This window comes from Pteropus medius, unplaced genomic scaffold (assembly GCF_902729225.1).
Source record: "Pteropus medius unplaced genomic scaffold, Ma_sr-lr_union100, whole genome shotgun sequence".
Classification (NCBI taxonomy): domain Eukaryota; kingdom Metazoa; phylum Chordata; class Mammalia; order Chiroptera; family Pteropodidae; genus Pteropus; species Pteropus medius.
In genome coordinates this window covers 244,604-313,544 of record NW_024348532.1, presented here as the reverse complement: position 1 = coordinate 313,544, position 68,941 = coordinate 244,604, and the positions used below count along the sequence as shown (strand labels likewise).

The 68,941-nt window shown below is 48.0% G+C and overlaps 5 protein-coding genes and 1 pseudogene across 8 annotated transcripts; 2 read left to right on the top strand and 4 right to left on the bottom strand.

The window, feature by feature from the left end:
• Positions 1-10,637: 10,637 nt before the first annotated feature.
• Positions 10,638-10,756, bottom strand: LOC120616500 (uncharacterized; annotated as a pseudogene).
• A 9,375-nt stretch (positions 10,757-20,131) lies between these two features.
• On the bottom strand, positions 20,132-30,890 carry TARM1 (T cell-interacting, activating receptor on myeloid cells 1). The gene is given in 6 exon segments (XM_039879879.1): positions 20,132-21,256; positions 21,365-21,394; positions 21,669-21,852; positions 28,014-28,251; positions 28,253-28,311; positions 28,624-30,890. Coding segments are annotated over 6 exon segments (876 nt in total). The 5' UTR covers positions 28,976-30,890; the 3' UTR covers positions 20,132-21,243.
• Positions 30,891-40,020: 9,130 nt separating this feature from the next.
• OSCAR (osteoclast associated Ig-like receptor) lies at positions 40,021-45,137 on the bottom strand. Of its 3 annotated transcripts, none has more exons than XM_039879881.1 (5): positions 45,040-45,137; positions 44,168-44,200; positions 41,863-42,162; positions 41,014-41,295; positions 40,021-40,792 (listed from the first exon to the last, which is right to left on the bottom strand). In XM_039879881.1, the coding sequence occupies exons 1-5, from the start codon at positions 45,074-45,076 to the stop codon at positions 40,680-40,682; spliced, it is 765 nt and encodes a 254-aa protein (XP_039735815.1). In that variant the 5' UTR covers positions 45,077-45,137; the 3' UTR covers positions 40,021-40,679. The 3 variants fall into 3 exon arrangements, with proteins under 3 accessions (XP_039735815.1, XP_039735817.1, XP_039735816.1); XM_039879883.1 differs by having other exon boundaries at positions 44,168-44,301; positions 45,040-45,103; XM_039879882.1 differs by having other exon boundaries at positions 44,168-44,263; positions 45,040-45,103.
• Positions 45,138-46,175: 1,038 nt separating this feature from the next.
• NDUFA3 (NADH:ubiquinone oxidoreductase subunit A3) lies at positions 46,176-48,674 on the top strand. The gene is made up of 4 exons (XM_039879891.1): positions 46,176-46,303; positions 46,491-46,565; positions 47,923-48,000; positions 48,514-48,674. The coding sequence occupies exons 1-4, from the start codon at positions 46,294-46,296 to the stop codon at positions 48,603-48,605; spliced, it is 255 nt and encodes an 84-aa protein (XP_039735825.1). The 5' UTR covers positions 46,176-46,293; the 3' UTR covers positions 48,606-48,674.
• A 54-nt stretch (positions 48,675-48,728) lies between these two features.
• Positions 48,729-54,375, bottom strand: TFPT (TCF3 fusion partner). Its single transcript, XM_039879884.1, has 6 exons — positions 54,198-54,375; positions 53,601-53,859; positions 50,996-51,066; positions 49,524-49,593; positions 49,221-49,436; positions 48,729-48,873 (listed from the first exon to the last, which is right to left on the bottom strand). The coding sequence occupies exons 1-6, from the start codon at positions 54,218-54,220 to the stop codon at positions 48,760-48,762; spliced, it is 753 nt and encodes a 250-aa protein (XP_039735818.1). The 5' UTR covers positions 54,221-54,375; the 3' UTR covers positions 48,729-48,759.
• Positions 54,376-54,617: 242 nt separating this feature from the next.
• Positions 54,618-67,556, top strand: PRPF31 (pre-mRNA processing factor 31). 2 transcript variants are annotated; one of them, XM_039879871.1, is made up of 14 exons: positions 54,618-54,749; positions 57,138-57,322; positions 57,421-57,481; positions 59,368-59,451; positions 59,993-60,090; positions 60,939-61,045; positions 61,768-61,937; positions 63,533-63,690; positions 64,828-64,917; positions 65,758-65,885; positions 65,979-66,051; positions 66,721-66,849; positions 66,934-67,032; positions 67,156-67,556. In XM_039879871.1, the coding sequence occupies exons 2-14, from the start codon at positions 57,146-57,148 to the stop codon at positions 67,279-67,281; spliced, it is 1,500 nt and encodes a 499-aa protein (XP_039735805.1). In that variant the 5' UTR covers positions 54,618-54,749; positions 57,138-57,145; the 3' UTR covers positions 67,282-67,556. The 2 variants fall into 2 exon arrangements, with proteins under 2 accessions (XP_039735805.1, XP_039735806.1); XM_039879872.1 differs by lacking the exon at positions 54,618-54,749 and adding an exon at positions 56,490-56,611.
• The last annotated feature ends 1,385 nt before the right edge of the window (positions 67,557-68,941 follow it).

Here is a 68,941-nt window from a genome sequence, read left to right as displayed (position 1 = left end):
GTAAACTTGTCCCCCAGTAAACTGACAAATGGGTCACACAATAGTCAGATTTTTAACTTGCTTTCCTTCACAGAAGAGAAAGTAATCAAGGGACATTAGAAAGCTTTCATTCAATTATTTCTTTAAATGGGGAGAACATAATCCCATTTTCTAAGGAGCTAAGGAGGAAACATTGATGAATTAAGGGATTTCTTCCTCCCTAGAAGTACAAGATTCATTCATCTTTCATGCCTGGCTTTCTAAGTGTTACCCTAAAAATAAAAGGCCTTTCAAAGTGAAAGACAACAAGCATTTATTTGAGATCAATGAGAATAGCTATTTGGAATGCACTGATTATGCAGAAGCCAAAATTGTGTTCCAATTAGAAGACAAAGGCAATGGGTATTTATGAAAAAGAGTTAAGGAACAATTGTATCAATAGAAGGAAGGAATTTCTATAGGTGCAGAGACGTGAACACAGCTAATTCTATACAATGTTTTTAATTTTCAGTGCAGTAGTCATCAGTCCAATAGTCATAATATCTGCTTTCTTGCTATTTTTGCAAACAGTTCTTTGGGATATAAAGTTGCTTAAGGCCTGTCCAAAGGTTATTTTGCCCTGTTTTAACATCCCAAAGGTTTGAAGTATAAGACTGTGCAAGACAGGTCCTTTGAGATGGCAGCTCTGGCTCCATTTTAAAGTGGCTCCATGTATATTATTGTTTATATAAGTCAGTTAAGACTTCTATGGACTAACAATTGCCTTACATAACTGAAAACACTAGGGTTATAATGGGTTCAAGCATGGGTAGATCCAGATACTCAAATTATGGCTTTGGGAATCTGTCTTTCTCCAGGTTGAGGTGCCACTTTCTATTTGTATAGACTTGGTTCTCTTTATGTGCTAGAGAGATACCCACCAGCATCTTTAGGCTGAAACAGTGTGCTTGCACTGATCCTTGCAACAAAAATCCTTAGACGGACTCACGTTGCTTGGTCTTGGTTTACATGTCCATTCCTAAATCGATAGATGTAGCCAGGGTGATGCAGTACGTTAATTGGCCTTTCTGGGGAACACGAGCACACCAGGAGCTAGGAAGATGGACCACAGAGAGTGGGCGAGAAATAGTTGGCCAGTGGACCAATCAAGATGGTCTTACCAGAATACATAGGAGATTAGTAGCTGGCCATGTAAAAATCAATAGTGTTCACTATGTGACTTCATTTGCCCATGTCAGTGTGTGCCCCAGGCAAGAGTTATGCCTCCTTCTAAGAACTTATCTAATCTATGGTTCTGGTCTCCTTTAACCATGAGGTCACTGAAATAACATGCAGGTGCTATTATAATAACTACACGTCAATTTTCTAGAATTATTAGGTCCCAGGCCTATGGGCGTGAGGGGTGGGAAAGAAACATAATGTTGTAAAGACTGAAAACTCTTACATTACCTCTCAAAGTAGATGCCAGCTCTTCAGATACACAATACCCTAGCACAAGCAACAAACGGCAGAGAGAGAAACCAGGAGTAGATGCTCATACATTTTCCAAGAGGCAAAATGGATCAAGTCTTCCAAACTGGACTAAAATTATTGGAGGAATTAAGATTGGAAGAGAAGACAGAGTAAGTGGAGGAAAGCTCCAACCCTGGGCCCTTCTACGTCTTTAAAAGACACATTGTTTGAAGCTCATAGAGGCTCATTGCCCTCTGATTCAACCTCGACCCTGTGCTGCAATCGACTTTTATTTAAGAACAATTTCTCAGGATTATGTTTCCAACAAATCACCAATGGAAAAAGAGTTATGATTTTTATTAAGATTTGAAATCACATAAGGTCAGTCCTAACTAATAATAGAAGTGTGCGTGTGAATGCACATATGCAGGCATGTTTCTCCATATCCCTCAGATCACTTTATTTCTGTCCAGTTTTATCTATATCCAGATCAGGTTCACTTTCTAAAAGTGAGGCCAAAAGACTCTTGTGTCCAATTCCCACCTAAGCCCTACTCACCACGCCCCTACGGAAACCTGCGACTATCACCAGATCGATCTCTTCTTTTTACTCCCAGCCACTTCCATCCTTTGATTTTTGCGACTTCCCCGTAATCTAGAGCATTCCACGTTTCAAATGCTGATTCAAACCCAACATCTTCCAGGAAGTTTTCCTGACTCCGGCCCTTCCGTGACCTCCAATAGCACTCATAATTCGTGATTTCAGTTCATTACATGCTACCTTGCAAGTTCGTCTTTCTGCGTTAGCTAAAGTGAGAACGAGGGCCGGGGCATGAGCTCATCTATCCTCCGCCAATCTTAGCAAGGTATTCCGTACACAGTAGGCACTGCATAAGTAAAATGGACACGGGCTGGATGCAAATCAAGCATTGCTCTCAAATGCTGTAAAATGGAGTGGTCTTCAACCCTATTAAGTGCCAAAGGGGATGACAAACGGATAGGCTGGCCCCGGAGACCACAAGTCCCAGCAGCACATGGGGGTCTGGCTTTGGTTGGTGGTGGGAAGTGGGCGGTCGGGGAGGTGGGGAAAAGATGGTTTTGTGTACAGCGCAAGGGTCCAAGCACACAAGAGACTGGAGTGCCTCACGGGGCGAGGCGGGAGGTGATTTAACAGACAATAGAACATTCACTTGGATGGACAATGCAATTTGGCTATGTCTGGACAGCAAAAGGAACACACCTTCTCCCGCAGACCAGCAGAGGTCAGCAAGCCGCTGTCCTGCTCTGTGTGTGCGCACCCATTCACCCACACGACGCCCCCTCGCACGCTGCACCCTTTGTGCTTGCTCCAGAAGCCAGACAGCCAGGTGGTCCAGGAGTATGCCCAGAATGCCGTTCCTGAGCATGTGTGCAGCGTGTGCCTTCTGGAATCTTCCCTGCACTCCATCTGCAGCACGCGCCATCTAGCATGTGATTTGTGGCAGCTGCTGACCTAGCATCCGTTCTGGGAGAGGTCTGAGATGGGGTCCCTGGGTTGGGCGACCACTGCACTGCATTGTCCTAGTGAGAAAGCACTGCATCTCCACTGGTGAGTACCTGTTGGCACTGGCCCACGACTACAACTGGAGTCACTAGCTGAGTGGACGCTGGAAAGCGGTTGACTGTGCGGTCTTGGTGCCTGAGACCCCTGGTGGTTATGGACAGCGGCCCACGTGCAGGGCAGCAGGTGAGGGAGGTGGATGATGGGGTAAGGGGGTGTGGGAGGCCACCGCTGGTGGAGTACCTGCTTGGGCTCTCCTACCACCTCTGCCGAGAGGACATGGGTTCTTTGATTTGAGGTGCTTTGGGTGTGTCTGAGAGGAATTTTTCACTCAAATGGTTAACTTTGTAAACAGCTCTTTGTTCTGCTTCTGTAGATATATTTGCCACATAGGCCAAAGGGTAGGGTGACCTCGAGAGTAGCTAAAGACTCATCCTCTCCTTTTGCTTGTTCTGTCTAGATAACAGATGTATTGCCTAAGTTCCTGTTTGAAAATCTCCTGTAACTGCCTGTAGCCCATGGCAATTCCCCCCACCTGCTGTAACCCATAGCAACTCTGGCACCCAGTAGCCCGTAGCAACTCCCATGCTCTGTAACCGCCTGAGGGCAAATTAACCAATCAGCCCATGCCAACTGTAAAACTAACTGCACAGATAAGCCCTATAAAAGTAAGTTTACCCCGAGCTTGTGGCCCAAATCTTCAGAGCACTAGCTCTTCTGGGACCTCCGGCATAATAAACTTGAGTTCTCCAACTCTCCGGGTGCTTGGCTTCTCTCTGGTCTGAATATTCTGCAACATGTCAACTAAAAAATAATATCAACTAGGTGTTTTCCTCACCAAAAAGGATTTATTTGGGGAAAAAGAAAAGGGTTGCAACCCAGTGCATGTGGACGTGGCAAGCCAGGCTCACACTCAGCTTGCAGGCCAAGTGGGAGGGCTATATACAGAAGGGCAAAGGAAGCTAAGGGGAGGGGAAGTTAGAGCCATGGAGCTTTATTATGAATAGCCCTTCCTGTGGGGTTCTCACCATTCCATACAGCGCGAGACCATCTGTCAGCCCCAGCTCCTTATCCATTCGCCTGGTGATGTGCACAATGTGAATGATGCCCCTAAGTGAGAAAGATGGCTGCAGTCAGGCTCCCTCCGGACACCCTTAGCAACTTCCTAGTGGAAGTGAGTCAGCACTTCTCCCCTTATGTAACCATGTGCCTGGTAGGCAGGTGAAGGCTTCTATAACTTGGCAGTGTGCCACTATTGTTTAACCTGTGTATGTAAAGATGCCGCCACCTTGCAAGTTGGGTTGTGCCCTTGCTGGAATAAAGAGCTATGTCGCAGTTGCCTACAGCTCCTTGCATTTAATTCCAACTGTCCAAGCCTTACCTCGGTATCTCGAACCTGCAGCAACACTCGCAATAAGCATGAAATGTCTGTAGCTCATTAAAATCCTGTTTCCATGTCCTTTAGGTATACCCAGCAGTGGGATTACTGGATCGTATGGTAATTTAATTTTTAATTTTTAATTTGAGAACCCTTATATAGTTTTCCAAAGTGGCTGCCCCAATTTACATTCCTACCAATCATGTACGAGATTTCCCTTTTCTCCACATCCTCTCACTTCTTTTTTGTCATCTTGTTAATAGTCATTCCAGTGGGTGTGAGGTGATAGCTCATTGTGGTTTTTGATTTGCATTTCCTGATGGTTAACGATGTTGATTATCTCTTTATGTGCCTATTGGCTATTTTTGATGTCCTCTTTGAAAAAAATGTCTATTTAGTTCAGCCCATTTTTGAATCAGATTGCTCATGGGATTTTTTTGTTTTATTAAGTCTTATGAGTTCTTTATATATGTTGGATAGTAACTCCTTATCTGATATACGGTTTGCAAAAATTTCCTCTAATTCTGTAGGTTGTCTTTTCATTTTGTTGTTTCTTTTGCCATGCAGAAGCTTTTGAGTTTGATTTGCATTTCCTGATGGGTAACGATGTAGTCCCATCTGTTCATTTTTTCTTTTGTTCTTCGTGCTTTGGCGTCATGTCCAAAAAATCATTGGCGTGACCAGTATCAACAAGGTTCTTCTCTGTGTTTCCTTCAAGTTTTATGTTATCAGGGCTTACATTTAAGTCATTGACCCACGACTCTGGGACACAACAGCTCCCTTGGCACCACAGCCTCCTCCAAGGTCCTTTGGATGCACAGATGGATGGATCACTCAGGTTTCCAGGTGTGCTCCGTGCAGAGGTGCTTTTGTTTGGTGATGGATGGTCAGTTAGTTGTAAATCAGTTAATTGAAGGTGAGAGAAAAAAGGAACAATTTGTGCCACAATGATGCTGACGTCACTCTCGTAAAATGTTAATAGCGGTTATATAAGTATATGTACCTCTGGTCATGGGAGACACAGATGTCACTAATGTGGAAAGCAGGGGCTCTGTGCTATTTGCCTCAGTATCCCATGTCCACACAGGTCCTGGCCTATAGTAGGACCTCAGCAAATGCGTGCTGAGTGATGAAGTGCTGCAGTTTGAGCATGACTTACAAAGAATTTACAAGAGCATGAAAGGTTATAACCTCACAATAACTTCCCATCTTCCTCCCACCAAGTAAACTTCACTTACAGCCTCACACTAAAGTCACTCCCATCCATTGGTGGGATAAGCATTAGCTCAAAGAGGGAGAAAGCCCTGTCATGGGAAAGACCTACATGTGACAACCTTAGCTTTGGTCTTGGAAGTTTTCTGAACCAGTTGTGTCTCATTCCTTGATCCTCTAAATAAGATAAGGTTCACTGATGCCCTAAAATCTCAAAATCAAGATGGATATTACAGAAAAGGAAAAACATATGTTCCTTCCCTGTCCCATATACAGCTGCATATGTAATGTTTTCATCAGCTCCAGCTGCTATAGCAGAATACTGTAGACTGGTGGCTTCACCAATCTCTGTGTCTCACAGTTCTGGAGGTTGGAAATCTGAGAGTAGGGTGCCAACATGATTGGAGTCTTAGTGAGGATGTTCTTCCTGGTATACAGACAGCTGCTTCCTCTCTGTATTCCATGGCCAAGAGACATGTCTCATGTTTCTTCTTATAAGGGCACTAATCCCATTTGTAGGGGGTCCACCCTTATGACCTAATTGTCTCCCAAAGGCCCCACCTCCTGATAACCATCACAAGGATTTAGGGCTCCACACTCCAGCTCAGCTGTGTTTATTCTTGTCTGCTCATCAGGCCCCTGGAGGTAAAAATAGTAAAAATTCCTGTGCATGGAATTGACAAATCTGACTCTGAGGGTTTTCTTTCTTTCTTTCTTTCTTTTTTTCAGAATTTTTTAAATTATGAATTTAAAAGCTAGTCAGGTTATTTCACATTGGATAGGTTTTGGTTGGTTGTAGATTTCAAGGAATTAGTTCATTTCATCTAATTTGTTGAATTCATGTGTATAGAGTTGTAGCAGTCCATTGTTATCTGTTGACTGCCTGTGGGATCTACAGGTATAGCCCGAGTTTTATGCCTAACATGGGTAGTTTGTGACTTCTGTTTACTTTTGTACGTCTTGCTAGAGGTTTTTCAATTTTTTTAATTGATTAATTTATTTTTTGATGGTGACATTGATTACAAAATCCAATAAGTTTCAGCTATACACTTTAACAGTAAGGCATATGTATATTTACACTGTGTGTTCACCTCATATAGTTAGATTTCTTTCTGTCACCACATATTTGACCCCCTTTACTCCATTTATCCCCGCTCCCTCCTCCCCACTATCCTCTGGAAACCACTAATCTATTCTTCAAGACCATGAGTCTCTGTTTGTCCTGTTCATTTGTTGCTTTTAGGTTTATATCCCACATATAAGTGATACCATGTGGTTTTCAACTTTTTCTGTCTGGCTTATTTCACTTAGCATGATTATCTCAAGGTCCATCCTTGTTGTCGCAAATGGCAGTATTTCATCTCTTCTTACGGCTGAGTAATATTCCATTGTATATATGTTCCACAGCTCCTTTAGCCAATCATCTGTCATAGGACACTTCGGTTGCTTCCGTGTCCTAGCCACCATGAAAATAATGCTGCTGTGAATACTGATGTGCAAATATCTTTCCAGATCTGAGTTTTCAAGTCTTTGGGGTAAATACTCAGTAGAAAGATTGCTGGATCATATGGTAGATCAATTCCTAGTTTTTTGAGGAACCTCCATACTGTTTTCCACAGTGGCTGTACCACTGTGCAGTCTCACCAACAGTGTATGAGAGTTCCTATTTCTCTGTATCCTATCCAGCATTTGTTATTACTTGTCCTATTGATTACAGCTATTCTAACAAGCGTAAGATGGTATCTCATTGTAGTTTTAATTTGCATCTCCCTAATAGCTAGCAAAGTTGAGGATTTTTCATATATTTGTTGGTCATTTGTATGTCGTCTACAAAGAAGTGTCTGTTTAGGTCCTCTGCCCAGTTTTTGATTGTATCATTTGGTTTTTGTTATCGTTGTTGTTATTGAGTTGTATGAGTTCTTTATATATTTTTAATATTAGGCCCTTATCGGAGGCATTGCTTACAAATATATTTTCCCATTCAGATGGTTGTCTCTTTACCTTGTTGACATTTTCTTTTGCTATGCAGAAGTTTTTTAGTTTGATGTAGTCCCATTCATTTAATTTTGCTTTTACTTCCCTTGCCTTTGAAGTCAAATTCATAAAATTCTCTATAAGTCCAAGGATCTTGAGTTTAGTTCTTATGTTTTCTTCTATGCATTTTATTGTTTCAGGTCTTATATTCAGGTCCTGAATCCATTTTGTGTTAATTTTGGTATATAGTGATAAATAACAATCTAATTTCATTCTTTTGCAGTGGCTTTCCAGTTTTCTCAACACCATTTATTGAAGAGGCTTTCCTTTCTCCACTGTATGTTTTTTTTTTTTTTGGTCAAAAATTATTTGCCCATATAAATATGGGTTTACTTCTGGACTCTCGATTCTATTCCACTGGTCTGTGTTTCTATTTTGCTGCCAATACCATGCCGTTTTGATTACTGTTGCTTTGTAGTATAATTTGAAGTCGGGCAGAGTGATGCCTCCAGCCTCGTTCTTTTTTCTCAGGACGGCTTTGGCAATTAGGAGTCTTTTGTGCTTCCATACAAATCTAATGATTTTTTGTTCTATTTCTTTAAAAAATGCCGATGGGATTTTGATGGGGATTGCATTAAATCTGTATAATGCTTTAGGTAATAAGGTCATTTTAACAAAGTTGATTCTTCCAATCCAAGAACAGGAAATATCTTTCCATTTCTTTGTATCTTCTTCAATTTCTTTTAATAGGTTCTTGTAGTTTTCATTATATAGGTCCTTCACATTTCGTTAAATTTATTTCTGTATATTTTATTCTTTTTGTTGCAGTTGCAAAAGGAATTATTTTTTCCATTTCTTTTTATGACATTTCATTATTAGAGTATAGGAACGCTATGTATTTTTGAATGTTGATTTTGTATCCAAAAACTTTATTGTATTTGCTTATTGTTTCTAGTAGTGTTCTTGTGGAGTCTTTAGGGTTTTCTATGTAGAGAATCATGTCATCTGCAAATAGTGACAGTTTGATTTCTTCATTTCCTATTTGGATGCCTTTTATATCTTTCTCTTGCCTGATTACACTCGCTAGGACCTGCAGTGTTATACTGAATAACAGTGACAATAGTGGAAAGCTTTGTCTTGTTCCTGATCTTGGAAGGGTTTTAGTTTTTCACCATTAAGTATAATGTTGACTGAGGGTTTGTCATAGATGGCGCCTTTATTATGTTAAGGTACGTTCCTTCTATACCAATTTTGTTAACTGTTTCAATCACAAATGGATGCTGTATCTTATCGAAGGCTTTTTCTGCACCTATCGATATGATCATATGATTCTTATTTTTTAATTTGTTTATGTGGTGTATCACATTAATCAATTTGCATATGTTAAACGATCCCTGTGCCCCTGGGATGAAGCCCACTGGATCGTAGTGTATACTCTTTTTAATATGTTGCTATATTCGGTTTGCTAAGTCTTATTTAGAATTTTTGCATCTGTGTTCATGAGAGATATTGGTCTGTAGTTTTCTTTTTTGTGTGTTATCTTTACCAGGGTTTGGTATCAGGGTAATATTGGCCTCATAAAGTGAGTTGGGAAATATTGCCTCCTCCTCAATTTTTTGGAAGAGTTTGAGGAGAATAGATATTAAAACTTCTTTGAATGTTTTATAGAATTCACTGGTGAAGCCATCTGGACTTTTACTTTTTGGTAGGTTTTTGATGATTGTTTCAATTTCCATGCTGCTGATCAGTCTATTTAGATTTTCTAGTTCTTCTTGATTCAGTCTAGGAAAGTTGTATCTTTCTAAGAACTGGTCCATTCCTTTTAGATTATTAAATTTGTTGTTATATACTTTTTCATAGTATTCTTGTATGACCCTTTGTATTTCTGCAATGTCAGTCATAATTTCCCCTCTTTCATCCCTGATTTTGTTTATTTGTGTCATTTCTCTTTTTTCTTTAGTGAATCTAGCCAGGAGTTTGTCAATTTTATTAACCTTCTCAAAGAACCAGCTCATTGTTGCTTTTTTTTCTATTGTTTGTTCGTCTTCAATTTCATTTATATCTGCTCTAATTTTGATTCTTTCCTTTGCTGACTTTAGGCTTAAGTTGTTCTTCCTTTTCTAGTTTTTAAAGATGAAGCTTTAGGTTGTTTATTTTCGCTTGTTCTTGTATTTGGAGATAGGCTTGTAATGATATGAACTTTCCTCTTATGACCGCTTTTGCCATGTCCCAAAAGTTTTGATATGTTGTACTATCATTATCATTCATTTCTAAATATCCCTTGATCTCTTTTTTTATTTCTTCTCTGACCCAGTTATTCTTCAATAGCATATTGTTTAATTTCCATGTATTTGTGGTTCTTCCTGCTTTCTTATTATAGTTGATCTCCAGCTTCAAAGCATTATGATCAGAGAATATGGTTGGGATGATTTCAACCCTCTTATATTTGTTAAGGCTATCTCTGTGTCCCAGTATGTGGCCAATCCTTGAGAATGTTCCATGTGCACTAGAGAAGTATATATAAAAAGCTGTTTGGAGATGAAAGGCTCTATAAATGTCAATTATGTCTAGTTGGTCTAATGTGTCATTTAAGGATGTTATTTCCCTATTGATTTTCTGTTTGAATGATCTGTCCATATCCAACAGTGGGGTAATTAGGTCCCGTACTACGATAGTGTTTTGGTCTGTTTCTCCCTTGAGTTCTGTTAGTAATTGCTTTATATATTTCCGGGCTCCCTGATTGGGAGCATAGATATTAATAAGTGTTATGTGTTCTTGGTGCATGATTCCCTTTATCATTATGAAGTGTCCCTCAGTATCTTTCTTTATCTTTTTTGTCTGATATTAGTACCGCTACTCCTGCTTTTCTCTGAATGCCATTTGCTTGAAATCATTTTCCACCCTTTCACTTTGAGTCTATATTTGTCTTTGGAACTGAGATTTGTCTCCTGGAGGCAGCATATGGTTGGGTTTTGCTTTTGGATCCAATCTGCAACTCTGCCTTTTTATTGGTGAGTTTAGTCCATTTACATTTAGGATGTTTCTTGAAATATGAGGTTTTCCTATAACCATTTTGTGTTTTGCTTTTTTTTTTTTTTTTTTACGCCTATAGCACTTGGTCTTCCTAGGTGGTCTCCCATCCAAGTACTAACCAGGCCTGACCCTGCTTAACTTCCAAGATCAGATGGGATTGGGCTTTTTGAGGGTGGCATGGCCGTAGACATGTTTTGGTTTTTGATAACTCGGTGCTTCCATTGCTTCCTTGTCCTTGTGTGTCTGTTTTTTGTATTTTGGTCGGGTTTTGTGGGCTTTCCCTCTGGTCCTTCTTGTTTTATGTTATATATTTCAGTTCTAAATCTTGGGCGTGTGGTTACCATTACAAATATGTGGAGGATAGTTATATATATGTAGTAGTCCATTTTCTTCTGCACGTGCCTTATCTTCATTCCCCTTTGTGAATTTGGATCTTTGAATCATCCCCTTTTCTGTCACTGTTGTCTCAGTTTGTCCCTATGTATACTGAACATTCATTACTATCTTGCTATAACAAATCTCTTCTTATTGTGTAAGCTTATAATGCTCTGTTCTTAGTAAGGGTTGCACTCCTCTGCTTCTATCTGCCTGCTAGTCACCTTACTCCTGGTTACGTACTTTTTATTGTCATTATGCCCATTATTCTTATGCTTCCTCTCCTGATGTTATCAGCTAGTTCTTGTAATTCTCCTTCATTATTTTTTATTCTTCAGTTTCTCTCTTCTTCCTTCTGATTTATTTCTATATTTCTGTCTTCAGTATTACTGATCCTTTTCTCCATTTGGTCAACTCTATTTCCCAAGCTTGCTATTTACTTTTTCATCTCTTGCAGTGTGTTCTTCATCGCCAGAAGTTCTATTTAGTTCTTTTTGAGGGTTCTGTCCTTGCTAAAGAATTCATTCTGCACATCTAGTTATTTTTGTCAATTCCTGAAATTGTTTTATGAATCATTTTGGATTTCATTGAGTTTTCAGAAGTACCATCTTGAATTTTCTGTCATTTAAGTCACATATTTCTATGTCTTTAAGCTTATTTTCTGGAGATTTTTCTCTTTTTTTTTTCTGAGATGCCTTGTTGCCTTGGTTGTTCATGGTGTTGAATGGACTATTTCCCTTCCTGGGCATTAGTGGAAGTGTATTTTGCTTTTTTTCCAGTAAGATTTATTATATAAAGATGTCTCTTTAGCCTGTTGCAAAGAAGGTGCTTTTCTTTTGGTTTCCAGTAGGTGGCATCTAAGCCTCTTGGATCTCTGCTTTATATAGTCTTAGTAATGCCTTTTTTTTTTTTCTTATAGATATTCAGTCACGCTCGCTATCCTTAGTCTCAGTTCCTGTCAGTGTTAGCCAGTAAGAGTAGCGTTTCCTCAGATTCCCCTAGGGCTCTGCGGCGTTCAGTCTTGGAGGGCATGGGGGGAGGGGCCTTCTGGGTTGAGGGATTGGCTGCAGGTCAGCGTTGCGTTTTGCAACCGCACTGGTAATAATCAACTGTTGTTTCTCTGCTATACCCGCTCTCTGCTTTCTGCCCTGCTGTATGGGCACTGCCGCTGGCCGTGTGGAGCTCACAGCTTTCCCAGGCAGGGGCTGTTCAGGGAACCTGCCGCAACTTCTCCCCTCCCACTCCTCCTGCAGGGAGCTTCACCTGCAAGAGGCACCTTCTTTGTTTCTCCTAGTCTACCACCCAACTCCCTGGGTTCTGACCTGTGGTAGCTCTTATACACAGATCCCACGCTCAGATGTGCTGGTGTGCAGTGCGGGTGTTTTTTGTTGAGTTTTAAATGTTCACCTTATTGTTGTTTCAAGGTCTGGGAACGTCTCTCACTCCACCATGTTTCTGTTGTCACCGCTTTGGTATTCGATGGGGGAAAGGATAATCTTTTCAAATGTGGTACTGGAACAATTGGTTATCTCTATGTATTTTTAAATGAACCCTGACTCTTATTACCTTGAAGTAGATTATAATCATAAATGTAGAGGTCTGGTGGAGGATGGCAGACTAGGTAAAAGCAAGGTTCACCTCCTCCCATATCCACATTGAAATTACAACCAAATTATAAAATAATCAACCTGGAGAATCACTTGAAATCCAGCTGATCATAACACCTACGTCTGATAATATAAAGGAGCCACATAGAAGCCAGTAGGAGGGTCAAAGTCGCAAATCAGACTGTATCCACACCTGCGGGTGGTAGAGGATCACCTGAAAGGAGAGCAAAGTTGCAGAGGCTCCCCTGAAGGATAGGGGGGTCCTGGTCTCATCTGGGGGCTCCCAAGCCTAGGGTCCCAGCCCAGGGAAGAGGAGATTCCACTAACTCTGACTGTGGAAACCAGAGGGGATTCCGGCCATCTGGGTAAGTTGGAAGGCGACTGAAACCCTAGATGCCCATTTGAAGGACCCACACACAGGGTTTCTGACCTGTAGACACCCACCGAGGGCACTGGCAGGATTCATACTGAGAAAGTCTGCATTACCTGGAGCCAGAACAGGGCTGGAAGAAGAGCCACCATTGTTTCTTAGTTGACCCCAATGGTGCAATCTACATAATTTACCAGCTTGACTGTGCAGACCCCTCCCACAGGACCATTAGGAAGCGCTGGCCTGAGGACATCAGCCTATCCCACCCAACCTGCAGTTTGCCTGGGGCTTTTGTTGCTGGGTGGCTGCCACACCCTGCACCAGTTCAGGGCCAAACATTCAGAGCTGACAGCCAGGGCTGTGAGCTTGCATTTCCAAGTTAGTTTCAGGCAGATTACTGCTGCCAACACTAACTTGGGCAGATCTTGGGGATCTGTGGTCAAGTCCCAGACAGCAGCTGGTCTTGCTGTGATCTGAGACTTCTGCAGGAACATTTGAACAGTTACCAAAGTTACAGCAAGACTGAGGCTATATATATCTGACTGCCATTGTCTCCCTGAGACTCTGCCACACTCTACCCACAATTTGCCCCAGATGGCCCATTAACCATGAACCACCACCACCCTGCTCCCCTCCCACCCCCTGCCCCTAAACCACACAGGTGACAAATTTTGGCTAGCACCAGGCAGGCACTGCACAGAAATCAGTACAGGCAGACCTCTTCTGCCCGTAAGAGTTGCAGTATTACATCTGGGGAGCGCAGGGGTGGGGCTGCCCACACGGCAGCTGGTCTCACTGTGATCCGTGACTACAGCAGGAAAGCCCAGGCACAAAAATTGCAGCAAAACAGGCCATATTGGCCTGATGGCCCTTGTCTCCCTGAGATCCTGCTTCACCCAAGCCACAACATGGCTGCAGCCTATTGATAGGCAGCCTCCCCTGCCCTGCTTAGCTCTGGGGTTGCGTATTCTGCGCAGGCAACAGGCCTTGGCTAGCACAGTGAAGACTTTTCAAGAAAAACAGTTATGGGCAGACCACTGCTATCTGTATGAGCTGCAATAAATTCTTGAGGGGATTACAGAGATCTGTAGGACTGTCCCAGACAGCAGCTTATCTCCATGTGATCTATGACTACTGCAGGAACATCTAGACACAGAAATTGGAGAAAACTGAGGCTATGGGCCTGAGCTCCCTTGACTCCCTGAGTTCCTGCCCTATCCAATACACAAAGTGCCCACTGCATGTTGATAGGCAGCTGCCCCTGCTCTGGGGTGGTGCATTCAGGCCCAAAGTGGGCAGCAGCTGACCTTGCTACAATTGGAAACTTGTACAGGGAGCCACAGAGACAGTGCTGGCATGTAAACTGGCACTGCAGTGTCAGGGAGAAATGTACTCAATAGACCCAGGAGACTCCCGGGGTCCCTGCACCACCCAACATGCTTATCACCCAGAGGCTCTTACAGTTTCAGAGACTTATGGACAACTGACAGGCACGTCAGACCTAGAGGAGCACTGGTCCCTCTGCTAAACTGCTCTAGGTTAGGGGGATAACCAGGCCGCTGCCTACAGCTTTGTCTCTTAGATCCAGCATAGGCAACAACCATCTGCAGATCACTTTGTAGTTCTCACCAGGTAGCCCTGAGCAATCAAAAGCAATGACTGATCTTGGCCTACTGGGGAGCCCCTCCCAAGGGGCCACAAAACCAACACATTCAAAGCCTGGCACAAGACTACAACAGAGCAACTCCTGACTAGTCTAATAAGTGGTACACACAAAGGGTGGTTGCAACAAATACACAAGCCTACTAGGGCAAATCCCACTCAATGGGGCCAGTTAGCCCCCACACAGCAACTCTTACCCTGTGAGTGCAGCCAATTCCCACATTTAGTTAGCTTGAGCATTGATCCCATCCACTGATCTACTAACAACAATTAAGGCTTGATGACAACAGAAGATCACACATAACCCACACAAAGATCATGTCCAGAGCTCCCGGCATAAGGGATCAGGGAGAGTGTGCCACTAGGCCACACAGGACACTTTCCACATTAGGCCATCTGGCTAAGGCTGAGAGATGAAACAAATACTCCTGACACATAGAAAAGAACACAGAGAGGCTAATAAAATGAGAAAACAAACATGCCACAAATGAAACAACAGGAGAAAACTCCAGAAAATAAGCTAAATGAAATGGAGGCAAGCAACCTACCAGAGACCAAAGTTAAAAAACAATGGTTATAAAGATGCTCAATGAACTTGGGGAGAGAATGGATGAACACAATAAGAACCTTAACAGAGAGATAGTAAGCATAAAAAAGGACATAGAAACCATAAAAAAAGAACCAGACAGAAATGAAGAATAGAATAACTGAAATGAAGAATACACTAGAAGGATTCAACAGTAGATTGGATGAAGCAGAAGATCGAATCAACGAACTGGAAGACAAGGTAACAGAATACACCCAATTAGTGTGGCAGCCTAACCCTGCCTGGCCATTAAGTTCAAATAAGTTCATTCCTGACTGCCCTCTCCCCGACCTCAAGGACTCTCCAGCTGACATCCGGTTTTCACAGCTTACCAAGTAGTTAATGTTCTTTCTTATCTCTGTAGCTGTGTAGGTATGACAAGACTGTATACAACTACCTGTTGTGTTATGTCAGCATCAATAAGTGCTGCTTCCTGCTTATCGCCTCGGTGTCGCGTCTTTCCATTCGAGAATCCTACAACCTTTCTGGGGGCTCATCTGGGATGTGGACACAGCAGTTTTTTGCCTCTCTTGTCTTTGGGGTCCAGCACCCAGGATGCTGGGAGAAGCAGACTTCACCTGGCACCAGCAGACCTATTATCTATAGGGGAGGATGACTCTTCCAGTGACCTTGGGCAGTCGCATCAGCAGCACAATGGAACCCGGAGAGGCATAGGAACCATCCCAGGAGCACTGCCCAACTGAATGGTATGGTAAGGACCCAGGTCCCAGGGATAGCCTGCCCGCTAAAGGGCAGAAGGGGAGTCTGATCAATTCCCGAAGTCACCTGAGTACTCTACATTTGTTAGAGGAAACTGTGAACTCTCAGGTACGTAGGGCAGAGGGCGGAGTGTTTGGTGTGTGATTGCGTGTGATTGATACGTGGTCTTGCTATGAAGCGAGAGTTGAGCCCCTATCTGTGGTTCTGTGATGAACCTCATATAGCTTATTGTGGTGTCACTGGATCTCCATGAGGAGTCTACTCCAGTGATCTGAGTCGGGGGTTTACAACAACTCACCAATTGCTAAGAGGTGCCTGAAAGATCCCCGTGAGGAGAGCGGCTGGAGATAGGCGATGGGCGAATTGAATCTCTGAGTGCATGTGTGTCACTGACCATGGATAAAAGGATGGGTAGACAACAGAGTAAACAGACATCTTTAGGTTGTATGCTTAAGAATTTCAGAAAGGGTTATTCGGGAGATTATGGAGTTAAACTCACCCCACAGAAACTCCGCATCCTTTGTGAAATAAACTGGCCCTCTTTTGGTATTGGATAGCAGAGGAAACTCTTGATAAGAAAATCATTGCAAAGGTCTCTCAAGTCACTACAGGTCAACCTGGCCACCCAGGCCAATTCCCTTATATTGATTCTTGGAGGGCAATATTTCACACCCGACCCCCTTAGTTGAGAGTCTGCCTAGAAGAGAATTGTAGGGTCCTCTAGCCCAAGCCTCAGCACCCTCCCAAGGCCAGTTAAAAAAAAAAGAAGAAGGAGAAGCCTATGCTACCAGCGCTAGGCCAGACCAGGCTTCATTCTCCTAGGCCCCCCAGGAGCCTATAGTCCAAATGATAGTCGGGCAGCCAACCTATTGACTTTGTAGTTGACCCCAGAGCTGAACACTCAGTTGTAACCTAGCCTGTGGGCCCCCTTTCTCAAAGACAAGCTACCAATATAGGAGCAACTGGGGGACGAGTCCATTGCCCCTTCCTGCAGCCCCACCGGTGCAACCTAGGAAAAAAGTCATCCATGAATTCCTATATCTGCCTGACTGCCCTGTGGCACTGATAGGATGAGATCTTTTAGGAAAACTACAGGCTAAAATTACCTTTGGACACATGTGGCCAAACCTCTCTATGAAGCCACAAAGGGGGGAGAACCGGAGCCCCTACTCTGGGAATCTACACAACAGAAGGCCTTTGAAAGAAATCAAATGGGCACTCACTAATAGGCACCCCCAAACAAAGACTCACAAACTTAATCAAATCTTTCTTTCTGTACGTACAGGAGTGCACAGGTGTCGCAGTAGGAGTCTTAATTCAACTGCTAATATCTTGGCCCCATCTCGTGGCTTATCTCTCCAAATAGCTTGACTCTGTCACCCAGGGCGGGCCACCCTGCTTGTGAGCACTCACAGCCACGGCTCTCCTTGTGTCAGAGGCCAACAAACCAGCTACCTGTCAGGCCCGGCCAGGCAGACCACGATTGCACTGAAATCATAGATAAAGTGTTTTCCAGCTAACCCGACTTAACAGATCAGACCCCTACTACATTTGCCCCTTCTAGCAGCAGTGGGCCCAGACCCGTGCTGCCGTCCTCTGTCTCCCTTCCCCTTTCTGCCTGAAAGGCAGCACCCAGCCACAGGGGTGCATGCACAGTCCTCTCGGGGTGAACAACATGCTTTCAGATTCAGACACAGCTAGGACTGTGTTCCCTAGTATCTTAGGGCCTAAGATCCAGTGCTTTTACTCAGAGTGCCCAGGTTCAGTTTTTGGTAAAGGAAGAATGCTTCCCTTTCTTCCATATCAACTTACTGAGCCATCCTCACTGCTTTTTGTCTCTATGTCAGAAAATATTTGTGTCTCTGCTACTTAAAAGTGTAAATTCCAATTTACCTACATTTTGTCCAGTTTGCAGCTGGGGTGTGAAGTGGGGGTAGCCTTGTGGGCACTACTTCACCATACAGGTGCACAAATTGTACTTGGTAAAATGCCTTCAGGTTTCTTTAATTGGAAATAAGTAAACCGAGGCACAGCAAGGCAGGTTCCCCATCTCAGACAAGTGGGAGAGGCAGGTGCCAGAATCGGAATCCAGCTCTGTCTCAAAAGCCTATTTGTTTCCTCTCCAGAAAACGCTTTGAAGGGCCCCTGTCCTAGGCATCATTCTGTGGGAGGGTGCACAGTAAGGTGACGGTATTGACTATTGCTGTGTTGAGATATTACCACAAATTAGTGGTATCAGCAACATGCAGTTTATTCTCTCCTGGTTCTGAGGGCCAAGAACCCAAGCACAACCTAGCAGGGCCCTCAGGGGCTGCAGTCACTGTGTCAGCCAGGGCTGGGGTCTGATCTGAAGGTTTAACTGGGAAAAGACTCACTTCTGAGCTGTGATGTCACTGTTGTGCCCACCACCCAGAGTTGGCACAGATCCCCAGGCGAAGGGTGCAGCGCCCACAAGTGTACCCCCACTTCACACCCCAGCTGCAAGCTCACTGTTCCCAGGCCACCTGCACTTCTGACCAACAGCTAAAAAATTTGGAGGTTCTCAATTCCCCCCACTCCGATTCAGTAATTTCTTAGAGACACTCAAAGAAAGTGCTTTATTTAGGATTATGATTTTATTACGAAGGATACAACCAGGACCAATTAAATGAAGAGGCACATGTGGTGAGGCCTGGAAGGATCCCCAAAGCAGAGCTTCCTATATTCTCAGAGTGTGTCACCCTCCCAACTCATCAAGGCATGTCCCAACCAGGAAGCTCCTGCAGCCTCGGTGTCCAGAGTTCACATTGGGATGTCACCACACAGCTGCGGATGAAGTCTCACCATAGGCTTGAGCCCATCTCTAGCCTTGCTCTCTCCCCTAGAGGTCGGGCTGACACCCACTGGCCCAGGCTCCAGCCCTCTAATCACATGGTTGGTCTTCCTGGCATTTCCAGCCCTCTGCCCCATCTGAGTCATCACATTTGCATATTACTTTATGTAGCTGATACCTCTCACTTTTAAAAAATAATTTTTTAGAAGGACAAGACTAGATTGGAAATTTGAAGAAAGGGGTTCTGCTGTGCCTTGTCCTCCAACCTCAGTCTGTTGTCGATTCCTGTGTCGGAGGTCCTTCTGGCTCCAGATGCCCTGGCTACGTTTTAAGGGCCGAGTACACACAGGTCTCCAGAGGCTGCTTCACCTGTATGTGGGGGCCTACACTCAGGGCACTGGCGTCGAGCTCAGCATACGTCACTCCATGAGCTTCTTCAGCTCTTGACACCTGAGATCCTTCCTCCTAAAGGTGAGCAAGGAGAAAAGCATCAAGCCTTCCAGGGAGGGCCATTTCCCGATGACACTGAGCATGCTGGACAGCTTCCTGGGATCCCTCCCCAGAGCCTCTGACGCCCCGAGCCTTTGAGAGGCTCCCTGTGCTCTTGAGAATTGGCTGGGCCTAGTATCTCATACCCATCAAAGGGGTATGACAAGAAAAAATCCAGGAAAAAGATGGCATGGCGTGTCCAAGTGAGGTAATGAAGGACTGTGACTTCTATCGTACCCACTTCTCTATTGTCCCCTTACTCACTCACACTGATGAAACCAGCTGCCACGTTCAGAGCTGCCCTAGGGAGAGGCCCATGTGGCCAGTGTGGTCTCCAGCCAGTGGCCAGCGAGGAACAGGATCCTGCTGGCCACCACCCAAGTGAATGTGGAAGCAGATTGTCTCCTAACCAAGCCCCAAGCTGACCTAGCCAGCAGCTTAGTCACAGCTCTGAGAGACCCAGAGTGAAGGGACCCTGCTCAGACGCACCCAGCCTCTTACCTATAGGCAACTGAGATATGAGCTGTTGCTTTAAGCTGCTATGTTTGGGGGATGATTTGTTAAGCAGCAGTAGATAGTTCATGCAAACAGCTACCAAAGTGTTAGTAGAAAACACCCAGAACAGGTAGACCCATAGGGACAGGAAGCAGATTAATAACTGCCAGGGGCCAGGGGCAGGGAGGAAGGGTGGGCAGTGACTGCTTCCAGGTGTGGGAGTTCCTTTGGGGTGATGAGAACATTCCGGAACTAGATAATGATGGATTGTTGCACAGCACTGAGAATGCGCCAGATGTCATTGAATCATACACGTCAAAACAGTGAGCTTTATGTTTATTTTGCTACAATTTTTAAAAAATTGAATCGTAAAGAGAAAAAATAAGAGTTACTATTCATACTGCTACCCATAACTGATATAGCGAGGTTGGTGCTTTATAGGGGGTCTCACCATATTTTCACCATGAGGAAACAGTCTCAGGGTGAGACTGGCATTTTCCCAGGGTCCCACAGATAGTCAGCAGTGATATAGCTTCAAGATACTAGGTGCTTTCACCCCACCTGCAATCCTACTGCTGTTTCTGTGGCCGTGAGCTTGTGAAGCCACCCAGTTGATCATATGAGGAAGGAAGGGCTTGCCCTGTTTACAGATGGGAAGTGTCCCTGGAAAGGAGGGGCTGTGGGGTAAAGGTCCCACAGCCAGGGGAGGCATAGATGGATTCAGCCCAAGTTCTCCCAAAATGTAGAGGAAGGGTTTGGGAGGATGAAAGCAGAGGCCCAAACCATTGACAGAACTGGAAAAGGATCTCTGGAGCCTGAACTGAGGGAGGGGCTGATGGGAAATCGCCAAACTGGAAACTCACCAGGGCAGTATAGCAGCTCTTCGTAGCTGGAGACACATCTGGAAAGGAGGAGATTCTGCCATGGTTTCACCCCCAGACTCCAGGGGTCAGGTCTATACACGTACATGCACACACACAGACATGCATGCATACTCAAACATGCACACATATCTGTGTACATACAGAATGTGTACACACCTACACACACAGACTCCCATGCACGCAGCACCCACATGTGCACACACCACACACACGCATTTACACACACACTTACAAACTCCCCTACACCACTTACTTTCCCAGGTTGGTCACCTGTCATGACTTCTTCAGGTTTCTTAGAAAAGCAGGAGGTGAGAGAGAAACAGTGAAGCTTTGGTGATCAAGGAAGTTGGAGAAAGAAATCAAGATCCTTCTGACTAGGTGGGGGTGAGATGCAAAATGGAAATCCAAGTCTCTCCACCTACTCCCAGCTTGGACATCCCACCCTTGGGTCCCCAAGTCATCAATGCTCAGGAGGAGAAAGTGATTGGGGCAGTGTGCTCCATGGGGAGAGAATCCAAGGGAAGAACATCGCCTGAGAAGTAGAGGGTGCTGGTGAGAAGACAGAGGTGGAGAGGGACTTGGGTGGTCACTGGAGCTGGTCTGGGGCACGTGGGTGGAGGAAAGGTAAGTGTGGGCCGGTGGGGTTCCCTGAGTGGTCTACCTTTTGGTCATCCTGTCAGCAGCTGCCCCTGGGGATAAAGAAAGAGAAGGGGACAGGTTAACCCTGTAACGGTAACTTCTTCGTATGTTTCACCCTCTTCCCCCAGAAGATGCGGCCATCATTCTCTTGAACTCACCACAGCAGGAGCATCTGTAGATGAGGAAGGCTGCAAGGAGGAAGAGGAGGGTGAAGGTGACAATGAGGATAATTTCAGTGGTCCCTGACGAGAGGAGAGTAGGTGAGAGGGCCAATTGGCTTCTGAAACCTGTTCTGATGTCTACCTGTGTCTCCAGTGACTGAGTTCCCCTGATGGCTGGGGGTTCATTGCACCCCTCTCCCACAGATATGCATCCCAGGACATGGAGCGATGCCTTTTGGAAGATGCACAAGCTGAGGGCCCAAGGGCTCAGCTACTGAGTAGGCAGAACCGGCACACTGACCTCCACCACAAAAGACGTGTCCCTGAACTGCAGTCTTCAGGCATCACCAGAATACAGACAAATGTCCTGGAGGACGTCCCCAGCGATAGACACCTCGCTTGTGCACAGGGAGCCTCACTGGTGTCTGCGTGCTTCTGTCCCTTACCTGGAGGTGTTTTTGCTCTCTGGGAGGACTCAGTCCCATCTAGAAGACAGAATTCTTCACTTAAAAAAACCAGGTGACAGAACAACAGTCACAACAGCAGACCACTGAAATATGATTTTAAAAACTCTGTATGTTATTTACAAAGGCATACCCATATTGTCAATGTATAAAAACATGCACAGAAATGATAACAGTGAGTTCAGGGTGCAAGTTTCTACCAGGGAAGGCGAGATAATGGGGATGGCATGGGGAGGAGAAGAGGACTTCTTTTTTGTCTTTATTTGTGGAAAGAAAACAACTTGGAGTAAATACGACTAAATGTGAACAAGCACCATTCTGGGTGGCGATGCGTGACCATCTGTTACATTATTATTTCTATTCTATTAGGTAATATTTCCCAAATTTCTCCAAAGAAAGGAAATTCTTATATATAAGATATGTTATATAATTTCATATGCACATATGGGATATATATTACATATGAAATAATTATAATCAAGATCAAGGTCATCTCTGTATCTATGTGTATACATATGTACGTATATATAATAGGAGATACATATATATATATATCCTGTTTTTTTGTGTTTCTCTGGAGGACTTGGCTTCATACAGGTAGACAGAATTCTCTTAAGTCAGTTATGGCCATGGTTCCCAGAACAAATGGAGTATCTTGCCCATTTCCTATAGTTCTTCTGGGACAACATACTAATAACCCAACTAACACTTATTGAGCACTTACTCACACACCTGGTCTTGCATCTTCCCCATGGCCTCCTAGGTGTTTTGTAATCCCATTGCTCAGAAATATTAGGATGAAGCAAGAGTGAGTTTTGTTGTATTGTTTTTGTTTTTGTTTTTGTTTTACAGATAAGCAAACTAAAGCTCAGTACAACAGGAGTTGTACTGGGTCACACGCCTGTGAGGGCGAGGTGTGACTGAGAGAGTCCGGCTTCATTAGCTCTGCTGATGTGATAGTCACCACACCACTCCACCCTCCATTGCCTCCCCATCCACAGCTGTGTTGGCCCTGCCCCTTGATGTTGACCGAAGCAGGAGAAGCGGCCCTGAGACCATGCGAAGACCCCCTTCAACTCTGTACTTGAAAGAAGGGGACAGCCACGGGACTTTGCAGTTTACTACCCAACCCCAGCATATTTCTTCTACTCTCTCTGCTGCCTCCTTCAGTTCTTCACTTCTCTGTCTTACAAGCTTATTTTCCTTTTCACAGCCACTATCAAGAAATAGGGTGCTATTTATTGCCACCTCTTCCAGCCAACACAACCCTCCCTGCCAGCTGCATTCTGCTTTCTGCAGAACCAGAGGCCACAGCTCAGAAATAATGAATAGCCCACGCACCCTCAGAGTCCTGGGGCCTGGCTCTGCAGGAATCAGACTGGGCAACTGGGGACAAATCGGACTTTGGAATAAAGTAGGGAAAAACACACGAGTAACCTTAGGGAACATGGAAGATGCCAAGTTAGGTGACAGCTACTTCTTGAGCAATTGCCAGTTTGGGGCACGCATTTTAAATAACTAGAGGCTTCAGAGGTCAGAGGAGAATGTGTGCTCCATCCCCAGAGTCCCTGTCAAGAACTCAGATGACTAACCGGAAACCAGTCAAGGAGTCTCTAGTAGGATGTCTCAACTTTCACATTGTTAACATTCGGGGCTGGATAATTATGGGGCAGGGGCCCCTTGCATCATGAGATGTTGTGCAGCATCTCCCAGGAGCACCCACATCCCCAGTTGCGACCACCCAATGCATCTCCAGACATCACTATATGTCACCGAGTAGCAAATGGCCCTGGTCAGCAACCAGTGGTTTAAGGGAAATAAAGGATGAAGCTGAGGCCACTTCTCCCCCTTCTTGTTCTTCTGTCAGGATTACTGCCCCCGCCTAGCTCTGCTGCCTGACTCCTGCCTTGGTTGATGAGGTGACCCTCACATCTCCGCAGGTTAACACACCGCTGCAGCAGCGTGTTCAGAGTCCTGCTCTTACAGCAGCCACATAAAACTAAGGCATTTTTTAAAGTCTCTGGTGAAACCCAAAGGGAAACTCTTGGCCTGTTTTCAGTAATCTGTCAGTGCACCTGCACCCAGTCATCTGCCCTCCCAGCACACTGCCAGGGACATCTTCCTCAGCCTGTGGCCCTCAGCGACAGTTGCCAAGATTTGGGCTGCAGCTGAAGGAAGACAGGAAGGGTCTAGATTGAGCTGGACAACAGCAGCCTGGGTCATTCCAGGTTACCTGTTATCTCAGAATATCCATGTCAGAAGCAGCAATAATTATGACCCTCAAGTAAGAAACTCAGAAAGTTCCTCATATGCCAAGAATAGTGGACTGGGGGAAAAAAGCAGTCACCAGTTGTTGAATAACCCAAAAATGATTGAAAAGTTCCCCCTTCTACAGAGAGCAAATCTGACTTCCTGTGTCTTCTTCCCATTTTGCCTCTCTGTTGAAAAGATCGTCTCATCTGCACTTGACCTTGTCACATACAATTGAACCAAGTTACAGAGACAGACATACACCCCTAGCTTTATTAGGACCTGGAAGACCTTAGACATCATATAATTTTCCACCAACATTCATCATTAATAGTGATAATAGGAATATTTACCGTTATCATGAGAGGGATACACATGTTCTCTAGTCCGCTATTTCCTGGGAAGTCTCCCACTAGGAACACAGTTCTCGATAAAGCTAGTTTGGAATTCAGAGGAAGGAGTTTGGGGCGTTCATAATGATAATAATAGCAAATACTTATATGGCATTTGCTCTGCACCAGACAGGGTTTGGAATGGACTTGGGTAAAATGACTCACCAGAATTTTACCATGAGTCCATCGTGTAAGTACTACTAACAGCCCCACTTAACAGATGAAGAAACTGATAAGGCAGAGAGAGGCTAAGCAATCTATGGGAAAATGGATTATTAGTTAATGGGCCCAACTAAACTTCAAATGGTTATCATCATCCACAGAAACAAGACTCCCTTCATAGCCTTCCGGACCATGTAGCCATCCACCCACATGATGGGTGCCTGTGTCCTGTTCAAGTGATTCTGGTTGTTTGAATGGTCTCTTTCTTCCCAGTTATTGTATGTTCCCCTGGAGGGGACGCTGAGTGTCCTCCACAGTGACTGAGAGGTCAGAATGGAGCCAATGGGCCACAGATGCAGGATGGATGACCCTAAGAACATGAACCTGCTGCCTCACTCCCGGGCTCAGCATGGGGCAGAGAGAACATTTTCCTTGTTGCCAGTAGTCTCCAAGTTAGACTGGTGCTTTGAATTTCTTCCCATGACTAGGGGTCTGTGATTCTGTGGCAAACACCTTCATTGAATGTCATGTTACAGCCGCCACCTCAGGTGCCTTTGTCAGGTTGCTATAACCAAACACCACAGGTCGGAGGGTTTAACCACAGATGTTTCTTTCTCCCAGTTCTGGAAGCTGGAAGACAGAGGTCACGTGCCAGTGTGGCAGGGTGAGGGCCCGCTTCTGGGTGGCAGAATTCCCACTCTGTTCTCACTCAGCAGAAGAGGACAGAAAGCTCTTTGGGGTCTCTTCTATGAGGCCACTGATCTCATTCATGCAACCCCACTCTCATGGCCTCCTCACCTCACACTTCTCCAGATGCCACCGCATTGGGCATTAGGATTTCAACACACATATTTAGGAGCACACAGGCACTCAGTCCATGGCATCAGAGAATGGTACCTCTCTTTCAGGAACTGCTTGTTCCCTCTCTGCGTTCCTGTCACCCTAGATGGAGTGAGGTGAGCGTCCCTGCAATTGACTCAGGGGCTGAGTTGACCAGGGCCACTCACAGTCTCTCCCCAGCCTTTATGTGTTGGTTTGTGTGTCTGTTTTGAACTGGTCTGGAAAGAGGGTCAGTCTCCTCTCCAGGGGGAAGCATTTATGAGCCATAAAACTCGGCTCGTGAAAGCCATGCTCTGTGCCCAGCAGAGGAAGCTGGTCCAGACTAAGAATAAAACAGACAGAACACAAGTGTCAGAGGGAAAGAGTCGGGCAGAATCCCAGGCCCTGGCTCTGCTTCCTCAAGCCCACTGGCATCTTGCATTTCCCACAGTTTATAGTCCATGACTCCATGGTTTCCAGCCAGGCATGCAATGGCCTCCCAGGGGATATTTGGCAATATCTAGAGACATTTTCAGTTGTCACAACCAGAGAGGGGGACATGTAGTGGGTAGAGGTCACGAATGCTGCTAAACATCCTCTGATGCACAGGTTGCATTTTTCTCTCCCCCAAACCAGCTCAGTGACTATGTCAACAGCGTCAGATCAGACACTCTGAATTATCCCTTTAATTCTGTAGACCAATGCATCCTCCCACTCTTTCTGGGCTTCTTCCATATTTTTGTAACTTGCAATCAAGTGTCTTCACTAATACAGACACTGTTATCAGAACTGTTAATTAGAATCGACTCATGTTTAGCTCTCACAGAAGTTGCATGGGCCATTCATGTGCTTTGCTGTCCCCCAGTCTACACCTGAGAAGGGCATAAGAAGAGGCAACTCGCGTAGCACCTTGTGGATGGCAAGTGCCAGCACTGCTGTTTTAACTTGGGTGCATCTGACCTCAGAATCTGTGGTCACACCCTCTACTGCCTCAAAGGGCGTGGGGTTCCTAGGGTCCCCAGATCCTGTCTCCTGTGCTTGGACACTCTGGGACCTTCATCCAACCACATGGATTTATAGTTGGTCTTATCAACACTGGAGGGTCAGCCCTGCCCGGGTGAGGGCTGGTTCCTACTGGCCTCTCTTCCTCTCTTTGTCCTCAATAAACCTAGTCCTCAAAGAGAGTCCTAGTCCAGAGGGTCAAAAAGCATCCCTTTCACAAACAAACAGAAGCCTCATGCACTGCTGGTGGGAATGTAAGTGGGTGCAGCCACTATGGAAAACTGTGGTGAGCCCTCAAAAGATTACAAATGGAATGATCTTATGACCCAGCCATCCCACTTCTGGGTGTTTCTCCAAAAGAACTGAAAGCAGGGTCTCAAAGAAATATTTGCACACCTGTGTTCATAGCAGCACCATCCACAATGGCCAGAAGGGGTAGGCAACCCAAGTTCCATCACTGGGTGAACGGATAAACAAATGTGGTCCATTCACACAATGGAACATTATACAGCCTCAGAAAGGAAGAAAATTCTGACACCAGCTGGGACTGGGGACACCTGCTACAGCATGGATGGACCTTGAGGACATTATGCTCAGTGAAATAAACCAGTGACACAAAGACAAGTACTATATAATTCTACTTAGGTGTCTAGAGTCATCAAATTCATAGAGACAGAAAGTAGAAGGATGGATGCCAGAAGCTAGGGGAGGGGAAAATCGGAAGTTATTTAATGAGGACAGAGTTTTAGTTTTGCAAGGTAAAGAGAGCTCTGGAAATGGATGCTGGTGATGGTTGCACAGTATTGAATGTACTTAACGCCACTATACTGTGTGTGCACTTAAAAGTGGTTAAGATGGTTAATTTTATATTATGCATTTTTACCACAATTAAAAGTCATCCCTTTAAAAAAAGAAAAGGCTAGGCAGAAAGAGAGAACTTGTACTCAGTTGAGTTGAAAGGCATGACAGGTAAGAGTATGAATGAAAAACAAACACAGGTCTTTCCAGAGGGCTCTGAGTCTGTCCTGTATTCCCTGGGACCTTTGTTATTCTCCCTCCTCCTCTCCCTTCTTCCTGGGACCTCCGGCATAACTCCAGGAAGTGTCATTTTCACTTTAGTCTAAAGAAATGCTGCCCTACCCAGGAGACATGCAGTGACTTTGTGGCTAGTAGGGTCAGATATTATTACAAAATGCCCTAGCCTGGCCCCCTCAGAGCACATCTGGTCATCTTTGGTGGGAAGCCTTCTGCCAGCCTCTTTTTCTGTAATTCTCCACTATCAACACTCCCTCTCATCTGAAGATCCTGTTCACTCTCCCACAGGATCCTGACCCTAACTTCCTTTTTCTCAAGTGGTTTTTCCAAGCTGCAGAGCCCAAACCTACCCATTTCTCCCCTTGTATGGAGGGAACTTCTCCCCTTGTATGGAGGGAACTTGTCCCAAACCTACCCATTTCTCCCCTTGTATGGAGGGAACTTCCCTCTGATGCACTCCAGGTAACAATATCGGCTGGCAGATAATCCAGCTAGCTGTTGTCCTGATGAAAAAAACTTTACCTGTCACCCAGATTAAAAGGTGATCACTGAGATCTGAAGCCCAGAAAGGAGCGCTTGTCTGGAAGTACACACAGCTGTAGTCTCCCGTGTCACTGACTGTCACATTCTGAAGGAAGAAGGCTGTCTCCTTTCCTACTGGACTCTAGAGCTGGAGGGGTGTTGAAGTTCCTTTTTTCAGTAGAGCAAACGTGTTAGACCCAGTCAAATGCTCTGGCCTCTGGAACTGCAGGGTCACCTTTTTCTCCTGTGGTCACCTTACCCCTTTGGTGGGCATGGAGGGAAGGTTTAGGCAAATATCCTGTAAGAGAAGGAAGGCTCTGAGTTAGTGGGGAGATGCCTTGGGTCCCCGCTCAGCCTTGTTCTCCTGGCAGGGTTCTCAGGGAGTGTGAGGAGTAACAGACACCTGATCTCATCCTCTTTCTGCTCCAACTGATTTCCCTTCTACAAGCCCTGGATGAGGCCAAGGTCATCAACTCCATTCCTGTCTTTCTCTATGACCCCTCCCCAGCTACATTGGAGATGAGACCCCCCTGCCCTCTCTCATACTCTGGTTCCTCCCTCATCCCTGTCCTAGGAAGACCATACATTATTCTGAGCACCCTGTCCTCACCTGTCACCACTAGTGGAAGGACATCACTGGGTGGTGACCTTATGTGGGGGCTCCTTTCTCTGTACTATTCACAGATGTACTTTCCAACATGACTGGTTTTTAGATCAGTGAGATGAAATTCAGCCAGGCCCTCTGGGGAGTCAGGAGACAGAAAGGACTCCAAAGGAAGTCTGTTCTTTTTGAGAGCAAAGGTTGCCTCCCTCGTAGGAGCCAAGCATCGCAGTGTCACATTACTGTTGGCAGGGACCATCTAGCTGCGCTGGGCACTGATGGAGGGCCTGGGAAGTGGCTCTGGAAGGAAGCAGAGTCCAGGGCTGGATTCGATCCGCTCACCTGCTCTCACGAAGCACATTTACAGAAAAAGAAGGGAGATGTGAAATTTGGAGTGAAGGAGGAAGTTTGCACTTTAGATACACTCACCACCTCTTCTGTCTCCTTGGGCAGCACACAGCCCTGCAAAGGAATCATCCATGAGTCATAAGCTCCTTCCTGGAGTCCAGGTCATCACCCTGTTGTCATCCCTGAGGGACCATCCCAGGGGCTCTTGCTGAGAACAGACCCCTCATCATCATATTCACCAACAGTCCGAGCCTCTCCCTTACCCTAAGACCCATTGACATCAGCGCCTGTTAGGTCCTAGCACTGCTGCAACAAATCACCATGTACTGCGTGGCTCATAACAACACAAATGTAGTAGCATGCCATTCTGTAGGTGAGAGAAACCCAACACTATGGGTCTCACTGGCTGAAATCAAGGTGTGAGCAGGGTTGGTTCTTTCTGAAGACTCAGGGAGAATCCTCACCTTTTCCAGTCTCTAGAAGCACATGCAGCCTTAGCTCATAGCGTCTTCCTTCTCCTTTAAAACCAGCAGTAGATGGTTGAGTCTGACCTCCTCTTACTTTTCTCCTTACTACTTGCAGGACCCTTGTGATTACATTGGGACCAGTCAGCTCTTTCAGGACCCTCTTTCTACTTTAAGGTCGACTGATCACCAACTTTATTTCTAGCTGCGACCTCATAAAAAGGCCCATAGTCACAGGATCCAGGAAACAGAGTGTGGACATCCTCAGGAAACCTACCAGTCTTTCTACCATCTCTCACATTGTCCCACGTCCCCATCCTAGGTTCTTCTCTCTTCATAATGCTCCCAGGATCTTGGATGGCCCTGCTATTTTGTCCCAAACCTACCCATTTCTCCCCATCATCCATCTTATTCTTCTACCATATCCTAGATTTCATGGCGGAGGAGCAGACAAGGGACACTAGACTTGACTCCTGATGGTCTCTATTACCCTAGGCATGTCACCCAGGTGTATCCTGAGTGTGTCAGCATTGTAGAGGGCGTAGGACCCATCCCTTCCCCCTGGTGCCATGGCTTCTAGAGTGTGAGAGACATGAATGGGCCAAAAATGGGTGCAGCTGTGACAGAAAACAGTGTGGAGGGTCGTCGAAAAATTAAAAATAGAACCATATGACTCAGCAATTTCAATTCTGGATATGTATCTAAAAGATACGAAAACACCCTCTTGAACTCCCATGTTCACTGCAACAAAATTTACAATGTGGATGGACCTTGAGGGAATTATGTTGAGTAAAATCAGTCAGGCAGGAAAAAACAAATACTGTATGTTCTCACTTATATGTGGAATCTAGAAAAGTAGAACTCACGGAAACAGAGTGGAATGGTGATTGTCGGGCTGAGGGTACAGAGATGGGAAAATGCTGGTCATAGGGCACAAACTTCCAGCCACAAGGTGGATAAGTTCTGAGGTTCTAGGGTACAGCATAGTGATGGTACTTAACAATAAGGTATTATGTACTTGCAAGTTGCTAAACAAGAAGTCTCCAGATATTGCCCAATGTCCCCGGGGAGGAGGGTGAACAAAGTTGTCCCCAGTAGAGAGCCGCCGTTAGAAGTTAATAAAACTAGACCAACTATATTGATATCTACAAAACACATTTTTCAGAGTAATTTTGATGTAGATCTATAAAGCTACCAGACAGAAAAAGTGGTGAGCATATGATTCACTCTTCCAAGCCATATCAATTTTGGATTTTTGAGATTTACTCCGGGACACCAAGGTGGTTAGTCATGGCCAGTTGTAATGTCAGAGATGCATTTGGGGCATTCTATGAGAGCAGATAGAAATATCTCAGGGCAATGCACAGCATAGGGAATATAGTCAATGATATTGTAATAACGTATGGTGTCAGATGGCTTCTAGACTTATCATGGTGATCACTTCTTTAGGAATATAAATGTCGAATAACTATGGTGTACACCTGAAATTAAGATTATATTATATTAGTGATATTTTAATATATTTAGAAATATGCACTGAATTATTTATAGGCGAATTATATAATTTGGGGCACTTGCTTCCAAATAATTCAAAGAGGTAAAAATGAAACCAGATGGCTGATGAATTAACTGTCCAATCTATTTCTTGCATTCACTCATATTTCTTAGAAACAAGACTGGAGAGGATGTGGCTCAGTGTCTACAGCCAGGCAGCAGTAGCTATTAGAACTTAATCGTATTATTTCCCCCACTGCATGTACTAACAACTATCTTCTATTTTTGATGAGGAATACTGATTTTCTATTAATAGAAGTGTTTTACAAATCTTTCAAAATAGACTTGAGTATAAAAATAATAATATAAAAACCTGAGGCAATTTGAAGAAGAATGTCATGTGAGGAAGAATACAGATGCCACATACATATGGCAAAATGTCGGGAAGTTCGGGAATGACTGAATTTGGAAAACAAATAGAGGGAAATGTCTGTAAACACCCAACGCATTCCTCATAGGTAACGTGTATTCTGGAAATAGAAGTTTCTATTCTTTGCTTATCCATCTGGCCCCATTACCTACCCCACAAGTCAAACCGACTTCAATCGCTTCCACAGCCTGACTCACCACCACCCTCAGTGGTCCTCCCCACCCCTTCCCCAAGACTTACCCACACAGAACAGGGCCAGGAATGGGGGGAGCATGGTGGCCCTCCTAAGCCTCTTCCAAGGGTCTTCTTTCAGTTTAGCTGTTTGTGGTAAGTCAAAATGTTCTCTTGCCTCCCAGCTATGCAGTAACAGCTCTGCTCCATTTTTAATCCTCCCCTCTTATATGCTACAGTTTCTATCTCCCAGTCACAATCAGGAAATGAGGACTGTTTATTGCAACATGCTCTCAAGCCATTTCCCACAGGCTGAACTCACGGGATCCTTCCACAGCACAGAGTTGAGATCATACAATGCTAAGGTATATTCATAAATATGCAAAGTATGTGAGAAATTGCTCCTCGCGTTTCACAACCATTGTCCCCTTCCACACAGTGACAGAATACAGCTGGGCCCATGGCAATCAGAATCACAACTACATATCTCTCTCACAGAGAACTGTAGGTCTCCCAGGTCAACAGGACATGAGCCTAAGTGACATCTACAACTTCCGGGTTATGCCCCCAGGAACACTGGAGTGCTGGAGCTGGGACTGAGCTGGTAGCAGATGAGAAGTCATAGGGATGTCATGGAGGGAGGAAGACTCTGAGAGAATGAGAATGAAAGGAGAGGCAAGAAAAAAGGATCCTCATGGGTGGCATGACAGAATAGGAGATTGGAAGAAGGCAAGTGTCTCTGATGGATTTGTCAGTGGTCTGCTGTGGGGAGCACAATGTAAACTTTCCCTCAAGATCTTGAATGAAAGCTTTGGTAAGATCAACCTCTGTACGAAGTCTTTGCTGGAATGGGTTCTTCAGGAGAACTTAGAGGAGCCATGTTCCACGTCTGGTTGACATTCTACAGGAACATAGAGACAACCTAGACGGTGAATCTAGACAATAGACGAGAACCGACATGCACCTGGAAAAATCTAGAAGGTTGTAATCTCGTATTTTAAACTATTATTCCCTGAGTAGTGGACCTGTGACCAATATATTTTTTCTCCTTTTGCTTACATGTGTTATGGAACTAGCTGAATTTGATATCAGCTAATTTTAGCATTTTAAATGTTTTTAACATTTAAGCTTCAAAAATTTTAAGTGAAGTGCTATGGGATGAGAAAAACTAAGTTTAAAGAAAGAGTGAGCTCTTCTAAAGGTTAGAGTTTGGAACTGATGGTTTAAGGACAAATATAAGGAGTGTCATAGAAACATGCAGAAGGAATACATAGTTTCCTTCCCAAAATCTCATGAAAAGACAGTAAAGGGATTTATGACGAGGATATAGAAGAAATAAAACTTGAGAGGAGCTAACATAGGAAAAGAAATGTCGACAAAATTATGGAAATTAGAAGACAAATGGATGTGTGCCTGCTGAGGGGTGGCTAAAAAGCTTGTTTTGTCCTGTTATGGAGGTGCTGAGGCTTCATGACCTGGGAGCAGCCCTCCAGTAACATATGCCAGGAGGTGCTGTATAAATACCTCAGCCCCCTTGAAGTCTGTGTTCCTCACTGGCTTCTGAAACTTAATCAGTGTTTAGTGCCACAGTATTAAGCACCAGCAGCACCAAGCTCAAGCATTATTAAGTGCTGGCAGTGTTAAGTTACTACAATATTAAGCTCCAGTTGCCTACAGCAGAATCTGGCTTCACAACTTCTGTATTCCCAGTGAAGGGTTTCCTTTACTTCCCAAATAAACGACTTGAACTTTAATCCTTGTCTTGGCGTCTGCTTTTGAAGGAACCCAAACTAAGACCCCAAAAGTACTTGAAAAACTGACCCCAGGTCCAGTTCTTCAGAATCAGGTTCAGAAATGGACAGCCCAGGATTGCTGGGGCGGGGGGCGGGGTGGGGGAATAAGGGGGGAGTGCATCAGGACTGCTTAAACCTGACACACTATAGTTATAATGGTAGTTATTAAAGTACTAGTTCAAGTGTATTGAGGGAGCCTTCTTGAGAACTCATCTTTTTAATCTCAAAATATTTTAGCACATAGCTATCTTTATCAGCTAAGAATATTTTTTAAAATATCTAACAGCAGTGTCACACCAGGAGAACTAACAACACTTTCCTGATACCATCTAATATCCAGCTGTTGTTCGAATTTTCCTCATGTTCTCAGAAATGTCTTTTTTCTCAGTTTGTTAAAAATCAGACTCCAAATCCTCAAAATAGAGGTCTACAAACTGCAGTTGTTGATATACTAATTTAAATAAGACAAAATTCTCAATCTCTTTGCTAAAGTAAGAACCCAAGTGAGTCATAAGTTTATATTATTTTTCCATCATTTGTTTGGAAGAACTAGATGTCCTCGAAGCTCTGTTGTCTGGATGGGCTTTACTTGTCTTACTGTTTACAAATACAGGAAAATCAACAAGGCCACAGGAAAACCCATTATAATTACAGATATTTCTTTGAAAGTTATTTTCAAAGGAGGTGGCAGTGACTTTTCAAGTCGTGAGACTCTTATAAGACCCTTTTGTTCAAATGACACTCCTGACTTAGATTTATTTCAACAGAAAATTGTACAGTTCAGTAAGAGTCACGAACGTTCACATAGTACTTCATGTTGCGCCAGGAAACAAGAACGATATTCTTAGAGACACTTTCAACTCGACACCTTAACCAGATTCCTTAACTAAGTTTCCTGACTGAAAGACCTTTCTCTTTCCTGGAGGTTTTTTTTTTTTTAATTAAGTTTATTGGAGTAATATTGGTTAATATAATTATATAATTTTCAGGTGTACATTGTACTTTGGCATCTGTATATTCTATTGTGTGTTTACCACTCAAAGTCCATTTTCCTTCAGCCTGTATATTTGATCCCTTTACCCCTCTAAGCCCTCCCCCATCCCCCTATGTTGACCCTCTTTGCCCGTCTACCTCTCCTGTCCTCCCCACCCCACTAGTAACTACTCTATAGTTCTCTAGTCTATAGTCCATTTCCATGAGTCTCTGATGGGACGATAGAAGCATCTTTTGTTCTAACAAGGCCACTCTTGGTGGGCCCCTAAGGAAGCTTCAGGATGGGGACTGGTCACCAGAAAAACCAAACCTTGATGAGAAGCTTGGAGCTTTCATACCTGCTGCTCAGACTCAGGGGAGAGGAGAGGGGAAATGCACTGGACACCGAGTCAATTGTCAAGGAATGTAGCCTCCATTTAAAAAACCCTCCAGGAAAAAAGAACCCTCATACTCTGCTGGTGGGAGTGAAAATTGGTACAGCCACTATGGAAAACAGTATGGAGGTTCCTCAAAAGAATTGACCTACCATATGATCCAGCAATCCCTCTACTGGATATTTACCCCAAAGACTTGAAAACTCATATTCAAAAAGATATTTGCACACCAATGTTCATAGCAGCATTATTCACGGTGGCTAGGATATGGAAGCAACCAAAGTGTCCTACGATAGATGATTGGCTAAAGAAGCTGTGGTACATATATACAATGGAATATTACGTAGCCATAAGACGAGATGAAATACTACCATTTGCGACAACATGAATGGACCTTGAGATAATCATGCTAAGCAAAATAAGCCAGACAGAAAAAGTTGAAAATTACACGATCTCACTTATATGTGGGATATAAACTTAAAAGCAACAAATGAACAGGACAAACAGAGACTCAGGGACATGGACAATGGACTAGTGGTCACCAGAGGGTAGGGGGCTGGGGAGGAGAGGAGAGGTAGACAGGGTAAAGGGGATTAAATATATGGTAGCTGAAGGAAACTGGACTTTAGGTGGTAATCACACAATAGAATATATAGATGTCAAATTACAATGTACACCTGAAAATTATATAATTGTATTAACCAATGTTACCCCAATAAACTTAATTTAAAAATCAAAATAAAATAACTGGATACATAAGGATACATAAGCATTTGAGTTTGGTGCCCGTTGGGCTTTTGGGCTAACGGATCTCAGCCTGTGGTGAAGTACATGGGTAGGGCCAGTATGCAGAGACCATTTGGCTCATTGATATAATAGTACCCCAAATGGGGACATGTGGAGATCCTTGGCAGAAAGCAAAGACAACTCCCATGTCATGTTTCTAAGAAAAGGACATCCTGATTTCCACAGACTTACATGAGAACAGTGTTCATGATGCTTTATTGCTGTATTCCCCCATCCCCAGAGAAGAGAAAAATTAATATGTAGTACATGTTAAGGCAGACACGGGTGTACACAGAGAATTTCATTTAAGATTATTCCAGAAAATGCCTCCTGGACTTAATCTCTTGAGGGCCGGGACCATAGCCTTCAGATTTCTCTCTGAAGAACAAATGCTCAGGGCAGGTGTTGCCATAAAGTACGAAGGCCCTATGACTGATGCTCCAGCACCACCTTATTGCATTTCTCTCATTCTTCACACTGTTTTAGTCACATTGACCAACTTTCAGGAGTGCAGACCTGCAGTGAGTTCAGGATTTCACCGCCCATTAAGGAAAAAGATGTGACCACTAGGTGACCATAGCACACCACTTTTAGTCCCTCACCACAGTCACCCTGTATCCAGGATCTCCACTGGCTCTTTGCACATGCTGTTGCCTCTGCCTAGAACACCCTTCCAGCCCCTCGTCACCTGGTTAGCATCTGCTGAACTCTCTGATCTCACATCATTTCTTCAGCCAAGCCATTATTAAATCAAGTCCTCCTATCACAGGCTTTTAAAACCCCCTCTTCTTTTCCCAACAGTGCAGATGGTTAATGGCTTCCCAGTGTCCAGGTTTCCCATCTTCCTTCTGGTAACAGAAAACACCCTTGCCATTTTTCAAAGGGCACATACCAGAGCCCACATCTCCCCCAGCTGCTTTTGCAGCTGGATGTGGCCACGAACTATGTTCTGGCCCGTGGCAGTGAGGAGAGAAGTGTTCAAATTCCAGGTCCTGCTCTTAAAAATGATATGTGAGTCCCTCCCTCCCTCCTCCTCCCTAGCTCCTTTCCTACCAGCTCAGAACCAGATATCAAAGCTATAGTTTGATAAAAGCAAAGATGTTGATAAATAGCCCTAGACTTTTCGACCATCTACTGTTAAGTGAGAGAGAAATAAAATTAAATAGATTTTTTTCTTGGTGGCGGGGGGATGATCTCTTTGCTACAGCAGCTTAAAGTGCTGGCTGATCAGTACAGTGAGTGACATATTTGTTAATGCTTTGGTTTCTCTGTGAACTTCATGAGAGTAGGGTATATGTCTGCTATTACTTTCTACTGTGTCCCCAGTGCCTGTCATGGTGCTTGGTACATGGGAGCCCTTAAGTTAATATGAGATAAGTGGATGAATGCGAACTTGGGGGGAGCAGGTACAGGGATAAAAGTGGAAGTCCTAAGGGCGAGGATGCCTGAGTTTGTGGAGTAAGAGGGATTTTCAGTTGAAGCTAATAGATTTGTTTTTCTATAGCTGTTATAATAAGTTGTCACAAACTAAGTGGGCTGAAACTACATAAATTTTTTAATCTTTTGTTCTGCAGGTCAGAAGTCCAAAATGGGTTGGCAGGCTGGCTCCTCTTTCAGGTCCAGGAGGAGAATCTAATTCCTTGTTGTTTGCAGCTTCTAGAGGCCACCTGCATCCTTCGATGCATTGGCCCTGCATCCTGCTGACCTCAGAGGCCATCTTTACTTGCCTTTTCTGACTGACCCTTGTGATGACATCGAACCCACCCAAATTATGCAGGCTGATCTCCCCACCTCATGAGTCTTAATTGAATCACATCTGTAAAGTCCCTCTTATAATGTGTAACATATTCAAAGTTTCCGGAAATTGAGACATCACATGTTTCATCAAACCATTACCCTACCCAGCATAGAAGGGCAAATTTACGGAGCCTGCTTCTGTAACCTTCAGCGTGTCAAGCTCATCCAGTGACAGTGGGCACGGTCCTTATGACCTATGTGCCAGGCCCTGGGGATGTAGAAATAAAACAGCCTGGTCCCTTAGACAAGCTTGTGGTCAGGTCTAGGAGACAGAGGATCAGAATACAGGACAACGAGCACTCAATTAGGGTGCGATGAGGCACTAAGGAAGCACGAATGGGTCAGGCAAGAGTTTTCAGAGGAAACAGCATCTAATCTGAGACCTAGAAGACAATCAGAGGTAACCTGGCAAGAGGAGACAGAAAGAGGAGATTGTGCCAGATGTGTCACAGTCTCATTAGGGACATCTTGGGAACTCTGAGCCTTTATGGGTGATAAATAAAAGGCATCACTGCCTCAGAAAGCATCAGTGGCTTTGCAATTGTTGAATGTTAAACATTCTCCTTTGTCTTTCTCATTTAAAAGTGAAAGTAAGACAGGAGATGAAAACTAGTAAAATCCACAAGACTTGACTCAACAAACTGGAAGACAGTTTTATTGTTTTTCAGAGGCAGAATCAGGGGGATGAAGAAACCCAACAGTTTAAGCACACAGACTCTCTGAGTTCCCAGGGTGAATTGTACATGTCTCAGAGGGCTGTCGCTGATGACCTTGAATAACATGTGGATCACCTGGCAAAATTGTATGGAGACATGATAAATGGTAGAGAGTGAAATTCATATTATAGCTACGATTCATTCAATATGCATTCATTGAATGCTTGGTCTCTACCAAGCCTTGTGCTAGTCATGGGGTAAACTGCTATTGGGATATATTGCATAGATAAATGCATGGATATATTGATGGATATTGACTAAGTAAATGAATAGGTGAGTAGATTAATAAATTGCTTACTTGATCAATGAAGGGAAGAATGGATTAACGGATGTGAGAATGAATGAATGATGAATAAGAGCAAATGAAAGGATAGGTAGATGGGCAAATGAGAGCAGTGGAAAGGGATGGATGCATAGAAAGAAATAAGGGTGAGAATCAATGAAGAAATAGATGACAGACTAAATCAAAGAGTAAGTAGATGAGTAATTGAATGATTGAATGAATGAGCAAGTGAATAGATGGAGCCAAGTTGAAGTACAAACTCGGAGTCAGCCTCCCTGGTGTGGCACTGACTTCCCATATGACTTTGAGGGAACTTCATGTCCACTCTCTATTTCACCACTTTTCCATCTGTAAAGTGGGCAGATTGTATTTGATGACTTTGCAAGCCCATCCAGGTAGGGTTCCCTCTTCATTAACTGGGTCCCTTTTCACCCGTAATCTCCCACACCCACATGTGCTCTGGGGTGGGAGTGGAGGTTGCCCTGGATATCCTCTGCCAGGGTCCCACATTGGTACTAAGAACAATCCCAGAAACTTCCTTTCAGAGTCTCCCCACACCCTCCATCTATTCATCAAGTCAGTGCACACAGGTGGCTATTTTGACTTCAGATTTCAGTTCTGCTTAATCCCATACTAGAATACCCTAATCTCACACACGAAGAGAACTGGGCGTTGAAATAACATCATTTTATACTGTTTACTCATTTTATAAAGTTCCCAATCTTTACACAAGTCCTGGTTTAGGTCAGTTTCTGAAATAAACGCACACACCAATAAATATTGCTTATCCACCTGCAAACCAGGTGTGTGGTCCTGTGTGTGCACACATGCGTGTTAGGCGTGGGGGTTGTAACATCAGAGAAGGCATCATTTTGAACAAAATAGAAAGTATCAGTGTGCATCTGTATAGAGTAAATACTGCGTCTTGGAACTTGAATTTTGGTTTATAGAGATAAATGGATGTGTGTATAGGGTTGCAATGTAAACCTTGCTTCTTACTCTATGTCGTCTCCCCAGGAAAAGGGATAAAAAGTTAAAGGTGCTGATTAAAGTTTTAATGATCTCTTTCCATGTGTTGCAGACAAGTTATTTTGCTTATTTCTCTCTAGAACTGACATGGTAGATATGTTTAGCTTCCTGTTTCACATTGAAAACTGAGGAAGTTCCATAGATTGCTCTAGGTGGATATGTTTAGCTTCCTGTTTCACATTGAAAACTGAGGAAGTTCCATAGATTGCCCAGCTAGGGGGTGAGGGCGCTGCGGCTGTCCAAAAATTGGAAGCCGCGTTCTTCTCCATAAAATGGTAAGAGGGGAGCTAGGAAGTTGGAAATTTTAATAGAAGAGAGGAGGATGTATGTGCCACCAAACTTAGTTATAAATCAAGAAAGGAACATATGCGAGTTAAGCAACAGAAAGTGCTTAGAGACAGAAACTGCATATATGGGTGAGAAAGACATCAAGATTCACCAGATAAAAACAGAACTTAATAATTAACTGAGAAGAAACTGTGCATGTAGCCAGGCCTTCGAGGAAGAGAGATAGGAAGAGCAAACAGGCTAGAAGGTGGAATGGTTCGCGTTATTTTTAGCACAACTATGAGGGCAGCCAAGAGCACAGTGGAGAGCAGACCAAGTGGAGTTTATGATGCCCAGGTCGCAGCTCTACTGCACACGCTCCACTTGCTGTTGCCTTGGCAACAGACCCCAGCTTAATGATACTGACGACTCAAGAAACGACAGCCATACGCAAACGAAGCTGTAATTAGGAAAGAATGTCTGGTCTATTTTGGTTTACCTTTGCGGAAGGTTTGAGGAGGCATTTAAGACGGTTGCTTGGTGACTGAGCGTGATGTCACAATGGGGAATAAGTCGCTTAAAAGGAGAGCTGAGCTGGAGCATGCGCAATCGGAAAAAACGAACCTCATTTGAGTCCTGAGATTTTGGTAGAAATCGCTGTTATATGGTAGCCAACATTTAATGAGCATTTGCTATGGGTCAGTCACTGTTTTAAACGCTTCGTGTGTGTTGTCTACTTAATTATACAACGATCCTACGAAGTGGGTATCTTCAGTGCTCCCATTTACAGCCAACGCAAGGGAAGCTTGCGGAAAGTCATTTTCCTAACATTCCACAGTGGATGAGCAGCAGCACTAGGATTCGAACCCAGGTCTTCTGTCTAGGAAGCCTTGAGCACTGATACCACCTCCCACTGATCCGGGAGATCCTGGAAAAATGGCCTAGAAGGAAGCTAGAGCTCGGAGTACGAAGGCTATCATTACTCGCGAAGCTGGTCTTGGCGGGACCGGAGGGCTGTGGGGCCCCTGGAAGGGCCAGGCCAATCCGCGGTCCCTGTTGCTTCTCTACATCTGAGAAGTCTTCTCACTCAGCAGGTGTCTAGATCCAGTCTTCTGGGGGACTAGCAGGAACTGCGCCAGTCCAGAACCAGCAGCGTGGCCAGGGAGATGAGGACCAGGATCGCCAGCCCCAGGCGGATGAGGTTGCCCAGGGTGTAGTCGGAGGAGCCCGAGCCTGCGGGACCAGCAGGAACAGAGGAGGTCTGTGACCCCACCGGAAATCTCGACCCCACCCTCATGGTCTCTAACCTCGGGGCGAGTTGGGGACCCAATACCCTCAAAATTGAGGTGGGTCGATGGGAGGGGGAACCTTGACTCCCGGGTCTGAGGGATGCGGCTGGGGGCCTGGACTCCCAAATCTGAGGGAGGAGGTGCTGGAGGGTGGGGGCCCCTCACCGTCCCAACTGATGACCAGCGGCTCGCTGCGCTGCGACAGCACGTAGGGAGCGTTAGGCGTGTGGTAGTAGCAGCTGTAGGTGCCGGGGGCGCTGGCGCGAGGCAGCGGGAAGTCAGCCCAGGGCCGCTCTGAGTTGTGGTACTGCAGCGGCACTGCCTCGCCCACGCGGTACAACGCGAACCGCATGTCCCGCAGGCGGCCAGTGCAGCGCAGGCTCACGTTGTCGCCAGGCGCCACCACCGGCCCGGGCAGCGCCACCAGCGATGGGCGGGGCAGCTCATCTGCGAGGGAGGAGGATGAGCACGCGGGTGGGCTCGGGGGTCCTCTCTCGCTCTCCTCCCTCTCTTTTTCTTCCCCACCCTGAACATCCCTTTTCTCCTCTGTGCCTGCTCCTAAAATTCTCTGTGTGTCTGTCTTCACCCCTCGCCGAGAGTATTTCAGTCTCCCTGGATCTCAGTGGCAGTGTCTCCTGATGTTTTCTCCTTCCGTTTCTGTGTCTCTCCCAGCGTTTCCCAACTTCTGCATTAGTGACATTCTGGATAAATCTGGATAATTCTTTGTTGTGTGGAGTGGGGGTGGGGACTACCCTAGGCATGTCTGCTCTCTGTGCACTGAATGCCAGTAGCACACCCTTCCCTAGTCAGAACAATCAGAAATGTCTCCAGATCTTGCCAAAGGTCACCTGGGAGGGCACAATTGTCCCTGGTTGAGAATCATCCCCGTTGCGCGTCCTCTCACTCTCTCGCTCTTTCTTCTGTGTCATTATAGAAGCCTGTGTGTCTCTGTCCCTCCACTCCCATCCCTCACCCCACTCCTGTGTCCCTTCTCCCTCTCCCCCAAGACCTCACCTGTCACCAGCAGTTCCAAGGCATCACTGGGGTGGGACCAGACACCCAGCGCCCAGCCTGGATTTTGGTATCTGCATTGATAACTGCCGCCCTGGGCTGGGGTCACCTCCTCCAGGAAGACCTCTGCCAGCTCCGCGGACACAACCCGATACAGCATGGGGGTGATCTCTCCATACTTGAATAGTGCAAACTTCCAGGCAGGTTGGGGTGCCCTGCACCTCAAGGTCACGTTGACTCCAGGGATCACAATTGCAGCTGGCTGAGCCCCCAGCCACGGCTTGGGGTATGAGGCTGTGGGGACTGAATAAATGGGCGGCCTGGGTCCTCAGGCTTCCTGGAGCCCAAGAAGGTGCAGGAGGAGTGGGGGTGGGAAGAGAATAACCTGGAGGCAATCATAGCCCCCTTCTCAGCCTAGGTTCCCTCTTTGTAAAAGAGAGGAGGCACTGGACTCCTGTGGGCTTTGTCTAAACTAATTGCAGAGCACAGGAGCAAGGTGTCAACTCCTGAGAAAGAGCAAGGCGACTTCCTCTACATTCTTTAAACATCATATCAAGGGGCAGGGTCCCAGAAACCTGGGATTTTAAATTGCTCTCCAGAATATTTGTAACATATCCAACATGTCTCAATAGTTGCCAAACTTGCTGTCTATTTGGGAGAAAATATGTTGGATCTCGGCCTCACACTCTCCCACCAAACAAATTCCAGATTAATTACCTACCTGAGTTTTTTTTTTTTTTTTTACAATAAAAGTATTTGAAGAAAATATAGGAAAATGTATTTGTCTAGGGGGTAGAGAAGGCTGTCTTAAAATATAAAATGAAAAATCCAGAAGGAACAAGGTTAGTAAATTTGACCCCTTCAACATTTGCAAGTTGCATACGAGAAAAGACAAATGAAGCTAGAAGGCAAATGACAGCACTGGCAGAAATAAATCACATCGATTAAGAGTGTAGAAAGAAATCCTAGGACCAAACCAATTGAAATCCAGTTGGGTAACACATGTGACTAGGCAATTCAAAGAACAGGAAGCCTCATTGACCAAAACACATTTGGTGGTGGTGGGAAGGGTTGTTCAGACTCAGTAATAGTAATCATAAAAAAAAAAAATAAAAAAAATTAAAATGAGAGATATTTTTGACTATTAGGCTGTCAAAAATTAAAACTGGTTAATATTCCTCTTGGGTGGAGATGAAGTGAAACAGGCACTTAGGTGCACTTAAATGCACTTTTTGAGAAGGCAATTTGTCAGTTTCTATCAAGACACACAAAGGTGTGACCAACAACCCCCATAATCCCACATCTGCACCCTAGGCAAAGGCACATACAGGTGCCCAAAAAGCTCATACAGGACTCATTGCAGCACTGGTTGGCGGGGAAGGGGGCTGGAATTAGAAACAACCTAAAAATACATCAAGAGAAATGAATCAACTAGCATCTTGCCACACAATGACAAATGCTGGAAAGCATTTAAAAAGAGAAATGGTAAAGTGAAGAAAAGTAAGATGCAGAACATTGTGAATCATGAAATATCAATTTTGCCTTGGCCAGGAAACCAAGAAGTACATAAATACATAAATGAATGTTTGAGTGCTTGGAAATTTTTTGTAAGGATTCAGAGATTATTTAAGGAAGATGAGGAAGGGGAAGAAAGAGGCTGTATGGGTCCTTTGGTAATGACTGAATTTTTAAAACCATGAATCTATATTAGCTTTGTCATTTAAAAATAGTTTAAAATAGATTGATAGCTTAGGTATTAATGGTTCTCCAGGTGGTTCTTATTTGAAGTTGGAGCGTAGCAAGAGTGTGTGTGTGTGTGTGTGTGTGTGTGTGTGTGTGTGTGTGTGTGTTGGGGTGGCGGCCTCACCCATAGGAAAGCCTAGAGAGACATGTATGGCTGTCTCGGGGTGGAGGATACTACTTTCCAAATGGGGGAATAATTAGCATTGCCAGAAACCCCATCTCCTGAACCCTGTGCTATGCCAAGTTCTGAACCAAGGACTTTTCACAGGTGATTTCATTAAATCCTCACAACAGCCCATTTCACAGAGAAGGAAACTGAGTCTTAGCATGCAATAGTTTGTTCAAGGTTATAAATGAATAAGATGGTAAAATTGGGGTTCCAGCTTAGGTCTCTAGCTCCATAAAGTTCATAGTCTTCACTGCTAACCTATACTGGTTACTAAAGGGAGTGAAGATGAAAGGAGAGAAATAAAGGAAGAGGAGGGCGGGCACCAAAATAAAATCTGAATAGGTGGAAATGAGATGTCAGCAACATACAAAAGAATAGATGGGGGTTGTTACTCACCAGTCATAGTGATGTCTGCGTGACATAGTGGCCCTGTAGAAGGTTTAGGGGGCTTGGTTTTGTCAAAGCCCTAGGCTGCTACCAGCTCCATTAAATCTTCACAACAGCCCATTTCACAGAGAAGGAAACTGAGTCTTAGCATGCAATAGTGTGTTCAAGGTTATAAATGAATAAGATGGTAAAACTGGGGTTCCAGCTTAGGTCTCTAGCTCCTCTCCTGTTATTCTGGGATTACTGGTAACCCAGGAATCTAAATCCGTAGGCCCTCTTTCCTCTGGGATACAGGAATTTTGCCCACACTTTCTCCTTTCTCAGGAGCCATAAATCCAAACATCTAATCTCCACCTACTTAAGAAACCAGAAGTCTGGACTCAGACCCCTGGGGCCCCTGTGCCCAAAAGTTCAGGCTCCTGGACTCCATCTTTTCCAGAAAACAATAATCTGGGCTCACAGTTTCTCATCCTTGGGTTTCAGGGGTCTGGGCCCCAGCTCCCTCCTTTCCCAGGGACCCAGGTTTTTCTGGCTTTCATCTCCCCTCCCACAGCAGAGTCCCCAGGAGTTCAGGTCTCTGGCCCTCTCCGGCCTCAAAAAGCCAGAGAATCCTGCCCCAACTTCCTTTTCTTCCAGGAAACCAGGAATTCAGGACCCCTGTGTCCTCTTTATTTTAGGGCTCAAGGGTCTGGGCCCCAGTCCTCTCCTGTTATTCTGGGTATAGTTCTGAACCCTTAGCTGCCTGATCACCCTGCACCTGCCCTCAGGCAGACCCAGTAATCCTATCCCTTGCTTCCCACCTCCCCCTCTAAGTATCTGAGTCCCAGAGCCTGCCTCTCTGTGCCTGAGGGACCCAAGCAGAAAGGGTTGAGGTGGCTCACAGAAGGTCAGCAGCTGGAGGATCAACACCAGGGCCATGGTGGGCAGATCTGGCAGGAGCGAGAGCAGGAGCCAGGGCTCAAGCTTCTTAAATCTACTTCCAGGAAGTGAGGCAATATCAGAAAGTCAGAGGCAGAGCCCTTTTTAAGGAAGAGAGCGTTGTGGCGTGATCAATTCTAAGACCCACGGAGCCAATTGAGATGAATTATGAGCCTTTATTAGCCGGCCAGTGACTGACTCTCTACCACGCAGGATTCGAGGAGATCAGCCCCGAGCTCCCCAAAGAGGCAGCTTATAAAGCCTAGAACCATACCCTGGTTTAACAAGCAAACAGATTAACCACACCCTAGTTAACATCAAACAAGCAAACAGATTACAGAAGCAGAAGTTGGCCGTTAGCATATCTTTGCCCAAAACTACACCCTTAACAAGAGGAGCGAGGTGGGAGCCCCTGCGTGACTGTCCCAACCCCACAGCGCTGTGGAAAAAGTTGGAATTGGGGCAACTGTAACCGGTTGTGTTCATTAATTAAACTTTTTAAATAAAAAATTAGCACCGCTTATGTGCCAGACTCTGCTGCGCGATTCTGGGGCCACAGAGAGGAGTCAGACCCCGTTACTGCTCTCAAGCAGCTCCCGTCTGATGGAAGGGCAGATCTGGACCAGGTCCGTTTAAAAAAAAAATAATAACAATAATGTGTACTATAATGGAGCTTCCATAGAGCACTGCGACAGTTCACATAAGGTCCCTAGCCCTTTTGCGGTGAGGATTAGGGCTTCCAAGACGAGCTGATTTTGAGTTGCAACCTCAAATGATCAGTCAGTCATTCGTCCTCTCCCAGCCTCCGTTTCTCCATCTATAAAATGGGCTCTCCTAAGTAAACCATGAAACGAGGACGATTGCATTCCATCTTAAGTGGGTTGCTGCAGGACTGGGAGTTACTCCTCCGGAGCGACTTCCAGGCTGAGAGACAGGAGAGCGGAAGCAGGTGTACCCAAACAGGCTTGCACTTAAACCTGGGATGCCTGTCACCTTTACTCCAACACCGGTCACGGACGCCTGCCCTATGCCAGTGCGCACGCGCAGACTCTGCGGAGACTCACTAGCCGGGACCACAACTCCCAGAGTGCTTCTCGTTCTCGCCTCCGCCCCGGACAGCTGCTCGGAGCCAGTGCGCAGACGCAAACTTAGCGGCGCCTCGGGACAGGACCACAATACCCAGAGTGTTCCGCGTCCTTGCCACCGCCTCGACCAAGATGGCCGGGAGTAAGTGTGGGTACCGTCGGCGCGCAAGGAGCAGGCGAACCCCGGGCGGGGCGGCGGTAGGGCGCTGAGGAGTCTCCGTGGAGGCGGTGGGGTCACAAAAGGGTTCCTCCAGGGCAGGGGTGGCGGGAGGTTAGAGGTCACCGGGAGCACCCCCTGCAGGGGTGACCTTTCCCGCCCATCCCTCCAGGACTCGCCGCCTTCTTCAGGAATGCCTGGGCCAAGGAGCCGGTGCTGGTTGCGTCGTTCACCATCGGGGGCCTCGGTGCGTGAGCGCGAACGTGCATCACTCCAACCGGCGTCCCATCTTTACCTCCCCCACCCGCCCCAAAGGTCCCATCGCCCCCCACTAGCGTTCCGCCTTGTACTCCAAGGTCCTCTCTTTGTCTTCACCGTTCTGTGACCCCACCAGTGTGTCAGCACCCTCACGACGTCCCCTTGCCTACTGCCTCCCTAATATTATGACCCTTTCACCACCCCCACCCCATACACACCCACCGAAGAGGTCCATAATCCCCCAAGAAAAGATTCTGAACCCTGGCTGTGCATTAAAAGCACCTGAGCCCTAAAGTAACAATAATAACAATAATGTCCGATTCCTACCCCCTTTCACCATCACGCTCCGACAGAGTTGAGCTGGGTGCGGTAGGCGTGGGGTTGAGGAATTCAGTACCTTGTGAAAATGTCCCAGTGATTCTAACTGTACTGCTCTCTTGAACCTTTGTTCTAGAACAGGGTTACTCATACTTGAATGTGCACTGGGGCCACTTGGGGGGTGGAGATAGTGCTTGTTAAAATGCAGGCACTTACTCAGTAGGGCTGGGGTGGGGCCAAGTTCCCAGGTCTTGTCAATGTCGCTGGTCTGCAGACCACGCACTGGGCAAGGTTCTTAGAGCACAGTTGTCCCATACAGCAGCCATGGGCCACAGTGGGCACCAAGCACTTAGAAAGGGGTCCATAATGAATCGAAGTGGCACATGCTACGCTCGTGTAAAGTACACGCTGTCGGATTGAAGAGACTGTTGCTATACTGAAATGATGTTTGGGATGTACCAGATTAAATATAGTTTTTAAATTAATTTGTATGTTTTAACTGTAAGGCGGCTATAAGAAAACGTAAAATTACATGTGTAGCTCATATTTCTATCAGTGCCAGCTTAGAACATTCCTTTATATGTCCTACCGCACTCCCCAGACTCCAGGCTTCCACCCTAAATGGACTGTGGTTTCTTGGAGATGGTTCCTTCTATAACCCCTCCCCCTCAGTTTATAACATTTCATGAATCCTCAAACATTCCCAAGACTCGCTCCCCACCTAGTGTGCTCCATGAGCACCTCTACCCTCAGATGTACTCATCCTATGACCACCCCTACTTCCCTCCTATGTGCTCTCTCGGTTTCACCTATTTGAAAGTGCTTGGCTCCCAGCCCCACCTCCAAAAAGTGGTAAAACCTTTTGAGGAATGGGGATCCTAGTGCCAAGGGGCCTCCTGGAGGTGCTGTACCTCCTGCCCCCCATGCACTTGACTCCCCCCCTTTGCTAAAGTTCAGCTTCAGCCCCTTCCCATCCTTCCCCTCCCATAGCCAACTTCTCTAGGCCTCACCCCTCTGTCTCTCCACAGCTATAATTCTGCCCTCTATAAGCCCGTACACCAAGTACGCCACCATGATCAACCAGGTCACACCCTACAACTACCCAGGTGAGTGGCCAAGGCAGGGGCTGCAGGCACCTCCCCATTTTAGGTAGGAATAGAAGGCTGGTCTTTCCTCAGTAGGGAGCTGAGATACTGCAGGGCTGGCTGGACTTTTTCTTTTTTTGTGTCATATAATTCACATGCCGTAAAATTCACTTCCTGTCCATTTTTGTACTTTTTGTCTTGTGGTTCCAGATTTCTCTCCCTCTGGATTCCCACCTCTGTTGCTTTCTGGATTTTTGTCTTTCTGGTTCTCGACCTCCAGGTTTCCAACCTCTGTTCCTTACCTGTTGTATCTTTCTCTGTCTCCTTTCTGTGTCACCCTCTCTCTCTCTGGTTTCCCAAGTCTCTGGATCTCTGTATGTCCCTGGTTGTCTGTCTGATTCTCTGGCTCTCACTGTCCTGTCTTCTCTCCCCGCTGGGGTCCCACTTCCCTTTGAATGTAAACTGACAGACCAGGCCCTCTCTGCGGGTCCCTGGAGATCACTGGTCTCAGTGGCCCCCCCTTTTGTCCCACAGTGCCCGTCCGAGATGATGGGAACATGCCTGACGTGCCCAGCCACCCCCAAGACCCCCAGGGCCCAAGCCTGGAGTGGCTGAAGAAACTGTGAGCCCCTCCACTGATGGAGGAGGCCCCACCCCTAGGGCCCCCAATAAAAATGTGAACACAGACTCCTGAATTTGAGTGTGTGTGTGATGAAAGGTGGAAACAGCAGACCCAGTGGCCAGAGGCGGTGTAAGTCCAGTTTATTGGGGGGGTGTCAATCAAAGGGGACTGGCTAGGGTCGGGTAGGGCAGCAGTTTGTCTGGCCCCCGAGAAACCCAACTCGAGTCCAGGGCCTCATCTGTTTCGAAGCCAAAGTCTTCCTCGACCTTAATCTAGGAAGAGAAGAGCAAGCTGTGAGTGGCCCTGGGATCTAGACGAGGCCCTCAGGTCCCACATTCTTGCTCTTCAGGCCAGACCGCCTCCTGGGTGTGCCTCGGAGGGTCCCAGTGTTCCCAGGGCCATGTAGTCTCCAGTTTCCCCCGGCCTCACCAACCTCTCCCTTCCTTCCTCTTTCCCCATAGCCACCTCTCCGCATCTTCCTCCTTCCTTTCCACCCAAGCCTTCCTGGCTTTTTCCAACTCCTCCTTCCCTGCCCCACCCTGACCCTCTCCAACCCTTCCTGTGTCACCTCCTTTCTCCAGCTTTCCCAGCCTGGCCCCCTGCAAAGCCAGCTTCCCACCTGCACAGGGGCCAGTTCTGGAGTCAGCGTGACTCCTCTCCGTCCTTCCCGGGGCGCTCGCCGCCTCTTCCGCCCACTAGGCCCCTCGCCAGGGGCTGGGCTGCTGGGTTCTGGGGGTGCCGGTGTCCTTCTGGGTGGGGATAGCCCTTCTTTCTCTGGAGGCTCATTCTCGGCATTGCCTGGGGTAGGGGCATCTGTGCCCTGGCTGCCCTCATCCTGGCAGGGAGACAGGACGCAGGTAAAGGCTGCATCCTGGACTCCCGGCTCCCTCAGCCCCCCCAGACCCCAGGAGCCCACACTCACCTCCAGTACAATGGTGAACTGGCTGGTGCGGTAGTCATCGCCGTAGGAGTCCAGCACTCTCATGAGGAACCTAAGCCCAGGGAGAAGCCACCAGGGGACACCTATATCCTCTGGGGGTTGGGGAAAGGGTACCTGACAGCCCAGTTCTGACTCCCTCTGAAGCCAAAGTGTCCTCAACCCAGAAGGCTGAGCTCTGGGGTCTGAGAGACCTGGTGCCAAGGACCTGACCAGCCAGTGGAACTCTGGCCAAGACAAGGTCACCTCTGCACCTCAGTTTCATGTTCTGTCAATAGGAAATGACAACCCAACGGGGCAGGCTGCCTGAGAGTGACACTACAAACCAGTGGATGTGGTCCCTGAAGCTCTCAGTGGGACATCCGTGTAGTACAGGTTCAAATGCAAGTCACTTTAATTGGTAACTACACGTGAGCTGTGCAGAACACTGCCGTGACTTTGTATCTTCTCCAGCCGCCTTTTCTCTCTTTGCTTCCACAAGCTTTTTGGTTTCTTTTTTTTAAGTTCCAATCAATTGAATGCTACCTGGGAGCCAGCAAATCACAACAGGTTGGAAAGAGGATGGATGGTACCTGATTGGAACTTAAAAAGGACGGTGGGGGCGGCGGAAGGAAAAGCAAATGCAAAGGCCCTGAGGTGGGCGTGTGTCTGGTGGACGATGAGGCTGGTGTGATGGGCCATGTGATATGGGGCCTGGCTAGCTATCGTAAGATATTAACTGAGTCACATGGGACCCCAGTACGGTTTTGAGCAGAGGAGCGACTTGGCCAGTCTTACATTTCATTTTCTTCATTTTTTTTGCTTTTGAAAAAATCTTTTTTTTTAATGGTGAGAAGGGATACATAATATTTACTGACTTAACCATTTTTAAATGTACAGTGCAGTGGAATTAAGTATGTTCCCGTCGTCGTGCAACCATCACCACCATCTCCTGAACTTTCTTAATTTTTCCAAAGTGAACTTCTGTCCCTAGTAAACAGCTCCCCACTCTCCTCCCCCAGCATCCACCATCCTCCTTTCTGTCCCTACAATTTGACTAAGTGCCTCACTGTGGAGCCCTTCAGCCCTTCAGCCCCAGAGCTCCCCACCCCGCTTTGTGTTACCGGAGGTGGGAGGCTCTGAGCTGAGCTCACCCACTGTGCACTCTCTTTTGCCCCTCTGCAACCTTGTGGCATTGGTGTGAATTTGGTGTTACCCTCAGTTGACAGGAAACAGAGAAGTGGTGTTGCTTGCTCAGAGTCGCACAGTGAAACACTGATTGAAATTAAGCCTTGTCAAGGCTTGTGCTCCATTTGCTGCACTCCACTCAAAGGGAGCACACCTCCCTGCTGGCCTCAGGGCCCTCACCACCACACCACACCCACCGCCCCACCCTCTCCAACCTGGCTTCCTTCTGGCCCCAGATGGGGAAGGTGGTGGAGAAATGGAGAGAGGCACGCGGGCGTGCAAGGGGTTACCTCCGCTCCTGCTGGAGTCTCCGCGTTATCCTCTGTACCTGGTGCAGCCTGTTTAGGACTCGTTCATTCACCTGCAGGGGGTGGGAGAGCACAGGCCAGCTGGACCCTGTTTGTCGCCCCCAGACCACCCACTAAATTGAAACTCCCACGCCAGAATCCCGCCTGCCATCCACCCTCCTCAGCTCCATTTTCCTCACGACCTTCACCATCACCATACATCCCATCCTGGTACTGAGTGTGCCCACTCACACACCAGAACACAAGTGCCAAAGGATGAGGATTTGTGCCTGTGTCCATAGAGCTTCTGGCAGAGCCTGGTGGAGTGGGTCCTCTGTAGATATTTGCAGAACGAATGACTTCACATAGTGGTAGTGTTGGAAGATACCAAGATAGCAGATTCGTGTGCTGGACACTAAGGAAGGAGGCGCTAGTGAGGGCGTCAGAGAAGAAGAGTGAGCCAAGACCCAAATGATGACAAGGAGACAAATAAGTCATGGGCCAGGAAGGATTCCAGGCTCAGAGAACAGCCACTGCACAGTTTCCGAGGCCCTAGCCTAGACACGGAGGGAGAGGGATGTGACGAAACCAAATAGAATACAGTGGCAAGAGTGGGCCTGGGTTCAAATCTGGACTCTGCTGCTGCTCAGCTATGTGAGCTTGGGCAAATTACTTAATCTCTCTGAGCCTTGGTGTCTGCATGTCTAAGATTAGAACAGTTAACAGAAGCTCTTCCTGGGGGAGGTGGGCTAAGAGCACAGGCTCAGATGCCAGCCAGCTCCTTTGAGCAAATGATTGAGTGAGCCCCCTTGGGCCCCGCATCTACCTGTCCAATAGGTGGAGAGGCAAGGCTGGAAGAGATGTCCTGTCTAAGCAGGGCAACCCCTCAGCAGGCCTGGCACTCAGTGCCCATAGGTGAGCAGTCACCTAATGGCACCACCTTTGCACTAAAAACCCCATGAACACAGAGTGCCAGGTATGAAATACTCTTAATGTGGGTGGAGAGAAGGATTCACATGAGAAGTCAAGACACGGGATGAAAAGGGGAGCAGAGAGGAGAAGGGTGAGGAGAGAAAAGCGGAGTGGTCGGAGGGATGGGGTAGCTGATGGAGGGCTGGAGGCAAGACCATCTGGTGAAAAGAAGCTAGTGTCTGGCTTAAATAGTATTAGATCTGAATGACCTCCACGTCATCTATTTTACATCCATCCATACCCACACACATACACATATGCATAAAACTAAGTTACAAGTAGCACTGCCATGGACATCCTGGTGGATGTCCCTATTCCTGCAGGGCACATCTGGAGGACGGAAGACTTGAATTGCTGGCCACAGGGTGCATGGAGGCTCAGGACTAGAATACCTGGAGCCAGCCCTGCTCCACACACCTCCATGGCTCCCAATTCCCACAGCCTAGCATTAAGGCCATTACCCCCAGGCCTCGCCAACATTCACTATCCAATCATGCTCCTCTCGTCCTGAGTAAGCCCTGTGCTGCCTAGAGTCTGCATGCACTTTCCCTTCTGTCAGCCTGACTGCTCAGACAGACATCACTTCCTCAGTCTCTAACTCACCCCTCCTCTCCATCTCCTTGACTCCTGCCTCAGCTCAGGCTGCATTCTCTCCTACCTGGACCACCAGTATTCCCCTTCCAGAACCCCCAAGACCATTGTGATGCATTGAATGCTGTCCCCCAAAAGAGGTGTGTTGGAGTCCTAACTCCCAGGACCTCAGAATGTGACCTTATTCAGATACAGGGTCTTCACAGAGGTGAACGAGTTAAATGAGGTCATTAGTGGACACTAATCCAATGACACGAATCCTTATAAAAGGAAATGAGAGACACAGAACACCAAAGACCGCCTGCAAACCGCCAGAAACTGGGAGAGAGGCACGCAGCAGATTCCCCGCCCCTGCGCCCTCAGAAGGCCCAACCCTGTGGTCATCCGGCCTCGGACTTCCAGCCTCTGGTTGGCAGTACACATCTGTTACTTAGCCACTCGGTTTGTGGTGCTTGCTTACAGCAGCCCTAGCAAATGAATACAACCAAGTTCAGAGTCTTCCAAACATACAGATCTGGCCTTGGTCCCTTTTGTTTGAAACCTTTCATTAGTTCCCTCTCACTGCAAAAGAAATCCAAATTTCACGTGCTGGCGTTTGTGGCCTTTGAAGATTTCTGCCCTACCTACTGCTCATCAAAGAGGCTAGTCCAGTGATTCAGCCAAGGGAACCTGAGTCTGGGGCAGAGGCCATGAGGATGGACAGGAGAAGGATCCCGGGAGATACAAGAAGCAAAATGGACAGGAGAGAGAAGTGACTGATGTCAGGAGACCTGAAGAACGTGAGCTCTGACTTGTGCTGGGTGGGGAGCAGGACAGGAGCCTGGGAGGCATCAGCGAGCTGATCTGGGCGGGCAGGGAAGTTCCTAGAGAACACAGCTCTGCCTCGCACAGTGCCTGTCTCATAACAGGTACGGAATCAATGAATAATGAATGAATGATGCATTCAGCGAGGCAAAAAAACGCTGGGCATGTGGACAGGCAGAAACTGGGAGGGGGAGGTAATTTAGGCTAGAGGACTCCGAAACGGGAATCCGCACTCACCTACCTGCTCGATCTCCCGGCAGCGCCGACCTAGCGCCTGGTACTTCCTGCGATTTAGTTCCCGCTGGCGCCGCCGCCGGCCCCGAGCTGCCTCTTCCTCTTCATCTCGCTCTCGGAGCCCCGAGCCTCCCAGACCCCCAGACACGAACTCCACTTCTGTCTCAAGCTCGCTCTCCAGGATGTGACCACCGAACAGCGGAGGCAGCGCCAGCTCCGAGCCTGGCGGCGCTGAGAACTCTTCAAAGCCCACGGCTGCCATGGTCCTGTAGGGTCAGGGTGCTCAGGAACCTTGAACGCCTGGCCCCCAGGCCCTCCTTCCTCAGACACAGGGGTCCAGGCCCCCAGACCCTTCCGGAGGATCCAGGTAAGTTCAAGGCCCCAACTTCTCACTGAGACCCAGGAGTCCAAGCCTCGAACCTCTGGACCCCCGCCTCTTCCCCGAGGATGCTCGAGTACAGACCCCAGTCCCTAAAACAGTTCTAAGTCAAAGCAGTTGCATGAACTACAATCCCCATCAGCCCCCAGGGTAAAGCGCGGACGGTTGCATGTTATGCAGCCGCAATGTCTTTTGGGATTGATAATCTTCCCCCAAACCTCTTACCCCTCTCTCTGCTCCAGTTCCATCTCTCTCCGGCTCCCGAAGCCCTGGCCTCGAAACTTACTCGCAAACCTATAGGTTAAGTCGTTTGCGAAACTACCCGTCCCATCAGGCTTCACGACCAAGCATCCGGGACTCCGCCGCTACGCCTCCTGGGATTGTAGTTCCTTATCTCCGACCTCGCCTCCGCCTCCCCCACGCCCCAGACCAGCTGAAAGTCTAACGTCGCCACCAGTCGTCTGAGTTGCCCTCGTCTTTATTCTTGTGTCGATATCCTGTCGTTCGACTACGGCGAGTTGCCGTTTCGCAGGCTTAGTCCTCGGCGGCGCCCGTGGGCCAGTGGAGCCCCCTCTCCCCGCCCTTGTTCACCCCTTCTCCTCCCGGGGCGGGTGCTAATAAAGTTGTTGTTCTAAACACGGTTCGGAAGGACCTGGGGCGGGGACCAATCAGAGCGTAGCTTTGCCTTCGCAGCGGCACAAGGGTGCGACGTCATCAGTGAGCGTCGCCCTCTGTTGGAAATTGATTTCCTAGAAACCGTTGTGCAGAAGGGAAGCGGTGAGTGAGATGGAGACGAGAGGAGCGCGGCGGGTTGGGGGGACTGGATTCCTATGCCTAGGGGATGGACGTGTGTGAGGCGGACATTACTAGATTTATGACCCAAAGGTCACATATGTTCGTACAGTGTTAGCGCTCTGGGGATATGGCAAAAGCAAAAATGTTTCCCGCCTTCTTAGAACGCTTTGCTTGGGCAGCCTTAACTAATTAAATAACAAGTGTGTGAAGCGCCATAGGGTACCCACAGAGCGGACGGGGTATGTCACCAAGAGTGGGGTGCGTGGGCCAGGGAACTTGAATATAAGATGAGAACTGAAAGCTGAGGAGGGGCTGGGCCAGTAAGAAGTGAGGGGAAGAAGTTGGTAAGCTCGGGAAATGTGAGGAGAACTCGTAGGCAAGAGGGATAGTGGCAGAGGTTGGCTGGAATGAAGCGAGGTCGTTGTACCTCCTCTGTACCAGGTGTTGCGTGGGGCTATTGAGCAGTAAACAAAACGGGCGCAGTCCCTCTTACAGAAATTTTGGCTCAATGAGGAAGATGGGCATTCAACAATTTGTTAGAAATTTAGAGACCCTTAAGTGTTGAGGCCAACTAAGGGGCTCATAGATGTATAACAGCGGGATCAGGTCAGAAAAATAATGTTTATGCCCCTGCCAGAGGGATGAAGGAGGATGAGAAATGGATATATTCAGACCTGGAGAAAGGAGAGCATAATGCAGTGGATATAAGGATTAAATTAAATTGTTCATTTACGAAATATTTCTTGAATGCCTACTGTGTGCTGGACATTCTGCTGGACAGTGGGGATATAGCAGTGAACAGACAAATGTGGTCTTAGATATGCTTACAGTTTATGGGAGAAAAGAGAATATGAAGAAACACGAGTCATATACAGGGAGAGAGTTTAGTTCTATAAAGAAAAGTTTTTCTTAGAGGAGGTGAGCGAGGGGAGTTTTGGAGAAAAGCTTATGTGAGGTTATACAGGGGCATTTACAAGGAAAAGCTGTGTCTGTTTAGGAGAAGTGAGTATAAAGGAGACATTATGTCTTAGGAAGAGAGGAGGATATGAGGGGAGACTGACCTCACAATAGAGACAGCTGGACATTCAGGGGTCTCAAACTGGCAACTCAAGGGCCAAACCCATCTTGTAATTTGTTTGGTTTGGCCTGTGCCATGGTGGTTTTTTGTTTGTTTTTGATTTAAATTATACATTTAAGTAGTAAAAAGAAACTTCAAACTGAGAGATTCCACAAAAAGATACTGAATTTCTTACTTCTTTTGAAAAAATTCTAGAAAACCTGGCAACATGGAGCCCCCATTCCCACTGGCAAAGCGTGTCTGAAGTCAAGCAGCTCACCTATAGATGGGGCATGAGTTCTCTGATTCCCCAGGCTCCACTCTTTCCTACTGCCCAAGCCCTAGCCTGCTTCACTCAAGTCACTCACTCAGCCTTTGACATTGAAGTTTGCAGTCTCTGTTTTTATACTTTAGTTGGGCAGTGCAGAAGGGGAGGGACTAAGGAAAGGGGTTTGATTTATGGAGAGAAGAAAAGGACAGAGATAAGGAAAGGTTGCTTGTTTAAAAAAAAAAAAATGCCATGGGAGAACAGACTGGTGGGGATCGTACCATGTAGAGCAGGAGCTCCCAATCCCCGGGCCGCAGACCAGTACTGGTCTGTGGCCTGTTAGGAACCAGGCTGCACAGCAGGTGAGCAGCGGGCAAGCAAGCTCAGCTTCATCTGTATTTGCAGCCGCTCCCCAGCACTAGCATCACCACCTCAGCTCCACCTCAGATTATCAGGCATTAGATTCTCATAGGAGCATCAGTCTCTGGCCCCAAAAAGGTTCGGGACTGCTTATGTAGAGTAAGTAGCACTTCCCGATTTTTCTCTCTTCTTGGGAGTCTCAGAAAATACTGACGTTGGTATAGCAGCTGGGATAGATTGGGCAGAGCAGGGAGAGAATATGAGGCCCTGGTTGCTGAGGAGACCAGTATATAGGAACTCTGTCACCCATTTGGGGCCAAGAATTGGAAGTGAGAGAGGCTCTTATAGAAAAAAATGAGAAGTTGCATTTAATCAAGGAGAGTTGTGTATTTTAATCCTTGATGAGGTGGTGGCGTGTGGGGTGTGCTCTGTCTTGTCCAGTGAAGTGAGTATGAGAGGATAAGTGGTGTGAGTTACAGCCGGCGGTCATCTGGGTTCCGGGAGGTTTGTTCGTAGGTTAGTGCAGTGGGTATTGAGCACCTACTACGTGCCAGGCACAGAGAACAATACAAATGAAAACAGCTGTCCTTGTGGGGACTGCATGCTAGTGGGGTTGAGGAGGAAAGACCAGGGCTTTTGGGGCGGGGGGCCTCTCGGTGATGAGGGGACCCTGCTGTCCCCACAGGCCTCGGGATGTCTCTGGCAGACGAGCTTCTGGCTGATCTCGAGGAGGCAGCAGAAGAGGAGGAGGGAGGAAGCTATGGGGAGGAAGAAGAAGAGCCGGCCATAGAGGACGTGCAGGAGGAAACACAGCTGGATCTTTCCGGAGACTCAGTCAAGAGCATCGCCAAGTTGTGGGACAGCAAGATGGTGAGTGAGCAGTGAATGAAAGCTCCCAGGAGGAATGGGCAGGATAGTGGGTCTCCTCGCACAGTCCTGGATTGTGACTCTCCTCTTCTGCCCGACAGTTTGCTGAAATCATGATGAAGATTGAGGAGTACATCAGCAAGCAAGCTAAGGCCTCAGAAGGTGCCTTTCCCCACTCACCCTGACTCACCCAACTGGGCTCCCTTTTGCTGCTTCTGGCTTTAAAACTTGGGTCCACCTCTGTCTCAGCCTTTTCCAGAGCTCTCTTTTTCTCTTCCATCCCAATCTAGTCCTCTTCTCCCCTACAAAGATCCTGCATCATACAGCCAACAGGCCTTTGTTCTCACTCTGCTGAGCATGCGCCTGGGCCTCCTCTCTAGGGTTCCCAAACTTAAGTGGGTCACATGACTAGTTACAGGGGCTTCGCCTCATCTATAAACCACTTGTTTTATTTATCTCATGTTTTCTTTAAATTAACGTACTTTTCCCTTAAGTTTATCTTAGAAGGAGAGTTGTTGCTCCTGTGACTAGAAGGTGGTGCCATTTGGTAAATGGGGAGTAACCATAAACGTACATGGTCATTAAAGCATCATTCCCAACTTTGGGGAGCATGGGGTATCTCTCAACTCTCAGACCTGCTCACAGAGGCTGACCTGTATACCCCCGTCTTCTTGTCGAGGGCCTTCATGGAATTTGGTGGCAGCGGGAAGCCACAGGAGGTTGTTGGGCACTGGGGAGGTGTAGTCAGAGCAGAGTCTAAGGGAGACTCACTATGCCCTTCCTTTCTGTGAGGTTTTCCTGAGGCCCTTGGGGTGAGCAGACAGGCAGGTGCCTGACAGCTATTGGCAGGTTGTGCCTGCTGTGAGAGACCGCAATGGGGATACTCTGGAGCTGCAGGAGGGGCAGGTGGCCCTGTCCTAGGGGTCAGAACTAGTACCTGGATTGGACCTTGAAGCATGAATGTGCATGCCAGGCCAATAGTGGGGGACGTGTGCAGAGCCTCGGACGTGGCAGAGGGACAGGGGAGGCTGAAGAAGCTGCCAGATCCCTGTGGGGTTTCAAATGCCAGGCTGAGAGCTTCTTGATCCAGAGAGCCATGGGGAGCCATGAAGGTGCCGTTTCTGATGTCGGGCCAGGCTCAAGGATAAAGTCAGACCCCATCACACTGTTGTCTGGTGGGAGGCAGACATAAAACGTCTCAAAGGCAGGCAGCGATCATGTCTAACAGATGTGGCAGGAGCGCTGCCAGAGCAGAGGAGACACTCAGCCTCTGAGGGGCGAAGGGAGGCTTCTTGGGTGCTTACTGAGTCTTAAGGACAAAGAGGTGTTTGAGGGCACAGGCTCTGGAGTCAGATGTGAGGCCTGTCATCTGCTGGCTATGTGACATCAGGCTGTGCCTCTCCATTTCTTAATTTAACAGCTACCTTCCTGGGTGGTGTGGATCAATTAAGTTAGAACGATGTCAGCCGCTGCAACTGCTGGTCTTGACACTAATGTTATTACTGCTATTAGAGCCTGGGGAGAGTTCTCCAGAAGCAGGTGTGGGGCAGGGATGTACCAGGAGAGGGAACAGCATGTATGCTAGCCCAGAGGAATGAAGTAGCCCAAGAGTCAGGGCCCTGTAATCAATCCCTATGGCTGGAGTCTGATGAGATGAGCTGGGAGGAGAGAGGCCAGACCTCAGAATCAGTGATGGCGAGTTGGCAGGTGTTGCAGATGTCCTTTGAGTGCTGCTTTGTGCACTGGGGATGCATCCACAGGAAACAGGCATGGTGCTTGTCCTTGCAGGGCCTCAGATATCAGCCTGGAGAGTTTAGCTGTCAGCCCCAGGGGATCCCCAGGAGGGTTTAGTTCTAGGGTGAAATGGGGTCGAGTCTAGACTGGCCTGGGGGAGAGACGGGAGGTGCGCAGACACACACACCCTCCCTTGGTTGACTTTTGAGCCCCTCTTGCTCCCCTCCAGCCACATCTGCGGTCTCCCCAGCTGAGGGGCCGGGAGGTATGGCTGCTGGGACACACACCCACCAGGCTGTTTCCCATCCTCACAGTGATGGGACCAGTGGAAGCAGCCCCTGAGTACCGGGTCATTGTGGATGCCAACAACCTGACTGTGGAGATCGAGAACGAGCTGAGTGAGTGTGGAGGGGCAGGCAGAGGTGACCCTACCTGGTGTCCCTGGGTGAGGGACAGGCAGCATCCCCAGCCACCCTCCCTGCTGGCCTTTCCCAGGGTCCTGCCCCCAATTCCCTTCTGTTAGCCTGAATCCAGATTTAGCTGCTGCGACAGTGGCTTAAAGAACAAAGTCATGTATTTCACTCTTCCACACGAACAGTTCAGGCTGGTCTCCTGGAGTAGCAGCTTCTGGTGGCCAGACTTTCTATCTTGTTGATCTGCCACCAGGTGACTGCCTACTTCCAGCCATCATCTCCACATCCCCACCAGCAAAACGGGAGAGAAGAAGAGGGCACAATTCTTTAAGGGGGTGACCTGGAAGTCACACATGTCACTTATAGACCAGAACTAACTCGTGAGGGAGCCAGGAAATGGGCCTTTGTGCTGGGTGTCTGCCTGACCAGCTAAAGTTCGGGTTTGCTTAGAAGGGGAACTGGAGGTGGGGGACAGCCAGCAGAGTCTGTCCCCTCATCAGACACCTCCCATCCCTGTCTACCTCAGACATCATCCATAAGTTTATCCGAGATAAATACTCGAAGCGGTTTCCTGAACTGGAGTCACTGGTCCCCAATGCTCTGGATTACATCCGCACAGTCAAAGTGAGTGAGGGAGTGGGGCTTGGGGAATTGAGGCTCTTCAACCCCACGTGAGAAAGGGAGGCAGGGCCTGCTCTTGGACCCCATCTAATGGAAAGGCTCCTCGAACTCTACCTGTGGCCTGAGATGGGAGGGGACAGGAAGCAGATGAGCGAACTGGGGGGAGTGACCTTGGAGGCCCCAACTGCCTCCCTGTCCCTTGGTCCGGAAATGCTGAGAGGGGTGACCTGTGTCCCAGCTGCCTAGTGTGGGAGAGATAGAGCCTGGAAAGGACATCCTCCCTCTCCTTCCCTGGAGAGGGGAGCTTGGGGGTGCCCCACTGCCCCCACCCCAGCCAGCAATTTCCAAGCTGTGGTCAGAGCAGGTGCAGTTTGAGTAAAGACCCGAAAACTGGCAGAGGGGTGGCTGGGCAGAGATCTGGGGAAGAAGCGATAATTGCCAAGGCTCCAAGTGGGGAGGTGAAGTTGAAGGATCAGGTCGCATCTGACCTCTGAGCCCGGGGAGGGTCAGATACAAGTGAAGGACACCAGTGAGGAGGCTCCCGCTTGTCCGAGAGAAGGTGAGGACAGTGGCAAGACAGGGAGCTGTGGGATCAGATGTGCTCCACATTGACCAGGCAGTGGGTCCTCCCTGTGGCCAGTTGCTCTGGTCTGTCTAGATCAGGCAGCACAGGGTGGCAGTGACGACACTTGGGCAGTGTTGTTCTCAGAGCTGGTAGAGCAGGAGCGCCCTACATACAGACTCCGACTTTCCCAGCATCCCCACAAGGGACCTGAGTCGGTGCAGGAGCAGAGAGGTTTAGAGCCTTTCCAAGGCTCTGTGCCTCCCCGTCACTGCCTTGTCGCCCACAGGAGCTGGGTAACAGCCTGGACAAGTGCAAGAACAATGAGAACCTGCAGCAGATCCTGACCAATGCCACCATCATGGTTGTCAGCGTCACCGCCTCCACCACCCAGGGGTACGTACCCAGTGAGGAGAAGGCCCTCTGGCCAGCCTCAGCCCTAGCTAACAACAGATGATGATCTTGGGGTCCCAGTGGCACAGGTGTCAGTCTCCAGAGAACAGTTCATTTCAGTTATTCATGTGTTAACTGGTGGCTCCTGCAAGCCAGGCACTGAGCTGGACTGTGGGGTCCCCTGTCAGTGAAGAGCCAGCCTCCCTCTGCAGGAGCTTGTAGTCTTGGGGGGTGAAGCAGAGGTGAGCCCATCATCAGAAGTGAAGGCAGGGACTTTGTCTTGGCTACCTCATTTTCTGTGCTGTGCCTGAGGGAAGGAACCGTCTTTAAACCCCCAGTAGAGTCCTGTGGGATGGAGACCTCCCAAGGATTGTCATCTTGTTCATTGAACAAATGTGACAGAGGGCTGGGCACTGCCCTGAGGATAGGTTACAGAACTTAGCAAAGAAGAGTGGCCTTGCCCTCTCAGCAATCTTGTCTGGGTGGACCAAGGTGCTTCCACAGGTCAAAGACCAAAGAGCTAGTGTTGGCCTCAGGCAGTGACTGAGCTCTCTAGCCGTTCAAGTGGGCCCCCAGCTTGTCACTGCCGAGGAGTAATTGTCCTGAAGCTGCACACATGTACACACATGTGTGCACACAGCTGGGAGGACGGGGTCCCACACCAGGCAGGTGGGAAACCAGGGGGGCCAGGGTTCATCTCAGCCACTTTCCACCTTCCCTTGCAGGCAGCAGCTGTCAGAAGAAGAGCTGGAGCGGCTGGAAGAGGCCTGTGACATGGCACTGGAGCTGAATGCCTCTAAGCACCGTATCTATGAGTATGTGGAGTCTCGCATGTCCTTCATCGCACCCAACCTTTCCATCATCATCGGGGCGTCCACAGCCGCCAAGATCATGGGTGAGCTCTGGGGCCAGGCAGGAGGGCCTCTGTGTTCTCCACAAGATGGGGATGCTGGTCCTGGCAGTGTGTCAAGACAGAAGGGTGGGTCCCTTCCCTGGAGCTCTCTGCTGTCCAGAGCGCCCACCCCCTCGGGTTCCTGGCACGTCCCCCTGAGAAACACTTGGAGGGGAATTTGGTAGGCAGCTGTGTGAGTTGGCTCGGGCTACTGACACAGTGTCACAGACGCGGCAGCCTCAACAACTAAGATTTATTATCTCCCCGTCCTGGAGGCATCGCCAGGGCTGGTTTGTCCTGGGGCCTCTATCCTTGTCTTGCAGATGGCCATCCCCACCCTGTATCTTCATGCGATTATCCCTTTGTGTGTGTCTGTCCTAATCTCATATAAGGACACCAGTCACATTGGACCAGGACTCATCTTATGATCACCTTAATCACCCATATAAAGGCCCCATCTCCAGATACATGCAGTCCCACTCTGAAGTCCTGGGGGATGAGGACGCCAACATATGACATTTGGGAGCCACAGTTGAGGCCCTAGCTGCCACCTTGGGGGCATGTATGTGCAGAGTCGTGGGTGGAAGGAAGCAGTGGTTGCAGGCAGGATACACTCAACATGGATCTTGCTTTCCCTTCATCGACCTCACATCCTTGGTTAGGAGACTTTACCTGCCCCAGTTTCCCCAGCAGTATGTTGTTTCTTATGGCAGCAGCAATAAATGACAACAAACCAAGTGGCTTAAACAACACGATTTGTCACCTCAGGGTTCTGGAGATCAGGTCTACCACAGGCCTCGCTGGGCTGACCAGGTGTGGGCAGGACCGCGCTCCTCTGGGGGCCCGGGGAGGGTCTGTGTCCCTGCCTTTCCAGCTTCCAGAGGCACCTGCGTCTCCTGGCTCATGCCCCCCCACCACCACCACCACGGTCCGTCTTCAAGGTCTCTAATCTGACCCTGGCTCCACCTTTTTCTTCCACTTCTAAGGATCCTGTGGTTATGTAGAACCCACACCCCCTGGGGATTCTTCCCATCTCCAGGGCCTTCACTCTGTCTGCCCAGTCCCTTTAGCCATTCAAGGCACTAAAGCTGCAGGTTCTGGGTGTTGTGATGAATGTCTCTGGGGTGGTTCTGCTTCTGTACTGGTCACCACGCCTGTTAGAGGCTTGTTTTAAGGATGCATTTGTTTGATGAGACACTTTTCCAAGTCCTTGGAAACACCACATCCAGGTGGAAGTATTTCCCCAGTGCCCTCTCCCCTCCCCACGCCTGCAGACGAGCTCGTGGGAACCCCTAGAGCTGCACACCCAGGCTCTGGGGTTGGTATGCTCCCCAGGGCAGGGCTATGTGGCTTCACAGACTCATGAAACCACAGGTTCCTATTGGGCCACTTGCTTGCTGTGCACCCTCAGGCGAATCACTTGACCTCTCTGAGCCTCCTCGGAATTCCCCTCTAAAATGAGACAGGCCCTCTCTGGCTAGGCCATCCTCTCCAACCAGAAACTCGTGTAAAGACACAGCACACGGTGTGCCCCCCCCCACCCCCGACAACCGCCTCTGCTTCTTCTGACATCCCCTACACCCTCCCTCCCACCACAGGAGTGGCCGGCGGCCTGACCAACCTCTCCAAGATGCCTGCCTGCAACATCATGCTGCTGGGGGCCCAACGCAAGACACTGTCTGGTTTCTCGTCCACCTCCGTGCTGCCCCACACCGGCTACATCTACCACAGTGACATCGTGCAGTCCCTGCCCCCGGTGAGTGAATGAGCCCCGCTGCCTGCAAAGCCTGAGCAAGCCCCCTGCGCTTCATATGAATGACAGTTGATGACTGGTCAGGAGCTTGGAGGACAGGGTTGCAGGGAGTGTGAGAACAGGGACGCTGGAGCCAATGCACTGTGGTTAGGATTCCTACTATGCAACTTGCCAATTGGATGACCTTGGGTGGGAGGCGTAAGCTCTGTGCCCCTGTCTCTCCATCCATAACATGGGGAGAATGGAATCCACCACCAGCTGTGATGAAGACTCACCTAGGTTAGACCTCACGTCTGATAAGCGACAGAAGCATTAGCTTGTGGGTCCGAGGGTCCCCAAGACCACCCTCCAGTTCAGCGACCCACTAGATGGACTCACAGAACTCACTAGAGCTGACCCACTTGAGGTCACGTCACAGTAAGAGGACAGGAGAATGGCAGCCAGTGCAAGAAAAGCGAGGGGCCAGGCCCAGGAGTGCCGACCTCAGTGTGCAACAGTACACGCGAAATCACCAGCCGGGAGCCCAGCGGGCCTTGGTGTTCAGAGTGGTCATTGAGGCTCAGTTACATAGGGTGGCTGTGCTCCGCCTCCAGGTTGACTGACACCCCATAACCCAGAGACCCGCCCCGCCCTACTCACAAGTTTACTCTCTGGCCAAGGCCAAACCCTTCAGGGCCAGGCTACCCCTTCACTATACATAGCTTCTGGTAATTTTAGTATTTTTATGATTATTAATTGACAGTCTTGGCTATGGATTTTACACATACCGCCTTGATGTTTCCCAGAACACAGGCCACCTTCCTTTCATGGCACCTAACGTGATTTTTAGTGATACAATGCATGTTTTCTATTTTAATCATAACCTTATTTTTTTTTTTTGGTATTTGATTTGGGACTTTTCATTTGTATGTTTGTCTACGCAGATAGTAAGTTCTTTAAAAGTAGGTTAAAAGGAAACGTTGAGGATGACAATTTGTTACCATCTCACATTATTAATTTGTTAACACCCTACAATGTTACAGTAACACGTGGCACAAGGGTGAAATGTTGCCAGGCCAAAACTGAGCTGGAGGTGGCTGGAGCTTTGAAAACAGCAATCTCATCGACTTGTCACCTTGACTCTGTTTTCCATTCTTCCAGGATCTCCGGCGGAAAGCGGCTCGGCTGGTGGCTGCCAAGTGCACGCTGGCAGCCCGCGTGGACAGTTTCCATGAGAGCACGGAGGGGAAGGTGAGGGACGGGCAGGCATCTGTCCGGGTGGGTCGGTGGTCTGTCACATGAAAGCCAGTGTCGGGACCTAACACACATGAGCCCTGTCCTAACAGGGCAGAGGTGGGCATGTCTGTCCGTGGCCCCTACCAAAATCAGCTTGCCCTCTGCTGGTGGATCCATTTCCCAATGGTGCTGCTCTAACAAATGACTACAAATTTAGTAGCTTAAATTTATGGTAGCAGGTAAACCTGGTGCATCCAGTGGTGCTGAGTAAATGCTAGGAAGGGAAGTAAAGGGCACTGGACAATGAGGGTAGTTGGCCTCGGCGGGCTCTTCTGAGGAGATGAGGGGCTCACGGACATCTGAATGAAGTGAGCTGGCGAGTGGACACTGAGCGGGCATGCAGGCCCTGGTGCCCAGGCAGACCTGGGTCTGTGTACCTGGGGACTCAGCGTTAGTGGACATGCTGAGAGGGGGCCAATGGGGTCTTTCCTGAAGAAGGGCCCCCAGGGGATTTGTGCAGTGAAGAACAGCAGAGTAGAGGTGACCAACTCCCGGTACCCCCACTTGCTGACCTGGGAGACCGCGGGCGGGAGGTGGGGTGGCCAGGCATCTGCATTACAGAAGCTGTTGTGACTCAAGTGTTCAAGAGACAGTTTTCCACACAGCACTCAGAGCAGATCCTGGAGGGCAGGGGTCATGGGGAAGCCTAACCTCCAGAGCCAGCAGTGGTGAGGTTCTCAGGGCTGCTGGTACAGGGTGGGCCCCGGAGTGGGCTCCGTGAATGGTCGGAAGGACTGGGAGGCCGGAGCTGGCCACCCCCGGAGCAGCTGCAGCACTTCCCTGTACCCCTCCCAGGTGGGTTATGAACTCAAGGACGAGATTGAGCGCAAGTTTGACAAGTGGCAAGAGCCGCCACCCGTGAAGCAGGTGAAGCCGTTGCCTGCACCCCTTGATGGGCAGCGCAAGAAGCGAGGTGGCCGCAGGTGAGGCCCTGGGAGACTGGTTGAGCAGTGGGGGTGGGTCAGAGGGAGGAGGCTCTGCCATCTGGGCTAACTACCGCGTGCCCCCATCCCCAGGTACCGTAAGATGAAAGAGCGGCTGGGGCTGACAGAGATACGGAAGCAGGCCAACCGCATGAGCTTCGGAGAGGTTGGGCCCCTAACAACTATCGCCATGGGACCCTGGGGTCCCTTCCCCTCTGACCTGCTGCCTTCTATATTCCTCCTTCTCCGTCCTATGGCCCCAACCCGCCCCCATCAAGATCTGGGCACCACCCCAGCCTCCTCCCTGGTCCCCCAGCTCCAGTCTCCCCTCCCTGCCCCAAAGGGGCCTACACAACCCTCAGCACTGGCCCCCTCGCCCTGCAGCTCCTCGTCAACCCAGGCTCTTGTCCAGGTACCACAGGCCTTGCCAACTCGTCTCTCCAACTCCCTCCCCATGCCCTGCCTGACACACTATGTGCCTCGCCCCTGCCAGTTTCATTATCCCAACATCTTCCTCCTGGTCCCACATGCACCTGCTCAAGTGCCATTTCATTGGTGAAACCTGTTCTGGTTCTTGACACCACACACACATACAGAGACACAGAGACATACATACACACCACACATACACGGCCCCTCTCACCTGTCAGCTTGGGGAACAGTAACAGGATCCAACTTCTCACAGGCCTCCAGTGGCACCTCAGCAAGGCTCATTGCACTTGGGGCCCAGTAGGTGCCTGAACAGGTGCCCGCAGGACTGGCTGAGTGGGTGGACAGCTGGACTTGTAGCTGATCAAGGAGGGTGACTAACTCCAGGATACCTTCCTCTCCCCAGATTGAGGAGGACGCCTACCAGGAGGATCTGGGCTTCAGCCTGGGTCACCTGGGCAAGTCGGGCAGTGGGCGTGTGCGGCAGACACAGGTGAACGAGGCCACCAAAGCCAGGATCTCCAAGACGCTGCAGGTACAGCCGGGCCCATGTGGGTGGGGTGAAGTGGACCAGGGTGGAACAGCACAGTCTCAGCGGGATCTCCCCTCTCCCGCACAGCGGACCCTGCAGAAGCAGAGTGTGGTATATGGCGGGAAGTCCACCATCCGAGACCGCTCCTCGGGGACCGCCTCCAGTGTGGCCTTCACCCCGCTCCAGGTACACACTGGCTCGCCTACTGGAGTCAGGAGAGCCCCTTCCCCTCCCCAGGCCTCTGTTGCTGTGCCCGCTCACGTGGGCGGGGGCATTGTCAGGAGCCAGGTTGTCTCCCCCGCTGCCTAGGGCCTGGAGATTGTGAACCCACAAGCAGCTGAGAAGAAGGTGGCTGAGGCCAACCAGAAGTATTTCTCCAGCATGGCTGAGTTCCTCAAAGTCAAGGGAGAGAAGAGCGGCATCATGTCTACCTGAAGGGCTGCACCCTGGGCGGCTGCCCACTGAAGGGACACAGAGGCCCTGTGAATCCAAAGGTGTCAGGGCTGGGAAGGTCCTGCAGAGAGAGCCACCCCACCATCAGCTGGTGCTGGGACTGCCCAGGGAGGTACGAGGAAGGCCCGGACCCCAGCACCAAGCTCGCCACCCCATTCAGCGAGTAGAGCCAGTCTTCATGCCTTGTCTTTTTTATTTCAATTGGGAAAGGAGATACTTTTAGAAAAACTGCAATTAAAGGCACATTGTCAGATCTGTCCCTGAGGAGTGATTGTCAAACCCCTGGATGACTGGGAGTCAGCTACCGGATTTGAGAGACAGAACTTGGGCTACCAATCTGGGTGGATTTGGGCCCCGTCAATTCCTGTTGGGGTCCCAGGAGGAGGAGCACCCTCTCAGTCCCTAGATCCCTAGGAAAACCTCAGTCATTTTGACACCCAAGTGATGTGTCCGCAGAAAGGCCCATCTTTCAAGGCAGGCCCACCTAGGTGGTCATGGGCAGGTGACCTCCATTTTCCAAGGCTTCACACTCACCACGAGATGCCCAGAGGCACTGAGCACTGGCTCACTGTGGGGCAGATGACTGCGCCTCTTACTTCCATCCAGTGTTGGCTGGGTGCTCCGCCTGCTGTGCCAAGCCTGACTAGGGGAGAGTGGACTCACTGCTATAAAAGACCCTGCCAGGTACATGAAAGGAGTCCACAGTCTGTCTGGGGACGTGGGCCCAGCCAAAGCCTCTACTCGGGCTGAAAGGTGCAGGCTGAGGGGACATGTGGACTGTACACAGGTGGGAGAGAGGTTGTCCAGCTGGCAGTCTGGGCGCATGGCCCGAGACCTCAGTACCCTGCACAGCTAATTCAGAGACAGCTCCTCCTGCAGCCCCACCTGTCCTGTGACCCGAGCTGGTTTCACAGTGACGCTTGGGAGGAAGCCTGGGTCCTTCACCTGTGAGGTCAGTGCCCTTCCTAGTTACCGTGAAGAAGAAACTTCCCTCTACTCTTGAAGTTCTTTCAGCTGGCCTAATAATCACATAGACATGAGACAGATTAACAAAGAAATTAACCTGTTAAATTATACAGCTGAAATTTATTGGATTTCGTTAACCAATATCACCATTAAAAAAAAAAAATTAACCAAACTTAATACATTATCTCTGATAATCTCTTATCATAGGCACAGCTGCTAATTCAAATTCCTCTAGATCCAGGGTTCCCAACCCCTGGGCTATGGACCAATACTGGTCTGTGGCCTCTTAGAAACTGGGACACACAGTGGCGGGCGAGCCAGAGAAGCGTCTTTATTTGCAGCCGCTTCCTAGCACTAGTATCACCACCTCAGTTCCACCTCAGATTATCAGGCATTAGATTCCTGTCCCTGGTGCCAAAAATGTTGGGGACTATTGCCACTGCCGTAGATAAGGGGAGGGATAGAAGTTTCTCTTGAGCCTGCAGGGGTTCGGTTGATATCACTGAGGTGCCACCTACTGGGGTGGCTCATTCCGAACCCCCACACCCAGAATGTGGGTGCACAGGCAGGAACCAGCTCAGCAAGAAGGTGACACCTGTCTGCCTGGCCCCCACTCTGTCCAGCGTGGCCTGCCTGGGTCTTGGTCTTGCTGTGTCAGGTCTGCAATTGCCCTCTT

Coding starts and splice junctions, on each gene's coding strand:
- OSCAR (XM_039879881.1), bottom strand. CDS start 45,076: ATGGCCCTGGTGTTGATCCTCCAGCTGCTGACCTTCT. Junction 42,163..44,167: donor CGCAGACATCACTATGACTG/GTGAGTAACAAC, acceptor CCATTTATTCAG/TCCCCACAGCCTCATACCCC. Junction 41,296..41,862: donor CTTGGAACTGCTGGTGACAG/GTGAGGTCTTGG, acceptor CCTCCCTCGCAG/ATGAGCTGCCCCGCCCATCG.
- NDUFA3 (XM_039879891.1), top strand. Junction 46,566..47,922: donor GTTCACCATCGGGGGCCTCG/GTGCGTGAGCGC, acceptor GTCTCTCCACAG/CTATAATTCTGCCCTCTATA. Junction 48,001..48,513: donor CACACCCTACAACTACCCAG/GTGAGTGGCCAA, acceptor TTTGTCCCACAG/TGCCCGTCCGAGATGATGGG.
- TFPT (XM_039879884.1), bottom strand. CDS start 54,220: ATGGAACTGGAGCAGAGAGAGGG. Junction 53,860..54,197: donor GAACTGGAGCAGAGAGAGGG/GTAAGAGGTTTG, acceptor CTGACCCTACAG/GACCATGGCAGCCGTGGGCT. Junction 48,874..49,220: donor CAGAACTGGCCCCTGTGCAG/GTGGGAAGCTGG, acceptor TTCTCTTCCTAG/ATTAAGGTCGAGGAAGACTT.
- PRPF31 (XM_039879871.1), top strand. CDS start 57,146: ATGTCTCTGGCAGACGAGCTTCTGGCTGATCTCGAGGAGGCAGCAGAA. Junction 64,918..65,757: donor ATGAGAGCACGGAGGGGAAG/GTGAGGGACGGG, acceptor TACCCCTCCCAG/GTGGGTTATGAACTCAAGGA. Junction 67,033..67,155: donor TGGCCTTCACCCCGCTCCAG/GTACACACTGGC, acceptor CCCGCTGCCTAG/GGCCTGGAGATTGTGAACCC.